The sequence below is a fragment of the Diospyros lotus genome, chromosome 7 (assembly GCF_014633365.1).
Source record: "Diospyros lotus cultivar Yz01 chromosome 7, ASM1463336v1, whole genome shotgun sequence".
Taxonomy (NCBI): domain Eukaryota; kingdom Viridiplantae; phylum Streptophyta; class Magnoliopsida; order Ericales; family Ebenaceae; genus Diospyros; species Diospyros lotus.
Window position 1 is genome coordinate 6,390,393 of NC_068344.1, and position 72,089 is coordinate 6,462,481.

Below are 72,089 nucleotides of genomic sequence, written 5' to 3' on the forward strand. Positions count from 1 at the left end.
GGTTTTTTTTTAAGCTCGGGGCAGCCGAGGGGTCGCCGGCGGTGAAGTGGCCTCCAGAGAAGACGCCCATAGTCGGGCGCGTGTAGCCACGCGCCCGCGAGTACGAAGAAGGCGCGTGGCCTTCACGCGCCCGACAGAAAAAGAAAATAAAGAGAAAAAAAAAAGAAAATAAAAATAATAGAAATAAAATTTTGTAAAAATTTTATTTAAATTTGGAATTTTGTTTATGCCATGTTTTATGAAAAAATTTCCGGAAATGCTAATTTTATTAATTATTTAAGTAGTTTTTCTATTTTGAAAATAAAGAAAAAATAGAGTTTTAATTTAGAAAATTCCAAGAAAATTTCAGAATGTTAGAAGTATTATTTAAGAAATATTAGTGAACGGAAATTGAATAATATGAAATTTTAGATAATTATTATGTAATAGTTACTTATTTAGGGAATTTGGTTATTATGGAAATAAGGGAAAAATAGGAATTTAAGTTGGAAAATTTCAAGAAAATTCCATAATTTTAGAAATATTATTTAAGGAATTCTAACAGAGAGAAGTGAGACTTTATGTAAGTCTAAATAATTTTTATGCAATTTTTGGAGAAATAAGGCTTAGAAATAAAGAAAAATTATAGAAATTATGGAAAAATGGTGAAATGATATTCTAAAAATAAATTGATGTTTTAGGAACCCTTGAGGGCAAGAAGATTGAGAAATAGCCGCTCGGCACGATTTTTGAGGCTGATACGTCTTTTGAGGCAACTTAGCTATAAGTGTACTGTTTCGAACTTAGTACGGTTATAAATGTGTGCCTTCGAGAATGCTTACATCATATTGACATGCTATGATATGTACCCAACATGTAAACTGCATCGATGACATGATTATGAAATGCATAAATACACATCGATGTCATTAATCACCCACATATGAGGCCGTAAGGAGTACGAACTGGCACCGCTGCCTTACCAAGGGTGCACCCATACACCCCGACTTCGATAGTGGTGGCCGCTAAAATGGTAGGTAGCCTGAGGATGCAGTTGACACCTACGAGGTAAGACATTGCATACACACATGACATAGCATTATGTACCCTTACTTAGATGGTTTATCATCTAACTTGGGTTCGCCCTGGAACATTCAACGTTCCAGTCGGGACTTGCAGTGATGATACTGAGGTTGGAGATTTGTAAGGATGCGAGATGAGGAAATGAGCCATGTTATTATGTAATATGAATGAGTTTAAGAAATTATGTACAATTGTTTTATTTCCATAAGCTTATGTAATAACTTTGTAATAAATATTATGTCCAATTATTCATGTATAAATTGCCATGAGCAGGTTCGATTCAGCTTCCGCTTTATATTTATTTTCTAGTGTAAACATCTTGTCTAGCACTAGATAAGGTCTTAGTGAAGTTTGGGATAATGTAACAAAAAAAAAAAATATAGACCAAATTTCCTAAGGCATAACACGCCATGAAGAGGTGGGCTGTTACATTCCCCATTTCTTTTTGGCCTCGATTTGAAACGTGGGTATTCTTTTTCGTCCATACACAAACTGCAAAAAAGGAGAATGAGCTAGCACTCTTATTCCGCTCTCCTTGCTAATGGACGCGTGTCGCATATCATGAGTTAGAGGCTGGACGCTTTGACAGCTCGAATCCTCGAACGACTCAAAAATCTAAAGGTTAGATTTATTTTATTTATATGTGAATGATTTAATTTGGACATTGTTCCAATCGCTGGGATTGGGGTAAGGTTCAAAATATTTTTGAACTACGTTGTTTGCCCCGTAGCAATCTTACTTTACTTTTAAATTTTTTTAGAATTATTTAAGTATTTATTTAAGTTTTGAGAATTTGCCAATTAATTATTTAATGTGGCAATTTAGATTTTTAATTGAGAAATAGCATTTAATGGAATTTAATTTTTTAAGAATTAAATGCAAGGGAATGAAGGTAATTCTAGAGTTTAATTATTCATTAAGAGTTTTAATAATAATTTCTTATTAATTAAGTGAGATTATGTATTTAAGGAAGAGTGAGAATCCATGCATGAGATAGATTTGGATTGAGAGTCTCCTAATCATAGTAGGAGAAGGATTTCAAGTTATAAAGGGAGTGTGATCTAGGGCTTCTTATGCCTATATATATATATATAGTTTGATGGCCATAAGTTTCTTCACGTCGTGTGAAGAATAGAGAATAGAAGAAGTTCCAGCAGTGTTTGGCATAAGAGAAGTTGCTTTGCAATCGTTGCAATCCAGTCAAGATGATTAAGGCAAGTATTCTCCTTGTAATCCCTTCCATTACTGAATCATAATAGTTTGTTTTCAGAATTTTTAAGACTCTCGTTTGATACTCAGTTTATCGACCAGTTTGTATATACTTATATGCATGTTTAGATTAGCGTATCAAAGGCTTCCTTGAGCAAGTATCTATCCTTATAAAACATTCTTACGGGATCATGATTCAGTATTAAATCTCAGTTTTTCAGTAACTCTTTGTTGAGTTTCAATTTTTACAGACAGTGCACGTATGTGTATATATATATATGCATATAACAATGAGTGCATGAAAAAGATATGCATGATTCTTTATAGCAATTCTTTTAAATATAATCTTCAAATCATGTTAGCATACGTTCTCAGATTAAAACAAGACTATTCGTTCTTTTTCCCAGATCTTTATCAATGTGTTTATATGCTTATGTACATACTCAGTTATATCAGTATCCAGTGAGTTTGATAAGTGATACATAATTATTACAGCATTTTCTTTCAGAAACGATCTTTGATTCATCCTTATGTTAGTTCTTTTCAATTGGGATTGTTCTCCCAGGATTCCTTTTGGAATGGTGTAGTAATGTTAAGTTTTGATGCAAGATATAGCCTCTGTTATCTAAGCTTTATTTCTTATGATGTTTCAGACATTCGAATGAGCTTTGAGTCATTCGAATGAGTTTTGTGGTATCTGAATGAGTTCTTAGTGTTATCGTAGCATTCAAATGAGTTTTTGTTGTTATTCGAATGAGACCTTAAAAGATCCGAATAGCCTTTGGTTTGTATCATCTAGCATTCGAATGAAACCTTCTGTCATTCAAATAACCAGTGTGTATTTCCATTCATCCATTGGAATGCAAGCCCTTCCATTCGAATGCAAGTCCTTTCATCCAAGTGAATTTCATCAAATTTCAAAAGTTTGTGAGTAGCATTCGAATGCTACAATAGTGTCATCCAAATGAATTTCTAATAGCATCTGAATGTCTTTCCTTTCATTCGAATGCATCTCCTAAGTTCAAAGTTCATATCCGAATACCTTGATAGCATCTGAATGCTCATGTTAATAGCATTATATGTCATCCGAATGACCCATGCTCCATTCGAATGCATCTCAAGTATTACGCCTTGTATCCAAACGCTTTGTTTGGCATCCAAATGACTTTCCTTGCACCTGAATGCCTTGTTATCATCTGAATGTCCTGTTCAACATCCGAACGTCTTGTTCATCATCCGAATGTTTCTCCTTACATTCGAATGATTCCTTCTATTAATTAAATTAGTTGATCAATGAACTTCAATTCTAGTTATTATTTAATTAAATAATAAATACCCTCAATATTGGAGTCTCTTGGCACTTATGATAAATGTAACATGCCCATACTTAGAAATTATCGAATCTTTGTAATTCAATATAAGTGATAAAGATCATATATCATGTTTAATAATTATTATGACATGTTCAGCATTATTATGCGAGATTATGTGCATATATATTTGTATGAGCAATGAGCATGACTTTATATAGAGCACTACATATCGTGTGCTAGTATTTATATGACCATTGCATTATGCGTGCCAGGAAGCTTGTCTGCGGGGATCCTATCAGTATCAGTTTCAGTTACAGCTTAGTTTATGAGTTGCTCGCCTAGTGACAACTAGGGGGCTAAGGGTTTTGCCCACAGTATGTGCTTATATTTTTTATATATGCAGGATTCAGATCAGTCAATTATGTATTACAGTTATGTGGGCCTATCTTCCAAAGTTGCATATCTGCATTTAGTTTACAATTATGTGTATTACATTTTGTGAATGCTAACAGATAGAGGTTATACTCAGTGCAAGTTCAATAAGTGATTTTTCTGTATCGATATTCTTCAATTCAGCTTCAGTTATTCTTTTCATCTTATTACTTACTGAGCTTTGTAGCTCACCTTATACTCTTCACCATTACAGGTCCTAGTGGGGGAGTACTAGATGTAGGGCCTAACAACAGTGGTCAATAGTGTGTGTACGTGGAGCCGCTCAAGATAAAAGATGTCTGAGATTAGTTGATGGCTTATCAATTTAGGTTTATTTTATATTTCAATTGAGGGATTGTCCCTTAGACAGAGTTTATGGTTTTCAGTTTATGTTGACTCAAATTTTTTATTTCAATTGATTGAGATATTCATTTATGGTATCAGATTTCAGTTTATCAATTAGTTTTATTTTATTTCCCCGTAGCACCTTATCTCGGGGAAATAAGGTAAAGGCAGAGAAGAGGGGAAATAAGGTAAAGGCAGAGAAGAGGCACCTTATCTCGGGGATTGTCCCTTAGACAGGGGGTGTTACAAAGGTCAAGGCAGAGAAGAGGTTCTCACTGTTTCCTTGTCTTCTTCCCAAAAGAAACCAAAATCTAGGAAGAGAAAGAGAAGTGTTCTCAAGGCAAGAAGGGTGGATGATAGATTGAATCTAAGGCCAAAGAGGTTCAGGGCAAGGGTACTTGTTACTTGTTACTGGTAAACAATTTATATTTCCTAGAAACACATGTATATGATATAGTCACCAACTAGTTGCTATAGTAAAAGAGAAACGTTCTCGAAATAATCACATAAATCCCAAACAATTGCAGCACCTTAGGCTAGGTCATATTGGTGAGACTCGGCTTTTAAAGTTTGCTCATCAAGGGTCTATAACCGATTTAGGTTTTAAACCTAGGCCAACTTGTGAGTCATGCATTCTTGGAAAAATAACTAAGTCTCATTTTGTTGGTCAAGGGGAAAAGGCTACTAAATTGTTAGGGTTGATACATTTAGATGTATGTGGACCCATAAATGTTATGGCCTAGGGCAGTTATATCTACTTTGTAACTTTTACTAAAGATTTATCATGGTATGGTTACGTATACTTAATGAAGTACAAGTCAGAAGTCTTTGAAAAGTTAAAAAAAATTCAAGGCTGAAGTAGAAAACCAATTAGGAAAGAGTATCAAAACTCTCTTATTAGATCCGGGAAGCGAATACTTCAGTACTGAACTTATTATCTTAAGGCTAGTGGTATAGTTTTATAGTTGACTCCTCCCTATACTCTATAATTGAATGGTGTGGCTGAATGTATAAATCGAACTTTGTTAGACATGGTTCGATCTTTTCTTAGTTACATAGATTTGCCAATTTAATTGTGGGGTTATGCCATTTTTATTTTTTTTTTTTTGTGTGATTTACTTGTTGAATCGAGTACCGACTAAATATGTTCCAACCACACCATATGAGATATGGGTTGGGAAGCCTCTAAGTCTTAAACATGTTAGGATTTGGGGTTCCTTGATTTATGTTAATAGGTTGATGATAGAGAAGTTGGAGCCTAGATCTGAGAAAGGTCATTTTGTGGGGTATCCTAAAGATAGTTTAGGGTATTATGTTTATTTTTCAATTGACCCATGAGTTGTGGTTGCTAAACATTTTATTTTCTTGGAAGAACAATTTATCCAAGAAGGTGGCATGCATAAGAAAATAGATCTAGAAGAAGAGGAATCTTTTGTTCCATAGATACCTACTTAGATTACTTAGCCTAGTGAATCAAGTTAGACAAGTCATTTATAGGTTCCCTGTAGGTTTGGTAGAGTATCCTATCCTCTAAATCGATGGTATGGTTTATCGATAGAGGAGATGTAAGAATTGTTCTTGTATGGGAGTAGTGACAAGTTAGTTGATCCTACCACCTATGAGGAGACGATATCTAAAATCGATGCCTCAAAGTGGCAAATAGCTATGGATTCAAATATAGAGCCTATGTACTCCAACCAGGTCTGGGTCTTAATAGATTCGCCCGAGGAAATTTTTCTTGTCCGGTGTAAATGGATCTTCAAGCGAAAGATCGGTGTTGATGATCAAGTTTCTACCTATAAAGTTTGGTTGGTGGCTAAGGGCTATCATCAGTGTTAAGGAATTGATTATGATGAGACTTTTTCACCTATTGCAATGCTTAAGTCCATTAGGATTATGTTAGCTATTACTGCTTACTATGACTGTGAGATCTAAAAAATGAATGACAAGATGGATTTTCTCAATAGGTTTCTTAAAGAAGAAATCTACATGGAATAGCTATGTGGTTTTGAGTCTATCGATCCACGTCTGGTGTGTTTGCTTAAAAGATCAATTTATGGTCTAAAGTAAGCATCAAGGAGTTGGAACATCCGTTTCGATCACAAGATCAAAGAGTTTGGTTACATGAGAAATTCGGATAAACCATGTCTATATAAGAAGGCTAATGGAAGCAATGTAGTGTTCCTAATCTTATATGTGAATGATATTCTTATCATGGGTAACAGTATAGGTATGATGATGTCTACAAAAGCTTGGTTGTCTAAAGTGTTCTCCATGAAGGATATGGGAGATGCTTTTTATATTTTGGGGTTTAGACTTTATAGATAAAATTATAAAATTGATAGGTCTTCCCCAGATCTTGTACATAGAGAAAATGTTATCTGGACTAGAATTCATCTTTTTAAAGAGATGTCCCTTAATACTCTTGAAAAGAGAGTTCATATAAGTAAGGTACTTTATTCTTTAGCGATTGGGAACCTTATATATAGGATGATATTTAAAAGGCTTGATATTACTTACTAAGTTAAAGTTGTTAGTCGATATCAGTCCGATCCCAGAGAGAGTCACTAGATAGCAATAAAGCATATTCTAATGTACTTGAGAAGGACTAAAGATATGCTCCTGATTTATAAATGTGGTGATATCTATGTGGATGGATACACTGATTCGAATTTTCAATCGCATGTTGAGATCCCAAATCAACGTCTAGTTTCATATATCTCTTGAATGGTGGTATTGTGAGTTGAAAGAGTTTCAAGCAAGAAATCACAGTGGATTCAACAACTGAAGCCTAGTATGTGGTGGCATGTGATCCTGCTAAGGAAGCTATTTGGATCCAAAAATTTCTTTCCGAGATTGGTGTGGTTTTATCTATTTCACCATTACCTTTGTACTATGACAATAATGGAGCCATTTCACAGGCAAAGGAACTTCGGTCTCATCAAACGTCTAAACATATTGAACGTCGATTTCACCTAATTCAAGAGATTATCATAGGTGTGCACGTGTAGTTGTAGAAGATAGATGAAGTGGATAATGTAGTTAACCCACTCAACAAGGCTATGACTCAATCACAGCTAGATCAACATCTTGAGAAGATGGGTATCCAATTTTTGCCGATGGTGAAGCACTAGTTGTGATTTTGTTATAAATTAGCCTTAGTGCAAATGGGAGATTGTTAGTGTTGTGTGCCATAATGTTAGATTTAGATGACGTCTAGCGGGTTTGTAATGAATCACTTTTGTTGTATCTTTGTATATATTAATATAAGGTAAGTGTATCTTTATTCATAAACTCTCCAGTTATCATATGAATGAGTCCCTAGATTTCCTATTTGAGAATCTTATTCTCAAGATAGTGAGACTATGTGACATAGTTCTCTAGTAACAAGACTTCTTAAATGATTCCTTATAACATCTGCATCGAGCGATAGGAAGGACTGGATCAACTTATCCTAATCGGCCTACGCGAACTTCTTAAGGGTCACCCATCCTTAAGCTTCCCCAACTCAAGCATGCTTAACCCGAGAGTTCTTTGTCTACATTCAACCCAAAAAGTATCCAGCTGGTGGTGTTTCATTCCTTACTCATCCTCAATATATACTACCTTTCTCTGGGCTCTTGGGGTATTATATTTCTAGTCCTTAGATTCTTTGGATGGGGACTTTGATTAGTCGAGTATGGACTAGCACAGGGGTTCCTATCTCGTTCAATATGATTTACTGATAGGAGGATGGTGTGTCACATGCCATATGACAGTAGGACATCGCTAGTAGACTTGTGGGTTGTTATTGGAGAACAACATGCCAAATGTGATGCCAATCACTGACCACATAGCATAGTTGATAATAGTCATGTAATCAAGTTGCAATGATGTTACTAATCCTTGGACTTGAACTGACACAGTTGTCTTCTATATCAGTGTGCAGGATTTTCTAATAAGCTGAACCGTCCAATTACAAGAATGGAATGTTCATCTATGTGGTTCTGTACTGCTAGTATATGGAGGCAGGTGTTGGGGATATAGAGATCTCTTCGTTATTGATGGGGTGAACATTTTATGTGATCTAGTGTTACTGTGATGGGACAGTCCCTAGCCAAAACAAATTGATTATCAGGAAAGGTGTTTCCTAAGATGTTATCTAGTCACATTGATGAGGTCAGACACATAGTTAATGATTTTGTGAGTTTATCACTCCATGACTCTCATTCAGTTGGGACGTTAGATGATGGAAGGATTATAACATAATAATTGTCAACTGTAATAGGTTTACTTGAAGTAAGACTTCACTGCCACCTATATTGTTCTAAGCCGATACTAGGCGCTTCTCAGGAACCTTCAGATCATCCCTAGGATATGGAGATATTCTGTTGATGGGTCAAGATGTTGGCTAGTGCCGAAATAGATTTTGGGGCTATCTGATTGCTAGCGGGTAGTGAACCTAGAAAGTCACACATCATATAGTATTGCATTTGGTAGCGACATCGTGTGCCCAATGTGTTTCAAGATATAACAAGTCAAATGTTAACTTGTTGGGCATGGAAGTCAACTTTCCCTTGCAAAAGTTGACTCCCAGTGGTTGGGAAGTTGACTCCCGCATTACCCCAGCCAATGGTAGTGCCTTCCACGTGGCATGAAATTGGGAGGGGTGGATGGTGAGGTAGTAATTGAAATTGGGATGTGAGTATATAAGGAAGAATTACAAAGAGGTTTCTTACTACACTACTTCTCTCTGTAATTTATGTTTTCTTCGTCTTCTTCTACTTCCATTAAAATTACAATTGCATGATAGTCACACAAGAAATTGAGTCATAGGTGCTAGTGATACGGGTAGCATTTGGTCTAGCACAGGAAGACGTGACCAAAATGGTACTGAATAACAAGTTAGGTGTCGACAGTCTAGGACTACCACAACGTGAGGTGGAATCTAGTCTCAGTACATAAAGTGTTTCTGCACCCCAACCTGACATTTGACTTTAGGTATGCATTTATTGTTATTCATGTGATGAATATACGTGTAGCTTAAATATCCAAGCTATGTATGGCATATGTTTATTGTATTTCGTTGCGTGTATCTAATACATGTAAAAAAAATTAATTTTACCTACACCGCCATATGTGTATCCCGTCAGTATTATTGTAAGTTAAATGTAACCTTGTATCTTACTTGTGTCATTGGACTCCTTGGACGTGTTAGGAGTCAAATTGGGCCCATAGTGGCGCCCATCCATCACTTGATGTCTAATTCTTCAAAATTCTCAATTTCATTATTTTCTCTTAATTTACTCTAAAAATTAATTTATTCATGAGAAATAACTGTAGAAAACTAGACTAGGTGTTACAAAATGGGGGTATACCCCTTCCTTAAACCTCATTAGGGACGAATTTTACCTATATAGCCTCCATTTAAAGGGATAGAAGGAGAGTCAGTATTGATGCACTTACTAATCCATTAAGTGACTCGATCTAGGAAGCCTAGCCTTCTTTTGATTCATACTAGTAAGGGCCATTCCATTCGAATGAACGCTTTTCACATGCTTATTTTTTTGCAATAAGTTTTGCTTTATATATTTGTTCCTCACTTGATGAATGATTTCTTGGACTAGAATGAAATTTTCCTCAATATTCCTTCCTTAACTAGCTAAATTGCTTAGGGGGATATAATCTTTGGTTGGAAAGGCTTGAGATTATTTGTGACCATTTTTTGATGAGTTTGTATCCCACTTTATAGAGACTTAGTAGGTTGAAGTTAGTGACCGATTTTGATTTGGATGACATAAGGATTAAATATGAGTAGGTATGGTTGAGTTTTTAAGGATGACCCCCTCAAGAAGATGTTCTAGAACATTGCTAATATGTCCTCACCTTGATTGTGTTCCATTGTACTTATACAAGATCATAAAGAGGCCATTAAGACTAAAGCTTCTCTAACTTCCTCAAAGGTTGGGATAGCGCATACTAACTCTTTCTTAACTATTTAATTATACAATGGCTTAAAATAAGTCCTCTAGCATTGAGAAATTAAATGGTTGGAGTAGGAGAATAGTCTACTCAAATTGTTTGTGCATTATTCGACAATTTTCAATTTTCTACAAATCCAAAAGCATTGATCAATTTAGATTTACAATATGTAATTTTTTGTCTTCTAGTGATGCAAGCCATATGGAAAGAACTTTATGTTTAGGTTTTCTTCTTTAAGCCATTGGATATGGACCTTTTGCTTTCACTTCATTTCTTTTTTTCTTTTCATTTTTTTTAATTAGTTTGAAGTTACTTTTTTTGTCTTCTTTTGATGACCATTACGATTATATCATGTTCGTGATTGTGTTTCATTATAACATATAGAAGATTAGAGAGAATCCATCTAGACTTAGGCTTTTATAAAAGGCCATTAAGGTTAAAGCTTGTCTAGCTTCATAGGTTGGGATAACATATGTTGACTCCTTGTCAACTATTGGTGTGATGGATTCAAACAAATCCTCTTGGTTTGAGATGTTTGATGTGCTGGAAAAGGAGAATACCTTACTCAAATAGTCTATGCCATTATTTGCTAATTTTGGACTCTATTATAGATCTATACGCCTTGATTAGTTTGGAGTTAGGATGTGTAAACCTTCTTCTTCTAATAATGGAACTCATATAGAAGAACTTTGTGCTTCTTATCTCATTCTCTAAGCCATTGGACATGAGCCTTTTGCTTCCACTTGATTTTTAGTTTTCTTCTTAACTTGATTGAATTTTTATAAACTTTATTTTCTTACTTTTAATGACCTTGATTCTAGGTCTCTAAACAATGACAAGTTCCATTTCTACATTTATTCTCTAATGGGTTGGATTTTCTTGTAGACTTTAAATGTGTATGAGATAGTGAAGACACTTAACTTTGCTTTTCGAGTGGTGTAAGAGCAACAAGGGTGATAGAGCCACATGGCTTTAAATTTGAAAGGTGTCTTCCAAGTTTGTTGTTTACGTTCTAACCTTAGAAGCAACAGGTTGTGGTCAGAATCAATGGTTGGTAGATGCTTAATGAAGGCTCTACAAAATAAGCTTTTCCATTCAATTATGCATAAGGCCTTATAACTAGATGAAAAGCCCTTTTACATAGCCCAAGGAATTCTAAGAGGCCTTTGAATCTTTTGTTAGAAGATTATAGGAAACACTTGCCATTTGTTCTTTCTTCTAGATCCAAGATATTGTTAAATTCCCCCATGAATAATGAACTACTTGGTTGGTGGTTGTGTAGTCTGTTCCATGCCGTAAGCTATACTAAAAATATTTGTTAGCAGGAGTGTAAGTATAGTTAAAGAGCTAAGAAGTTTCTTTACCTTGATAAAAGATGAAAACTACAATAACGTTGGGGCTTTGATACAATACATTTACTTCCAAGTTATGATTCTAACAAAATATGAGACTACTGACTTTTCCTTTTGAGTCCACAATAGATGTATGCTAGTACGAGAGCTAGAAAAGAAATTTGGTTATTTAATCCTTCTTTAGGTTAGTTTTTGATTAAAAGAACAAGTTAAATTGTTATTCTCTCTTGAGTTCTCTTATTTGGTTAATTATCAAGGCTTAAGTAATACCTCAACAATTAATTTCATGTTTTGTCCTTCATTGCTCTTATGGTGGCACTGGAATGCTTGCCTCCAAGGTTTCAGAGTTAGTATATGATGGTCTTGTGGATTCCAAACCTTCTCTTTCTTCTTAGCCTAAGCTTGACATTACTATGTTGGGAATTGGATTAGGATAGCTAAATATCCTCAATGGAAATGTTATTTTCCATTAAATGTGTTGTGGTAGTTCTTGTTGTAGATCCCATCTTAGGTTTCTTAAGCTATGTTTTGGTCGTAGCTTCTTTTAGGTAGAGTATTGTTGAATAACTTCTTCAATTAGAGCTCACAATTTCCTCTTCCTACCATCTGGCTCCGACTCCTTGACATTTTAGTTTTCACTGAATTAAGCTTTAGTTGTTCTTGACTTTGCGAGTGTTCTAGGGTATCCATGTGAGAGGATAATAAGTCTCACTACACAAAAGAGTCTTGTTGGTATAGTTTTGGTTGGATACAATGTGGTCATTTGGTTCTAGAATGCTTGTCCACTTAATGCTACTAGTTTGTGCTCTTTAATTATGGTGCATAGCATGTACATTATCTTCATTTCCCTTTTGATACTTTATTAAGCTAGGTTATGGAAAGTAGTAAGAAGGTTTGTTTGTCATGTGTTGGCTTGTCTAGGGATTTGTGCTTTTTCATAGACTTGTATTCCTTTTGGTTAGGAATTGTGAGTTATTTGTGGGAAAGTTTTTTTTTTTTGGGTCATGAGGTACTAGCCTTAGCTTAGGGCTACAATTACTTATTTGGCCAATAATGAGTATTGGTCTATCTTTACCCCTATTGGGGACATTTTGTTGTGTACTTTCTCTATAGTTGTAGTATTTTAGTGTCATGCCCATGCTTTATGGTTGTGGCGACTACTATACCATGATTTTGAAAGAGTTATGTGTCTAGAAGGCTAAGTATACCTACATCAAGTCTTGGAGCACTTCTAGTGGTCGGAGTATGCTTAAGATGATAGAATTTCTTATTTGAAATTTACTCTTTTTGATGTTTAGCTTATGGCTTATTGGGATGAGGGTCATGTTATAGCATACTAATTTGAGTTGTTGTCCTAAATGGCTTTAGCTTTCAAACGAGGTTCATATTTACTAGATGGTTACACTTGTAGCATGCATTTAGTTCAATTGTAGCCAATAAGGCAACATTTGTAGCAAAATTCATCCAATCCTTCATACAAGATTGCTAGGTGTTCAATTTGAACTTTTATAATTGTTAATGCTTAAGCTTGTAACGAGAGGCTTGAGTCCGCTGATGTTGATCTTGATATAAGGGTTCTCATACCATCCCTAGTTGTAGTGAATGATTCACCCCAATTATTTATTCAAGATAGCTATGTGTTCAATGTGAGCTTTGTAAATGTTGATGTTTAGGCTAGGAATGAGAGGCTATGTTAATGTTGATATGAAGGGCTCTCAAACCATCCCCTAGTTGTATTGAATGATTTGTCCACTTATATAAAAGTACCTAAAATGCTTGCAATCTTCGAAACATTTTCCTTTGTTTAGTTCCTAGGAAGAGGTGATTTTTGAATTCTCATTAGAAATAGAATTCAATTGATCTCTAGAACGATGAGAAAATTCTCTCAATTGGCTAGAATTCATTACCTAAGCGATGAACCTAAACCCAAAAAGAATAAGGAATTGAAATTAATGTTACAACACCTCTTAGTTGGGTCCCATTCTCGACCCTTTGGGTGTCTAGATTAAACAATGATATAAAAAAATTAATGACGGAATAAAATAGTGATAGAAAAGAATAATATTATTTTACATTTAGTAGCTAAGGTATTAGTCTAAGTTATGCTATGTTTGAAGTGTGAAAATGTAAAAGGGGTATTACTTGATATTAAATGACAAATGAGCAAGATCCCATTTGGAAAGAAAATTTGGAAAGAAAATAATAGATATTATAAATATAATTACTTGATATTATATTGTTAGATTATATTTTCATATAATTATAGATATTATAAATATATTAAAATTTGGAAAGAAAATTTACTCTTTGTTTATTACAAGAGTAAGTAATGTAAGCAAAGAGCAATTGCTTGCACATGCTTGTTACATGTGTAAGCAAATTGGTCTTTCACCTCATTTCCACATTGCATATATAGATAAGAGGTGTCAAATAGTTGAGTTGGGTTGGGCTAATAGGAACTTATTTGGCTTTTTTTTTTTTTTGGTGGGTGAGGTCAAATTAAGTCTTTTTTTTTAAAATGAGTCATGTCGACAGAAAAGAAACTCGACACAATCTTAAGGTCCTTAATAAAAACGTTGGGGCGGGCCACGAGCAAAGAGAATCTTGCCACATGTCTAGCAAGGATTGGTCTTGGTGGGTTAGGTTATTTGACCAAATAGATTGATTCATATAATTTAAAAAATATATATTATTTAAAAAATATTTTATAATTATTTAAAATAAAAATTTAAACTCATAATTTTGACCTCACAAGACAGTACTTTTAAGCATTTAAATTAAATTCATAATTTTAAAAGTATAACTTAAATTTATTGTAATTAATTATAATATAACTGATGAAACTAATGTGTAATATTGGAATGAATAATGGCTATATTAAATAAATATTGAATATAATATTAACTTTAAAACTTAAATTATTATAAAAAATATTTGATTTAATAAAAAAAATTTAGTTTTTATAAAATTTTCTTCGAAAAAGTCAAATGATTTTAATAAGTTTTGCCAAAAAATGCCTTTTTAAGGCGTGTTGTATCAAGTTATGTCGGGCTAAGATGCATGTTCTTAATCTTATATTTTGAGATTGAGTCGACACAATTTACTTGTCACAATAACAAATTGTAACAAATTAGGTTAGTAGAAAAGCGAATGCAACCTGATCCATTTGACACTATATACTATATAAAATATAAATATAATTTTAATTGTGCAAAAAAGATTAAGAAAATAAAATGGATATAAATTTAATCTCCACATGTCCGAATTAAATTAATTTAGGAAATTCCTTATGCCGAATCCAAACCTAGTTCAATCCCCAATCGGGGCTCCGAGGATCCAGTTAAATTGCCAACCTCCTGTTTCCGGATGATATATATGTATGAGTAATGCTATTCGGCCCATCATAATGCTATTCGAAGTGCCACCCAAGAGTAATAGTGATATTTTAATGCAAAATATCACGATATTTTAATTAAGATAGGATAGCAAATTTTCAAATTTTAAATTCCTTTCTCTCTCTCTCTCATTCTCTCTGCGTGGCCTTCCTTCCTCTCATTCTAGTCTTCTCTCTCTCTCTCCCATCCCCTTCAAGTAGGCTCATTCTTCTCTGTCAAACTTAAAAAAGTACTGTCAACCACCACCGGCCACTGTAGCTAGTGGTTTCTGGCGATCAGAGATAACCACTCGAAACCCCTATCCCCATCAACTAACATACCAAAAAATTAGCAAAATCCAACGGCCGAATCTCCGTAGATCTAAACTTAAAGTTTTGGGCAAACCCATAGCGTGTATATACGCACTGCCAGTCACCACCCGCCATTGTGGCTGATTGTTTCTGGCAATCAGAGGCAACCGCCTAACACCCCTATCTCTATCGACCAACAGACCCAAAAACTAACGAGATCCAACGGCAAAAATTTCATAGATCTAAACTTAAAGATTTGACCAAACTCAAATATGTTTAGAAGACTTACCTCCTTCTAAATTGAGGCCAATATATACACGCTATGGGAAAAAGAAAGAGAGAGGGCCGGGGCTGCTATAATGGGGGAAGCTCGGTCGTACGAGAGAGAGAGAGAGAGAGAGAGAGAAAGAAAGAAGTATGAACAAAAAGGAAGCAAGAGAGTGAGAAAGAGAAAAATAAGTTGAAGATTTATATATATTGAGGGTATATATATAATTATAATAGTGGCTAAATTTGTAATTTTCTCTTGGGTGGCACTTTCGATGGCATTGTGATGGCATATAGCAAATGTTTATGTATATATATCCGAGTACTCAAATGTTTGAGTAGGAAGCCATAGAGGCACAATAACGTAGCTGAGGATACATGTGCATAGCGATAGTGCAGCTAGTAATAGCAATACTACTGGGGGCACTGGTCGGAGACGAGGATGAAGATCTGAGCAATGTACGAGAGACGACCGGCTGCTGGCGGCGGCGCCGATGATCGGCATCCGCTACAAACGGTCGACCCCTAAACCAAACCAAAATTTTCTTCCCCCACGCCCCATATAGATGTACACACAGTTAGTTATTATCTTCTTTGATTCCAAAAGCATCAAAATGGCAGTAGTACACACGCATCCACCACTCTGTTTCACCATCTCTGCCTCTCTCTGTTCATAGATTCCACGCTCCGCTCCCATTTCCGATTCCAAATTCCGTATTATGAGACTACCGAACAATTTCCCAACCATCTGTTATCATCACCATCCTCCATCTTACTATTTTTTCTACTTCTATTATTCCCACAAACTCCTTTCTCCCCCTCCTTTCTCGCCTTTTCCGTCCACCAAACTGGCGGCGGCGAGGAGGACTTCCTTCACAGCCGCCGCCGCCAGTCGCCGGCACCGCAGAGTCGACTTTTGCCTTCACCACGAGCAGCAGCAGCAGCAGCAGAAGGTTGTTGTGATCATGGGGGCAACAGGGTCGGGAAAATCGAAGCTGTCCATCGACCTGGCGACTCGATTCTTCGCCACCGAAATCGTGAACTCCGACAAAATGCAAGTCTACTGCGGCCTCGACATCACCACCAACAAGATCCCAATGCGCGACCGCCGCGGCGTTCCGCACCACCTCCTTGGTGACGTGCGCCACCCCGACACCCTCGCCCCCGCTGACTTTCGCCGCCTCGCCGCCTCCGCCATCTCCGGCATCGCCTCCCGCCACAAGCTTCCCCTCGTTGTCGGCGGCTCCAACTCCTTCATCTACGCCCTCGCCGTCAAGCACTTCGACCCGGAGTCCGACGTCTTCCGCGACTCCGACCCGGACCCGGTCTCCACCCAGCTCCGCTACGACTGCTGCTTCATCTGGGTCGACGTCGCGATGCCGGTGTTGGACCAGTACCTGTGCAAGCGGGTCGACGAAATGCTGGACTCGGGCATGGTGGATGAGCTGGGCGACTATTTCGGGTCGGACCCGGGGCCGAGCAGGGGCGGGTTGGGGAAGGCGATAGGCGTGCCGGAATTTGAGGCGTATTTCAGGAAATTCGGTGGTGGTAGCAGTCGTGGAGGTGATGGTGTTGGTGGAGGTACGAAGGAGTGGAAGGGGGATGATCCCGTGAGGAGGGCGGTCTACGAGGAGGCAGTAAGGGCGATCAAGGACAACACGTGTCAGCTGTCGATGAGGCAGGTGGGGAAAATCGAACGGCTGAGGAGGGCCGGGTGGCACCTGCAGAGACTGGACGCCACGGCGGCGTTTGAGGCGGCTATGGCTGGTGGCGCGACCGCAGCTATTTGGGAGAGGCAAGTGATGGAGCCAAGCGTGAAGATTGTGAAGCGTTTCTTGGCGGAGTAGGTTTTCCAGCTATTTCCAGCTCTCTCCTCTCTCTCTCCCTCTCTCTAGTTTGTTACTTCTTTTTTCTTTTTTTGTTTAGTTTTTTTTTTTCTTTTATCTAAATTAACATGATTGGTTGCCCGAGCCAGGCGGTGCAAAGGGCGCTGGCAGTTTTGGCCTATGAAGTGGTTAGCAGGGGAGGATGATTAAGCCAATATGTGAGCAATGCTTTGTGAATTTCGGCTAACTTATAAAATACAACGTAGAAATACATGACAATTTTCAACTCTGTCTCTCTCTCTCTCTCTCTCTCTCTCTCTATTTGGTGGGTAGGGCATGGAATCTTTTGAATGTGGATACTGCTTAATTAGTGTCTCCTTCTGCCATAAGTTTTTTTTTTAGGTCAAACCCACATGTCCAAAACTTCCGATATATCCTTCACAATTAATTCTTAGTCCCCGTAAGGACAATTTTATCTTTATTTTTATTGCATTTGTTGTTAAATATATTGTTCACGGGATTGAAGAGAGGAGAAAATTGGCACAACTGTGAGTATGGATAGAAGGTTTGTGTGGATGATTTGTTTGGGCATTTTGGAGAAAGTCAATCGGTTTGACTAGTGAAAGTTGGTGGATTTCTAGGGTCCACCAGCACTTCCATTCCAAAGTTGGAGACAGATTAGGCAGGGGATGTGCTGTGCAGGGTCCGAGATGGATGCGCGGAAGGCTGGCGTGGTCGCCATCCTAAGTTCCCTATTTCATGTCTCGGTTTTGCGTAGGAGGATGATACCTTGCTGCCCTTTTTTGTACCATATATATTGTCAAAACCCTCCCTTGCCTTCATCCTTCCCTCCCTTTTGTCCATTTCAAATCAATTGCTTGCTATCCCCTTTGATATGATTGCATTAACTAATCACGCCTCTAAATATCATTGATTTTGTACAGTCCAATTATTGGCAATGCAAGCAGGGAAATTGCTCCTTAGTGAGAGCATGTACCTAGGCATGCTACAGCCTAGGCAACAGACTCTAAAGAGCAAGAGACACACACAGCCATACAAATAACCAGTTTCAACACACGGATAAACAGTAATTTGAAATATTAAACACAGTAGGCAGAGACTTATGAACATGAAACTCTTAATTCCAATAGATTGAGGAGTAACGCTACTTGTACACTTTTATTGGCATTTATATTAATACTTTATTAATTAATTATTGATATATGTTGGTCCCTTAAGGTATGGCCACTCAAGAAATGGATTAATAAAGTGTTTAAAATTTTTCTCTCTTTTAATAAATATTATTCATTAATTATTTTCTTTAAGAATATATAATTTATTTTATTTTAATTAAATTTTTATTATTTAATTTTAATCAAATTAAGATTTCATAACTATATATATGTCAATTTGAGATTAATAAATTGTAAGCTACAAGATATAGTAAGAATAAATAAATGAGCCATAAGACAATTTATAGTGGTTCGGTGTCTCCACACACATCTACTCCATTCTCCCAAGTAGGAGCGAATTTATATGTAACCTACCCAAGGCAGCCCAGAAGAAAAATTAATTTAATAGGTTTAAAATTTTAACTATTTGGTAATAGCCCACCCCAAATTCGCCCCAGCCCAGCCCATTTTCCCGATGAAACCCTTCTCTTCTTCCCTAATTCTTCTTCCTCTCTCGACCTCACTCTTGCTTTCTCTAACCCTTGCTACCTCTCGCTCTCTACCGTGCCTCTACTCTCTTTCTCGTTCGGCGTCCACTCGCGCTAGCCCTAAGCGGCTAAGCCCCCGCTCTCTGCCTCTCTCTTGCTCGTGCTTGCCCTTGGCCTCTCACTCTCTGCATCTTGCTTGCTCGCCCTCGCCCTTGCTCTTGCTCTTGCTCGCACTCACCCTCGGCCCCTCGCTCTCTGCATTTCTTTTGCTCATGCTCGTCCTCGGCCCCTCTTGCTTTCGCTCGCCCTCGCTCTCTGCCTCGCTCTTGCTCACGCTCACCCTCGGCCCCTCGTTCTCTACATCTCTCTTGCTCACGCTCGCCCTCGGCCCATCTTGCTCTCACTCACCCTCACTCTCTGCCTCTCTTGCTCTCGCTCGCCCTCGCCCTTTTCTCCTGCTCTTGCTCGACCCCTCTCGGCTCTCGTTCTCACCGGTCCTAGCTGCTGCATGCGATGTTGCCTCTCGGGTCTCACCTCTCGCCCTCTTGCTCGCCCTCTGCTCTACCTCTCGACCTCACCCTTGCTTGCTCCTCGCTGCCTCTACTTCATTCGATTGACAGCTAGGTAATTTTTTTTTATTTTTTGTCGTATTTTTTTTACTTGTTAATGCTTGATTAGTTGATTTTTTGTTGATTGATTGGTTGAAACTGCTATCTTTTTTGAGCAAGTTATAAGTGATATTTTTGCTAATTTTGTGTCTACTTGGAGTTGGTTGTTTGACAGCTACATTCAGTTAGGAATACAATTGTTATATGGTAGAGGTGTACACGGTGCGGTTTAGCCGGTCTGAACCATTTTCAGCAAGCCAAATTGCTAGTGCGATTTTCTTATCAAACTAGACTGCGGTCTAGTTTGGGTGCGGCTAAACCGCACACATTTGCGGTCTGGTTTGGTGCGATTTACCGCAATTTGAAAATAACTATTGATAATATATAATATATTATAAAAATATTGAAAAGAATAATTATATATTATTATAAAAATATAAGGTGATTTTTATAATAATAAGGGTTGTAGGGGCAGTTGGGGTGATTTTTATAATAATATATTTTTTATATATTTTTTTATATTTTCTTGGGCGGTTTGGTTTTAAACCAAACCGCCAACCATACAAACCGCAAAACTGTGCGGTTTGTATAACCACCAAACCATTTTGGACCTCAAAAAAAAAAAAAAAATCGACCAGTTCGGTTTGGTTTGGCTGGTTTCCGCGGTGCACCGATTTTTTTGAACACCCCTATTATATGGCCTTATATTTGCCTCAAATCTTGAGTTAAATATTTTAATTGTTTGATTATTGAATTGTGTTATTTTTTGTCTGTGTATCTCAGAATTTAGAATGGAACAACAACCTTCTGCGAAGAAAGGAAAAACATTGTTATCTTTTTTCAGAAAGAGAGATCATTGTACTAGTGAAAGTACTTCAACTCATAATGTGCAAAATCAATCTAGTGAATGTACACCAATTCCTTCAAGTTTATCTCCTGAAATTGAAACTTCTCCATCTTCAAATCTTGAATGTCAATGGTTTTCTTGTATTGAACAGGATCCGGGGAAAAGAAAACAAATTTGTGAATATCCTATTAATACACGGGATGAGATTAGACAAGCATATCTACTAGCTGGGCCATATCAACCATCACTTTTGAATTACAAGAAGACCATTTTTGGAAATCAACATCGGAGTTTTCAGAAAAATTGATTCAATCAATTTAGGTGGTTAGAATATTCACCTTAAGAAGACAAGGCATATTGTTTATGCTGTTTTCTATTTCTGAATTATGGTCATTCATCAAATATTTCGACATTGGCTATTGTGGGATTTGACAATTGGAATAGGGTTAACCAAGGAAATAAATATGATTTTCTTACTCATGTTAGTTCTGCACCTTCATTACCTCACTTGAATTGTGTGAGAATGACTAGAGATTTAATGAATCCGTCACAACATATTGAAAGGGTAATTCATTCACAAACAAAAGAGGAATCTCAAAAAAATCAATTGCGCTTAAGGGCTTCAATTATAGTTGTTCGGTTACTAGCACTTCAAGGTTGTGCCTTTAGAGGTCACGATGAATCTTTATCTTCATTGAACTATGGGAATTTTATTCAAATGCTTAAGGCTTTTGCACAATTGAGTATGGAAGTTGATAAAATTGTATTAGATAATGCTTCGAAAAATGCTCAGTACATTGCCCCAAATATTCAGAAGGATATTTTGCATATTATGGCTAACAGAGTATGACACATGATTCGTGAGGATGTTGGAGATGAACGCTTTTGTATTCTTGTGGATGAAGCAAAAGATGAATCTAACCAAAAGCAATTGGCCATTATTTTGAGGTTTGTGAATAGTTGTGGTATTTTGATAGAACGTTTTTTTGCAATCAAAAGCGTTAGTAACACCACGTCATTAAACCTAAAAAATGAGATATCTGATATTTTTGCTCGACACGACCTTCAACTTAGCAGAATGAGAGGTCAAGGATATGATAGTGCTAATAATATGCGTGGTACTTGGAATGGACTTCAAACTTTATTTCTTAGAGATTATCCATATGCATATTATGTTCATTACTTTGCACACAAGTTACAACTGGCATTGATTTCTACAGCTAAGGATGTCAGTGTTATTTGGGAATTCTTTTCTCATTTGGATAATGTTATCAATATTATTAATTCTTCTTCTCAGCGTATTAGTGAGTTGCAAAATGCTCAAAGAAACGAAGTTGAGCATATGTTGAGTATTGGAGAGCGTGAGTCTGGAAGTAGAGCCAATCAAATAGGTAATTTGCAACGTGTTGGAGCAACACGTTGGAGTTCTCATTATGATTCTGTAAAAAGCATGATAGACATGTACTTTGCAACTTGCAAGGTGCTTGAATATCTTAAAGTTCATTGTTTAAAAGCAAGTTCTCGAGCCGAAGTTCGTGGCTCATATAGACACTTTGTATGTTTTGAATTTGTATTCAATTTGCTTTTAATGCACAAAATTATGAGAATAATTGATGTTCTTTGTCAAGCCCTTAAAAAAAAATCACTAGACATTTTGGCTGCTATGAGATTTGTTTCTACTGCGAAACTTATCCTTCAAGAATTGAGAGAAGAAGGTTGGGAAGTGTTTCTTCAAGAAGTAAAAAATTTTTGTTCAAGACACAACATTCACATACCGAATCTAGGTTCTTCATATATGATTGATCGTTATAGTGATGAGACTACAGTTGAGTACCATTATCATTTTGATGTTTTCAATGAAGCAATAGATTTTGTATTGATGGAGTTAAGTACACGATTTAATGATAAATCAATAAAACTCCTTTCTCTCAGTGTGGCTTTGGATCCCAGAAATTCATTTGAATCATTAAATAGTGATGATATTTGTACGCTTGCAAATAAGTTCTATCTTGAAGATTTTAGTAGTCAAGATATTTGTGCTTTAAAATGAGTTGAAGTGTTATATTCATGATGTGATTGCTGACCAAAGGTTTCAAGTATCTACACTTGTTGAATTGTGCCAGGAGTTGACCAATAGTGGAAGGTCAAATACATACATTATGATAACTAGATTGATTCGTCTTGTATTGACATTACTTGTTTCTACTGCAACTATTAAGTGGGCATTTTCAACAATGAAACTTTTGAAGACAACACTTCGTAACAAAATGGAGGATGACTTCCTTGCTGATTGTATGGCACTTTACATTGAAAGAGAACTTGCTTTTACAATAGATGTAGATTCTATTGTAGATGAATTTTTTGTTTCAAAACTTCGTCGAGCTCAAGTTTAATGAAAATTTGTTGTATTGACTTTTTGGTTATATAAGAATTTTATTACATTAACTTTTTAAAATTTCAACCCCCCAACCTAAATTCCTGGATCCACCCCTACTCCTAAGATCTCAACCACCATTGGGGTTATACTAACCTCACCAATGTTTCCACACTAGCTCTCCTTAGAAACTAGATACATTTTTAGATTACAACGGGTTCTAGGAAAGCCACCAATACCAAAGTTTTCTCCCTAACTTATCTTGAAAGTTAGATTCACCTAAATTTTAATGGTTCTAGAAAACCTATACAATTTACAATGATAATTTAATTGTTATAAATAATTTGTTCACACTTGCACACAAATAAGAAATTAAGAACAAATTATACAAGGCAAATAAAATATAAATAAAGTAAATAAATTTGTAACCTCAAATGTAGATATTCGAATTTATCGTAAAAGACTTGAAGAACGTTTCTCCTTTTGTCTTGTGGTTCTTCGGTGGTTGTGCAATAACGTTTTGAGAATCTCGAATTGCTTGAAAATTAACTTGAGAGCTTTTGAGTGCTTTAGATAGGCAATATGAGCAATGGATACTCTTCAAAATGAATTTGGAGTTATTTATAAGCATTTTGAAAATTACTGTAGCAACACTATAGCAACGGTCAAATTCATTGTAGCAGCAGTAATGTGTACTATAGTAACGGTCAAAATTCTAACCATTGGGGGCACTGTTGCGTCTGTGGCAATAATGAAAAATTAATATTTTTGGTCCAAATTTCACAAAATTATTATTTTTTATACATTTTAGAAATACTTTGAAAAATAATTTTAATGAAAAATAACATTTTTGAAAATACATACACTATAAAAAATATTTTATAAATTAATCTAAAATATATTAAACAAATATTTTTGATAATACATATGCTATATAAAAAAATATTTTATAAATTAATAAAAAATTAATATATTTTATAAAAATACTCTTTATGTTAATCACCAAATTACTATAATTTGTATATTAATTTTTTTTTTGTTAATCATCAAAATTTAATTAATATGAACAAGTTGGCTCAACAATATATTCCTCGCTAAATTATTCAAGTGAAAGATATATTGGTAATTCATTCAGGTATTTGTATTTATTGATTGAATGAATTACTAATACACCCATCATTTGAATAATTTAATGAGAAATATATTGATAATTAATTAACGGAGTGTCAACAAAGATGTGCAAGTAACATTATGTAACGCTCCATAGTTGGTGGTGTTTGTGCATGTAAGAGGCATGCAAAACTACACACATATGCATGAAAGAGTGGTATGAATTCCTACCCAATATGTCAAAGGTGGTGAAAATCATGTTACATGGTTGGAGTAGTTTTGTTATATTGACAATTGTGGAGCCATGGTTCTGAAACAAGCGACACCATTTATAGAAGCTTCTCTTTCTGATTGATCTGCAGCCATGGGGTGTGGACACATGGGTTTCCCCTCAAAGGGCGCCATATATCGATCTCAAAGAATTAAGGTTTTCTGGGCCTCAGAAGTTCTAGTCTTTTGAGCTGGGTTTAATTTAATTTATGAGGAGGGGACCAAACTACTTGGGAAGGTCTCAATCACACTCTTAACTCAAAGCTATAAAAACCCTAGCCTACTCTGCCCTCATCTCCACTCTTGGGTTGCTATAATTCCTCTTTCTGCCTTATGGATCACCACCACCACCTTTAATGCCCATCAATTAATGTATCTTATTTATAATTATAAATATATCGTCCTTCCAATATTATATTACTTCAGTGATATATTTTGAATATATTTCCAAAATTCATGCGATACATCATGGAAAAATATTGAGAAAAAGCCCCCCGCGCGCCCTATAAAAGGGTTTAAATTTCTTTAAGAAGGCATTGCATAGATTTATGTAAGCTTAACTAATTAATGTGTACAATTTGTGGATCATTATATACTCATGTTTAAAAATTAATTAATACGTGTTTAAACAATAATAATAATAATAATTACGAATTCTCGTCAATATTAAGACAATTAAACTCGAAAATCCTAAGTAAGAGTAGGATTAATTCGTCAATCTGGTTAGACAAGAAGGTGTTTGTGGAATAATACAGCGCAGGTTCGGTGCCGTACTGGGTCCCAATCATATGTACAAGTAGAATCCCATGCAAAAACAAAAACAAGCCCCCATATACCCATATATTTATATATATATACATACCTAAACACACACACACACACACGCATTCGATAAGTTGAACTTCATCCAGCTCGATCATCAGATGAGTCTGGATAAAGACGACCTGTAAACTCAGAGATGGGCAAGTATGAATGGAATGGAATTAAAACTCAACCACTCCTCTCTCTCTCTATTTATATATATATATGTATATTGATTGGCATCACCTTTGAATTGCAATAAATTGGGATTCATAGGTCATGAGTTTGATTTCTTATCCTGTGCAAGGTAAAATTTTTACCTGCAATTTAACTTTTCTGTCGAAATTAAAGATATGGGCAACATGAAATCATGAAAGGACAATAATTTTAATATTAACTCTGCAAGAATATCATTTTTCAATTTTATATATGATCATATCGGCCAATTGAATTGTGCCAAATAGGCGGATAATTATCCTATTCACGCAGTTTAATTACCAGTTGACACTAAACATTCCTCATGGTTGTACGCCCGCGTATTGTTACATCTGATTAATTACTTCGTATTCATAGAGAAAAAGAATATAGAAAATACAAAAAATTACCATAGTTTGATGATCTCATCAAAATTTATATCTAGAATTTTATAGTAATAATAAAAATAATAATATTTGTGATTTTTAAACACCCCCCAAAAAATAAATAAATAAATAAAAGCATCAACCAATAGAAGGAAGGGTCCACTAAATTAATTAAGATATATATTTTAAATATACACACAACACAGTTTTTGGTGGAGTGACAAAATGTAAAGCATTGCAAGATATAGATTTTGTATGGAAAAAACTTTAAATTTTTAGTATTGAGTCGTAATACTCAATGTGACCATGCAACCCTAATAATTTAATTACATTATATTTTATATTATTAAAGTGTTATCCATTAAAACTTATATATCTTAGAGAGCCTAGTTATCTATTGGCAACTTCACAATGAAAATTCATACGCAAAATAATTTTCCCATGTATACTTGATTTTAGGGGCAAATACAATAGGTTACGTAGGGTGGGTAGAGGGCTGTGGTGACTGAGGTTGGCATGGACATCATTCTATCTATATATATTGATGTTTGGACGACTGAGGCTAGCATAGATCGAAATCCAGTCCAACCCCCCTCCCACCGGCTTGATTTTGTGTTCTTAAGGTCATTTAATTTAAAATTTGAAGAGATATTTAATTATAAGAATTAAAATTCAATCACTTTACCATTGAGATAGCAGTATGTATAGTAATAAGTTGAAACAATGGTAAGGTCGGAGAAGTCTCTTTTGGGGCTCGAGTGATCTCTTACCATTGCGATTCAAGTTTTAAAAATAAAGAGGTTAACAATGTTTATCACTAAAATTTAATGTAGATACCATCGGCATCCTTATATGACTCTTAAGTGTGGTCCGAGAGAGAGACCCTTAGCTCAATTATATGCTAAAATCTTAAATTTTAAATCCTAATTTAATGAGTAAGACGAGATCTAATAAAATTGGTTTCACTTTCGTGTGTTTCTTTTCAAAAAAATGAAAAACACTCAACCACTTCATCTTCATGTTAAAAGTAGATAAAACTAAGTGAATCTTTGGCGAATGTAATATATAATTTTTTTTAAGAATATAATTTAATTACTGGTGTGTGTAAATCTGTATGCGTCAATGGCTGTAAATAAGGAATACGACTTGGTCTCATGCACTTGAATTAATTTACACAAGAGGGTATTTCCAATTGCAAAATATTCTGGCCTCTGATCCATGGAACTGAGCGTTATATAATAAAGAATTGATTAAGGACTAACGGTGCTGGTTGAAGCCAGTTGCAAGAGACATGGATCAATTTAGTATATATGGTTTGATGAGCATTTATATATGATGATGATTAGATGAATAAATTTGGTGCGATGAATGATCAAAAGTCGGGGTCTGCTGAGTTGGGTCTCCTGACAAAAGTTGCTCTGATGCAATGAATCATCTCTCCACCATGACCATGCCCTGCCCTGGTGGAGACTTCATGAAGCTGCTGCCCAAAATCCTTTTTGTTTAATCCTTTTATTCAGACCATGGAAGAGAGTGGTGTGTCTCGTATCATATATATGTATCTGCCTAGCTAATTAATCCAATGGGGGAAGGAATCATGTCCTTAATTACAACAAAAATTAGAGATCACCAAATTTGTTTGAGAAAGATATTATTAAAAATACCCGATCACTTACTCATCTTTATATCAAGAATGATAGTCGCTAGGGGTACATCTTGTACTCTTATGTTTCTCAATTGTCATTACAAGATTTAGGGCATTGTAAAGCCCTAAGTCTCTTTTGTGATTAGCAACATTTTGACTATTGTAACATGACTTAAAATGTTACAAGATCTTTGTTATTTTTAGGTAAAGATATTGTTATTTATCTCTAAATTAGCAGTTATAACTTTTAGTTTTCACTCGTTCTCATCAAATGATATCGTTTGTAGAAAATTCATACAAAAATTCTTAGATGTATAATTTACTTTTGATCGTTGCTACTCTTTCGATGAGAAAAATTTACAGGAATATAAATTAAGAATAAATTTTGCATTATAAATGATGACTATTTTCTTTCTTTTTAAACGCAATTTTTTTGGATAAAACTTGTGTCACCATACTCATGAGTTTTGACTATGTCACAAATATTCGTTATCCTTCTATCAATTATATATGAAAATCTCTCTTAAAAAATAAATTACAGAAATATCAATTTTATTAAATGTTTTATGTTATATATGTATATATATATATATATGTCTTTTATATAGAAGTACACAAGTGAACACTCGTGGCACGTGGGTCCCCTACCAGAGGCGTGCCCTAGCCATCAGCCATGGCTGAACCTGGCCATGCTGGTTTTGGTGAAGCTGTCAACTGCAACCTATGATTGTTCTAAAATGTTGACCCGATTATATATGCATAAACATATTATATTAAATAAATAAAGCAAGTGCAAATGTTGATTTGTCTGAATCTGTCCATATACACATATGCAATGATGATGGAAGGATGGGAGATCCAAGACGAGTGAAAAGAGTGAAAGACAAACTCTTTGGAAACAGAGAACATATATATATATATATATATAAGTATTTGAGTAGCTTCTAAGCATTGTTTTTGCATAGAAAAACTACAATTTGCCACTCTACTTACCCTCCATTAATTAGAACAAGGCAGCAAAACATCATGGCATGGCAATAATATATAAATTAAGACTGTCTCCGATGTACAAAATTTCCCATTGGCAAGGGTTGCCTCTAACAGCTTATAATAATAAAAAAAAACTCATGAAGATAGTTGCAATTAATAGAAAAATCATTATTATATAAGTTACAAAAAAAAAAAAATGTGACAATGGTCAGTAGGCGTGCGGTTTCTTTTGCGCATGATCCTATAGAAACCATGCCTGCAGCTTCCAAAACCCTAATCTTATTATTATTATAAGATTAATGCGTGTATATATATATATATATATATTCTGTTGATGGGTTTGATCAGTGCAGCTAGCGGTGCTTATTCCCAGACTTCAGTAGCGCAATTCATAGACTGCTGTGAGCATTTACAAGCACAATGAAATGGTGCTGCTGCCATGGCACGCCCAGTTTCTTCAAATGCATTGACTCATTTGGGCCTTGTCTTTTTTTTTTTCTTTTTTTTTTTCCATTCATCGAAACTTGTTCTTCCTTACTGGATTATTAAAACTTTATTGGAATGAATAACTGTGTAGATCTAATAGTTTCTAAAGTCTTGTTTTCTCAATTAATTGATCATTTCATATGTAATGTGTGATTTGTCGAAGATCTTTTGGGTTTATTTCCCTCGTAGCATAAAATAAAATAAAAAAATTATCACAAGGATTACCAATCTTAGTAACAGTAACAATAATAATGTTAATCTTCCACGATTAAAAAATTAAATATTTAAGTTGTGGAAAAATATATTTTTTAATTAAAAGATTACTTATAATTTGTACTGTCATTGTGGGTTTCAAGGAATGGTCCCGAGTGAAACATTCAGGGTTAGGCAGTCAAGGGCTATGGAGTTCCATGACTTATAGCTATTTGTCCTTCAACTTAGGCCTATGCCAAGCAAATTTGCAGCTTTAATGGAGTTCGAGGTAGCGTTTTAAAAGATCCACGGCAATTTCCACTACCCTTAGAAAGTTTGAAGAAAACAATAGAAAAACAATCAAATGATCATTTGTATATATTTAACGGCTCGTAGCTCTGTATAACCCAAAATCCCAGCTTGAGTTGGCTAGCCATGGATTAAACTGGACTAGAAAATATCAAAAAAGTAAATTTTGCTTGGGCTCTTGGGCTTGGGCTTTAACATGACCTCACGTTAAAAACTTAGGACCATGCATGGGGTCCCAATCATTGTTGTCAGGTATATTTATTATCAAGTTTATTATTAGAATAAAATCATAATTATTATGTTATTTGTGTCGACTAACATAATTCAATATGGAGCCCCAATTATTGTTGTCAGGTCTATTTATTATCATGTTTATTATTGGAGCATCCTATAAAATCAGAATTGTTATCTTGTCCATGTCGATTAGTAACAATTGCCTGACGGACTAGAAAGGGGTGGTGCGTGGCCCCACCAATCCCTTGGATTTATATTGCTCGATGCAAGTAATATATCAACTCTACCCATGAATTTGGATAGTTAATTCTATAATTTAATTAACACATCAAAAATATCATAATAATTAATTTTAGATATTAAATGGAGAAAAAAAAGAAAAGGGAAATAATAAGACAATATATGTATATATATATTTATAGATACATATATTTATATTTATATAAAGAAAGAAAAATGAGACAATTATAAAAGAAAAAAAAAGGGAGATGGGGCATTGGCCATGTTAAACAGCTTATCTCAATTGATTGAGCTAACTAATGAATGGGTATTAGGATTTTTTTCTTTTTTCTTTTTGTAAGAGCATCAATAATTTAATAGAAAAGTAGTCCTACCCTAATAGGGATAATCTTTTTTAATATAATTTTACTCTTCTTGCCTTACCTTAGACTAAATTCCACTGATAAGTAAGCAATATTAGTATAAAACTCATTATAGAGAAAGCCCAGTTGTAGAAATTTTTGTGGAATATACTTTAATTTGTGATTTATTTTCCCCCTAAAGTGTAATGCAAATTGCAAAGTGCAAAGGGTATGGGTTTTAAAGCATTAATTTTATAGTTTAATTACGTGGCAATTCCAAGCATTTCGCAGTGTGTACTCGTTTGATGAAGCTAGGAAACTGATAAATTATACTGATGGAGCAGCAATGTTTGAAGTCCGAGTAATGGAGTTGGAACTGATAATTGAACTTCAAATTCAAGCCAAACCCATCATACATGATACATAATTACATTTGAAAGGAGAAAGTAAAATTTCCACTATCCATCGCATTGGACTTTTGAATCCTCATGACAGGGACGAATCAAAGACTTTCGGTAGAAATGTATTCCAATGCGTGGCCCAATCTTTCGGCATGAAAATGGAGTGATGTTGATTGAGTGGCAAGATTAGATTTTTTTGACCATAATAATTAAAGTACAAGCAGCAGGTGAGATAATCGGTAGTTTATTGAGAAGATTTACAAACAGATCGATCAGATGGGTTTATTACTTCATTTTAATGCTTGCTGATTAGAGAGCTAGGCTTGACCTCACCGAGTGGCGGGACTAATGTGCTCCTTCGGAGATGCTTCTTCATAGAAGAGATATGCTGAAAATTGTGAGACTCTCTGTGTATTGCCATCACTTGGCAGTGAAAGTCAATACCGACGTCCTGGTTCATGATTTGATCAGCCATGTATATTCAAAAGGTGGCCGCCATCGAAGGGTCTTCTCTCAAGCATTTCAAAATATAAGTTGACGTTGAAATGGAGGACAATCTGGTGCTTTTCAATCACCCATTTTTGTGGTTGAACGATGATGGTGGTAAGTCGGTGATCTTGTTTGAACATATGTAGCCAAGAGCGGTGGTAAGTCGGTGATCTTGTTTGAACACATGTAGCCAAGAGCTTGGCGGTGCTTTGATGGGTTTCGGTCATTGACGAACTAACTGTTGCAGCGAGGGCGGCAGATTTTTAGACTGAAATGAATTACCTTTCATGAACACAACAAATCTCCTTTTTCAAGATAGAAAATGACTTGTGTATTGTAACCAGTATGGTTGGATTCACTCAACCCAACACATGATGCCACACGAGGAGGATTTTATTAAAAGGAAGGGGTTTTACATGTGGCATATATAATCGGATGTACTCCCGTTGAGGGGTACCTAGTCCTTCGCATACGCAATCATCCCTGAAGGGCATGTCGGTTGCAGTGTAAAAAGCAACTGACTAGCACAATATCTCCTAAAGAGTAGTCGTGATGCCATTATCATCCAACTAGGCAATCCCTAGCCAGGATGATGTAAGCTGTGCCTGTGCAAATATTGGGTTAGGATAAGGACAAATTGCATGCAACCAAGACATAATTGAGCCAACCTAAAGTATGAAAGGCAATTCATCTTGGGATTATCACCCTTGCGTGATCCCTTGTCGCTAATGCCTTTGATTTTGACAGAAGAGGTAAATCGTAGGTGGAGACTTTGCCTCACTGTGCAGAGTAAGAAATTGAACTCACAACCTACTCGTGCGAATCTCAATTTATTGTGACCCAACTATTTGATCTGTGCCTTGAGGGAAAAGACAATCCATCTTAGCTAAATGCTTAAGAAGAGAACATTAAGAAAGTAGACTGTCGACGTTCGGAATTGGTTGACAGTGATTCATAGGCCCGCAATGAGAGAATGAACACTAATGCAAAGAGGAGAAATAAATAATAAGTCGCACACAAGAAAGTTTTTACGTGGTTCGACCATAATGATGCCTAGTTCACGACTGTTCTCTAGTTATTCCGGCAGAGTGACAGTATATCATTATCGTCCATCCCCCTTACAATGGTTTTTTGAACCCTATTTATAGTGTGGGATGTTTACAATTTTCATAAAATCCAAAATAAGAGGATAATATTATGGAGACAAGATGTCCTTATCAATTCCATAAAATCGGGAATGGATTCCGCATTGTTAGGTATCTGATTGCCTCAGATAAGACAAGTGGACATCACCTCCAATTATTTCGTAGCCTTTTTGTTATGCAAGCTGAATGGTTTGGCCAGCAAGTTGACAACATCGTTGGGAGCTTGCTTGGTTGCGCGATCTGAGCTCCAGTTTCGGCGATGTGCGACCTTGATCTAACAAACTCAACCTCGGACCTGTTGGGCTTCAGGAGGTTGGGCCGGCCTGTTGGGTCGAGTCCAACCCATAAGAAAGGTGGTTCGAAAAATACCCATAACACTAGCCCCCTAGCTCGCAGTGCGATCTTCGGACTGGGAGCTGATGTATGCCCATTGATTTTGGACTATTTCAGTTGTCAATCCGCCTTTTAGATTTCTACCCAATCATTTTAAATCACGTCGTTTGATGCTACACACCTTGTTCGAGGCGCATTTAATGTGCGCGTTCCTCGTAGCTGCTTAATCATTATGCTCATAGGCCCCATAATTTTATGTGTCGCTGTAAGATCTAGGGCAGCTCGTCGGTCTCTCAGATCAACGGCATAACAGCCCAACATATATAAGCGTGAGAGAATTCTTTTCCTTCTCACTATGTCATTTTGAAACAATTTTTACTTCTACACTCTCCTTCCTCCTCAAAGACTCTTGACGAAGCTCTTCCGACTACGATCGTCTGGGTGTCCACTGTCATCCAAGACTTACTCCAGGCTCTCATATTGGCAAGAGGTCCACCAATAGGTATGTTTCTCGCGACCTTCATCTCTTTCTTTCGTTGGGTCGTCTGTCGTCGGTTAACTATCCTTATCCCTTTGCCTTCGTGATTATGTCGGCGTCTTTCTTTTGAGTCACCCCTCATCTTCTGGTGCACCAATTTGAATTTGTTTGTTAGGTATTCTCTGAGCCTTCAGGCTTGATGAATTTATGATTAATTTTTCATGGAGTACCGAGCTTGTAGTCTTAGCCCACCGCCCTAAGCGACACCCTGTTGCAAAGCACATGACCTTTTAAATAGAGAATATCTTTAGGGTTTTTTGGTTCTTCGAGGTATGGTCCGCAAACTGCGGACTAACTATTCTTTCTTTCATTATAGATGTCCATTTTTGTTCAAGGGAACTTAGGTCAAAAGCGCTGCAACCACATCCTAGGAGAAGACGATACCTCAAATTTTGAAGATTGCATCGTGGTAGAAATGCATAACACCGAGGGGACGAACTCTTGAGCTGGGGAGGTCGAGAAAGGGATGGCTTCAGAGACTGCCCTGACTGTCAGTGGGCAGGTTGCTAAAGAAGGCCAGGGGCAAGAGGTCTTCAAGAGGTTCCCCTCCAAAACAAAGTTTCCAGAGCTGGAGACCTATACTCGAGAGTTCAACTTTTCGAAGGACTGGGTTTAGTCCTCAGTACATCGAGTTTGGGTTTAGGTTTCCTGTCACTCCATATCTTCTTAACCTGTTGAACGAGCTCAAGCTTGCAACATTTCAATTAACCCATAACTCCTATGCACAACTCACATCCTTAGCTATCTTGTTCCTTAGGAACGACCTTTCTTCTCCATCACCCAAACTTGTAAAATTTCTCTATTCTTTTAAAATGGCCAAGGGTGGGTTGTACGACTTGACAGCTCGTCCTTCAACCTACAAAGCCATTCTTCCCTAGGGAAGGCCCAAGGTGAAGTCCAATGTGGGCAATTACAAGTCCTATTGGTTCTTCATTTCTTGCCCTTCTCTTCAGTTAATCAAAATTATAGCTTCGCTCTAGCTCCGAGTAAGGGCACTCCTGCTTGCATGGATTTTTTTTTTCACGTCTTTACTCTGTTGCATAGACTTTGGAAGCAGAAGGCCAATCTTATTGGCCAGAGAGGTCAAGATTCTCGATCTTTTTGTTGCTGCGGGGTCAGGTTTAGAAGACCACGAGTTGACAGACGAGCTGCTTAGGGAGCACCAGCTCGCCCCTCCTCTTGACGCTAAGGTCATAAGGGGAGAGTTTATTGGAGTTCAAGGAGCAAAGCCCATCCTGTCTACCATTGAGTTAGCCGAGGCCAGCAACAACAAGGAGGGAGAAGGTCTTGCTGTAGAGATAATGAAGCTGAACCTTCTCAAGCCTAACCAACCCGCTGCCGCATCAGGTGTTGTTTTTTCTGCGGCCCCGAGCTCCAGCTGGCAGGAAGAGAGGTCGAAACAACAACAACAATGGCCATGACCCTAACAACAACAATAACAACAGCCACAATAGCAACAAGCCCTCATTCCCCTTTGAACAACAGGGGGCTGGCAGAGGTCGCACAACCTACTAGTGCGAATCTCAATTTATTGTAGCCCAACTACTTGATCTGTGTCTTGGGGGTAAAGAGAATCCATCTTACCTAAATGCTCAAGAAGAGAACATTAAGAGAGTAGACATTTTCTCTTTCCTTGATTTTAAATAAGCAATAGAAGAGAATCCATCTATAAGGAGAATCCATCTGTAAGGATTATCTAAGAGACATTTCCCCTGTTAGATTAATCTTAATCAAACTAGAATTTGAGGATTTATCCCAACAATTTCTTCTTCAACTCAAGTTCTCAAGCATAGCCACAATTCAATCCATAACAAAAATCATTGGATAAAAAATGATGCAAGGCTAAGCAAGTTGGGACATACATTCCCAAACACGTTGACTATCAATCTCCAGTTAGTTCATCTATTCATTAAGCTCTCCAGTGAGTATCTTTAGTAATAAGGACTCTTCAATGGTTACTGGCATCCTCTCTTTAACTGTAACCTTCTTTCATAATAGCGATAACAACAGTATCATCATCCTTGTGGAAAATGTAGCAAAACCCTTTTTTGTTTCAAGGTAGTAGGTGAAAACAATCTTTAGTAGGTCTCATGGCACTACTTAACTATAGCTACATAGTGTTTCTCTCTTCTCTAGGTCTTCTCTAGTAATCAGTAATGGTTGATAACTTTTTCTCCAATTGTAACAATCTCGAACTTTAGCAATGCATGCAGATTCGTTGACAACAACTTCAATAGTCAACCCTTCCTTAATGTCATGAAGGACCACAATAGTACATGGTTTGGCAACACATGAAATGAAGTCAAATTTTCTTTTTCTTTTTTTTTAATACAATGCAATCTTAAGGAGGCCTATTCTTAACAAATTAGAAGTAGTCATATCAACTTTTGGTCACCTAAATATTAAATTTCCTACTCAATGAGGAGTATGAGAGATGAAGAGAGACCAAAAGGTGTCTCTTGAAAGCTTAATTTTTTTCTCAAATTGTAAGAGAAGAATGTTAGTAACCCCCTAAAGTCTACAAATTTTGATGAATAACCCCCAAGCTTCCCTAAATTGCATCAAGGAGCTCATCATCATTTTACTTGTTGTGAATGAACCATAGAAAACTCTCAAGTTTGGTACCTTATTGTTGAGGAACTTCCATGATAGGTTAACTAGGTTGATATAAAAATACTCAATAAATTTTTCCCTAAATTAAAGCCATCCAATATTCCAAGGATATAGATCCCTATATCACCATGCATTAGCTCAACATTGATTCACAAGCGAAACTAATCGCACCAAAGAGAAGGTACCTGGCTTAAAAGAAACAAGCTATAGTCAACAAGGTGGATAAATTGTTGGTAGGCTTTATCTAAGAGTGCATTCCTTATCCAAGATTCACAATGTATATAATAATGGTGAAATGACCAAATAGGAGTTGCTACATGTTCAAAGACATTGCCAATCTTAGTCGTGCCTACCCTAAAGATGTTTTTCCATTGCCAAGATTAACAAGCCAGTGGTCATCATGGTTAGCAATTAGCTTATGAGCATTATGGGCGACTACTTGATGTACAATTGAGAAAAAAAAAAAAAAAACTACTCAAGAAGGATGATTGGCATGCAACTATCATCAACAACAAGTGATTTCATTGCTACGTACACTATATTAATGTCATTCGAATTGAAAACCATTAAGACTACCTACCAATGTTTGGTCAATGCATTTTGAAAAACTACTTAGGGAGGAACACAAATGCCAATGTGAGTGACTTTCTAGCCTAAAGTGAGAAAGTTGTTGATCACCAACAAATAGGGAAAGCTTCAAGTATGAACAATATCCAATTGATTTAATTTTTTAATCTTATTTCAATTATGAACAATATCCAATCACTATATTTATGTTCCTTTCTCTCTAGGGCTCAAACCTTGGAGATGAAGATTTGCGTTACCGTTATGACTTTATATCGGTCACTTGACTCAACCTATTTCTTTCATTATTGTTGGAAAAGTAAACCAAAATAATTTTTCTACAGAATCATTCATGTACTGAACTTATTTGAGTTAAATGTCTCTTAAAATTCTGGTGATTGGATGGATGTATTCAAAGAACCATATTAATTCTTTTGTAATTTTCTATGTCATATAGATGTATAAATTGGACTATAATCTGATGTATTTTGTAAGGGGCATTGAAATAGAAAATATTTCAAATTAAATATTCTATCTTTTTGCCTTCAAATTGGTATCAAAGCTCACCTTAAATAATAGGATCAACGATCTGAATACAGCAACAATAGTGACAACATATTTTGGAAGGAAAAAATGGCAAATTCAAATAATCTAGTTTCTCTTATCCCTCGTTTTAATGGGGAAGATTATGATTTTTTTTTTTTTTTTGGTTAATGGGGAAGATTATGATTATTGGAGCCACAATATGAAAGTTTTGCTGAAAGCATTAAAGTTGTGGAGCACTATTGACAAAAGCTACATAGAACTAGAGAATGAAGATGGATTGACTCAAGCACAAAAAAATGGTTTAAATGACAAGAGAGGAAAGAAAACAAAGCTCTCTTCCATATCTACAAAGCAATTGAAATACCGGTGTTTAAATGAATCTCCAAGGTAGAAACTTCAAAGCAAGCATGAGAGATTTTACAAACTACAAATCAAGGAGAAGAGAAAGTAAAAAAGGTACAATTGCAGTCTTTGTGGTTAGAATTTAAGAAACTTGAAATGAAAGAAGAAGAAAATGTGTCAAATTACTTCACAAGAGTGACCTCTATAGTAAATCAAATGTCATTCAATGGTGAGATTTTACCAAATCAAAAGGTCGTGGAGAAAATTCTTCGAAGTTTGTCACAAAAAATTGACTTTATAGAAACCGCTATTGAAGAATTTAAGGACTTGTCATCACTTTCATTAGATGTGTTGCATGCATCATTAAAATCTCATGAATTGTGGGCAAAACACATGACTCTTCCTTCCCCTGACCAAGCTCTTAAATCTCAAATTTCGAGAGGCCTTGGTTCGAATAATTTCAATGGACGAGGAAGGGGAAGAGGAAGATCTAGAGGTTAAGGAAGAGGCTACAATTATCGTGGAAAAGGAAGAGGAAGAGGATTTCAAAGTGGTAGAAAGTCTAAAGAAGAAGAAAATCATGACCATACAAACAATTTTCAATGGGGACAAGGCCAAGGATATCAACAAAGATGTAAAAAAGAATACATTTAATGTTATAATTGTCATAAACCTGTACACAAAAGCAGTGATTGTTTGTATAAACAAAAGAATACATTGAGTGCTATAATTGTCACAAATCAGGCCATAAGAGCAATTAGTGTTGGCATAAGAAGAAGGATGAAAAAGTTGGAACAAGTTTTATCCATCAAGATGTCACAATCGAGAACAATAATTGTGAAACTTTATTGCTTACATGTCATGATAATCACAAGAATGATGTTTAGTATTCGGACAGTGGTGCTAGTAAGCATATGACAAGAAATAAATCATTGTTTTCCAAATTATTGGAATCAGACTTGGGGCATATTACAATTGGTGATGCAAGAACTTATGCAATTAATGGCATTGGAGATATTACAATTGAAACCAAAGGTGGAAAATTTGAAAAGATGTATGATGTATATTATGTTCTTGGTTTGAAAAGTAACTTACTCAGTGTTGGTTTTCTTTGAGAAAAGGATTTAATGTTAATTTCCATGATAATATGTGCACTTTGATGAGAGGAAATCAGATTGTGGAAAAAATTTCTTTGGCATCAAATAATCTGTTCCATATTCATCTTAAAGTTAATAGCATTACCACTTGGTTTGCTAACATGAAGGAAGGAATCTCCAAGTTGTGGCATGATAGGTATGGTCATTTAAATTACAGAGGCTTGAAGTTGTCATCAACAAAGCACAGATGGATGGTCTTCCTCAAATTAATCAAGTTCATGATTTGTGTGAGGCATGCCAACTTGGAAAACAACATAGAGATTAGTTCCTCACAAGTCATCTTGGAGAGCCAATCAACCACTTCAACTTGTACATTTAGATTTGTGTGGACCAATGTCAACTTCTTTTCTTGGAGTGATCTCAATATAAGACATGAATTGACTGTTCGATATACATCGCAACAAAATGGTGATTGTGAGAGGAAAAATTGAACAATCATGGAAATAGCAAGATGCATGATGAAAAGGAAAAAACTACCCAGATAATTTTAGGCAGAGGCAGTTGCTTGTGCAAAATATTTGATTAACAGGTCACCTTCAAAAGGTTTGCAAAACATGACTCCAAAAAGGATTTTTAGCAGCCTTGCTTATGCTCATATTCTTAATGTAATGAGAACTAAATTGGATGATAAAGCTAAAAAATGTATTTTCATTTGTTACAATGAAAGGTCTAAAGCTTATAAATTGTTTAATCCGATGACAAAGAAAGTTGCGATCAGTAAAGACATGAAGTTTGAAGAAAATGTAACTCTTGAAGGATTAAACAAGAGCAAATAGAGAAGATGTTAAAGAGGTTTAACACGTTGGATTCAAAAAAGGGATAGTCAGGTTGGAGTTCATCTTTCTAAGGAGATGTCCCCTAATACTCCTAAAGAGAGGAATCATATTAGTAAGGTATCTTATGCTTCAACGGTTGGGAGCCTTATGTATGTGATGATATGTACGAGGCCGGATATTTCATATGTTGTGAGTGTTGTAAGCCGATATCAATCCTATCCCGGTGATAGTCACTGGATTGCAGTGAAACATATTCTAAAGTACTTGTGAAGGACTAAAGATATGCTACTGATTTATGGAGGGGGTGATTTCCATGTGAATGGATTCACTTATTCGGATTTTCAATAGGATGATGATGATCACAAATCGACATTTGATTTTGTATATCTCTTAAATGGTGGCACTGTGAGGTGGAAAAGTTTTAAGCAGGTAATCACAACAGATTTGACCATTGAAGCTGAGTATGTTGCGACATGTGATGCTGCTAAAGAAGCTGTTTGGATCTGAAAGTTTCTTTCAGAGGTTGATGTGGTTCCATCTATTATGTCACTAGTACCTTTGTATTGTGGCAACAATGGAGCTATCATGCAGACGAAGGGAGTTAGGTCTTATCAGAAGTCCAAATACATTGAGCGTTAGTTTCATTTGATTTGAGAGATTATAGCATGTGGGGACGTGTAGCTGCAGAGAATAGATTCAACGAATAATATAACTAACCCACTTACCAAGGCTATAACTCAATCACAACTGGATTGGCATCTTAAGAAGATGGGTATCCAATTCCTACCAATTGTGTAGCACTAGATGTACATGTGATATAAATTAGCATTAGTGCAAGTGGGAGATTGTTAGTATTGTGTACCCTGATGCTAGATTTGGATGACATCTAGCAAGCTTGTTTGTAATGCATTAATTGTATTTTTGTATAAATTAATAAAAGGCAAGGTTTTCTTCATTCATATTTTCTCTAATCAATTATATGAATAAGTCCTTAGATCTTTTGTGTGAGAATCTTATCCTCAAGGTATTGAGACTGTGTGAAAGGATTCTATGATAACAGAATATCTTAAACTATTCCTAGTCATTAGATTCCTTAGATGAGGACTCCAATTAATTGAGTATGGACTAACACTGGGGTTAATACCTTGTTTGGTATATGGATACCGATGGGAGGGTGGTGTGTCATGTGCCATATGACATAAGATGTCACTAGTTGTAATATTGTTTCATAGCATTATATATGTTAGGATTGAATCGCGAAAACCAAGAATGATAACTAGAAATTAAATGAGAAAAAGGTAAAAACTTAACATAGTTTGACTCAATAACGTATGTCCACTATGCCACCACAAGGGGATAATTCAGTAGCTAAAAACAAACTAACATCACAACGTTTGATAACTGGTCACATCATAACTAGAACTCTAGTTATCAAGTTGTGGAATATACAAGACACCCAACCACAATAATTTGGATATATTTTTCCACTATATTGAGAGTGGTCCATCAAAGTCTAAATTAGCTTGCTTATTCATAGGCACCAAATCAAAATCATAATGGGATTAGGTTTCTTAGACCTCTCCTAATCCCCTAATTAAAATCAACATATGTAAGGATTATCTAAGAGACATTTCCTCTATTAGATTAATCTTATCCAATAAGATAATAATCTTAATCAAACTAGAATTTGAGGATTTATCCCAACAATTCCTTCTTTGACTCAAGTTCTCAAACATACTCATAATTCAATCCAAAACACAAATCATTAGACAAAAAACCATGCAAGGCTAAACAGTTGTGGACATACATTCCCAAACATGTTGACTATCAATCTCTAGTCGGTTCATCTATTCATTAAGCTCTTTGGCGAGTATCTTTAGTAATAACGACTCTTCAATGGTTACTTGCACCCTCTTTGTGATAATTATGACTCAAAATCCTTATTTATCTATAATTGGGTTTCCTAATTTATTTGATTGTGATTATGATGTTGTCAAATTCAATTTTATGTGAGATTTATCTTATCTGGAGGAATATCCCCATGCGTCATCTTTTGATCAGGATGTAATTTTTTTTGTTCATCCATAGATGATTTTAGGTCTATAAATAGATGCTCAGGTCACATGAAATAAAACACAGAGTGTGTGTGCTGATATCACTTTTGTATTATCAATATTTAGTTAGTGATATTTTGTTCTTCTTGCCCATGGCTTTTCTCGATTAGGGTTTTCCACATTAAATTTTGTGTTCATGTTGTTAGTGTAGGTGCTCTAAATCCAATCAGATTGGGCATCACTATAACAATTGTAATCATGTTTATTATTTGAATAAAGAGTTGTTCAAATTCACAAGAAGTCATTCTATTAGTTTCTTATTATTATTGTAATAACCGAATGAAACTAGATAGAAGTCCATATGATGTATATTGTGATTAATCTATAAAGATGTGAGAAGATGCATCACAGTTTCTAGACATCATTAAACATCCCAAGTCGTAGCAATGTCAAGAATGGACATTGACAATTGTGGTAAGATTTGTATGTGCTATGTTTTTGCTATGTGATAGCAATGGGGGTCTCACACCCATAGGCATGGGGATGCCTGGACAAGTACATAAGTGATCAGTGTTGGAAAACGTGTCACTGGACATGACTAGCCATGAGAATCCATTTTAGTTATATGTTGATGGTATTCTCATACGAGATAGGTGTAACTAATCCTTGGACCTGAGGTTGTCACGGTCATCTCATAAGAAGACCAGTATGCTTTGACATCGTTTCGATAGGCCTAGATAAATGTTGCATGTGAGTGATCGTTGGGCATATCGTGAGGCTTATGGAGATGGGTGTATAACCAAGATGGGACTCGTCTATCCCTTGATAGAGGATGATGTATCTAAGGCGCTTTCGGTAGATATTCACTTTAAATCCATGGCCATGATAAAAGAGATTAATAAGGAGTTATTGATTCACTTTCCATTAAGTGAAGATATCTAGATGACCGAAGAAAAACTCATGTGATCATAATCAAGCAACACATTGCCAGACTTGAGATCACATAAGATACATTGACGAGAGGATCATATTGCATGGTAACCATGCTTGTGAAAGGTTATTTGCGGATTATGAATCCTTCTGAATAATTAGGTAAGCATAACGCCTTACTAGAGGCCAATCTTGTCTTATGTGTTCGTACCGACACATTGCCAACATATTCAAAAGCCTAATGAGTCATACGCAATAGGCATGGTCCTTGGCTTAAATCAAGACAGCGGATGTATGGTTAAGTGGGACACTTCGGCAAGAAGTTATGCCATTGTAGGTGTGACACCCGTAATTTACTTACATGCTTAATAATAATAATAATATTCATATGAACTTCGAGGTTTAGCGCAGAAAAACTTGAGAAACAAGACTTTTATAAACTTAAGTAAAGTTTCAATACATAATAAAATTCAAAGCAGGTTTAGTGTATGTATAAAGTTTGACACGGAAAACATGGTTTCAACAGAAGACAGAAAGACTTCTCGAATATGCTTTGTAGCAATAACATCCATATAGAGAAATTCAGAGCTTAAAACCAAATCCAAACCTTCTTTAAATCAAATAAAATTTCAAGACACGCTTTATGGCATACATATAGAAAAATATCAGAGTTCAACCCTGAAAGCTTTGATTCAAAAAGGAAACTAAAATTTAAATTCTTGAATATTCTGTTTCAACGAGCCACCACGCTCCACGTCCTGATCTCCTCATTCATGATCACCTGGGTGGGGGGGGGGGGGGGGAGGGAACATAAGGGGTGAGGTTACGAAAATCTCAGTAAGTAGAAGAGAACTATCAAACATATTTAAGCATAAGGGGACATGATAGGTTCTACCAACTTGCAGGGGTAAGAACCTCCATGTGTAGAACTACTAAACCCCAGTCCCATAACTTGCTTGAGAACATGAAACTTGCTTGAAACATAACATGAGGGACCACATAAACACGATTCATGAGCATACCTAAACATCGTAGATAGTTTATAGTGTACTTACCTTAACTTGGTTGGAAAGGATCTAACTTTTTTGGTGAGGCTGTTTTGCTCCTGTTTCTACACCAAATTTGGTCCTTCTTTCTTCAGAATTTTCCCCTCAATCTCTATCACAAAATCCTCTCTTTTGATTCTCTCAACCTTGCCCAAATTCTTATAAAACTTGTGAACTACCTTAAGGCCTATTTATAGACATTTTTGGCCAATCATGTTTTGCCACATGTCTCATCATCATGAGGCCTCATTATTACCTTTCATGTGTGACCAATAAATGCTTTCCACATGTCCTTAAGATAAGGTTTGGAGACTTTTGCAAACTTGGAGGCTAGGTAAGCTTTTCCTGGCCAATCACATGATGCCACCTCGGGGGGGGGGGGGGGAGGGGTCATTATGAGCCATCATGTGATCTTATCTTATCTTCCTAATGACCAATGGAAGCTTTCCATGTGTCCTTGATATTTTGAGCCTCACATGCTTATTTAGATTTTCAACACTTCCATCATTACATCTCACATGGTTTAATTCATTTTTCTACATTTCCCATCATTACTCCACATGGTTAATTGATTTTCTACATTTCCCATCATTACTCCCACATGGTTAATTGATTTTCTACATTTTCCATCATTACACCTTTAACTAGTTAGCTATATTTGGTTACCCTAACCACTTAGTTTGAGATATTTTGATGAGATATTTTAAGGTTTCAAGAACTACACCTTGGCCCAAACTTTTTGGATAATTTGCACTTAGGCCCTTGCAACTTAGTCCCCAGGCCATTTTTTAATTATATTTTAGCCCCCGAAGAAAGGATAAATTACGCTAATACCCCAAGATTTTAGGTAAACTACACTTTTACCCGAAATATCAATATTTATGATTTTTCCACTGGCTCAGAAACTGAACATTTGTCTAAAGGATTCTATAATCCCTTGAAAGGGCATATTTCCTCAAATATTAGAAGCTAAAAATCCCGAGTATTACATCATATTTCAGTCTAAAAATCTCGGGTGTTATAGTAGGTTCTCATCGTAAAAGAACAAAGAGACGTAATGACGTCGATATGACGAGGGGTTGTCATAATGGAAAGAGTTTCCTAAACTGGCAATTGATTAAATTAGGAAGGAGTTTCTAATTTAATAATTTTCTATTTGTTAGAGTGGCAAATAGGAAATAAAATATATTTGGGCTTAAATTAGATTTGGACCAAATATTAAATATTATATTTGGGCTAAATTGGATTTGGGCTGAATATTATATTTAAACCCATAATAAGATTTAGGTCATTTAATTATATTTCTAGTTGGACTAGAATAAACTCATTTAATTAAGTTCCTAATTGGACTAAATTAAATAAGCCGGCCGATATCCATTAGGGTTTAAGAAACCCTAGAGCTCGTTATAAATACCCTTTTATGGGTTGCCCAAACTAGAGAGTTTTTAGTGTAGTTTTTCAAGTGTTGAAAAATGTATTGCCGTTCACTCATCCCCATTTCTTTTTGGCATTAATTTGAAACGTGGGTGTTCTTTTTCGTCCATACACAAGCCGTATAAAGGAAAAGGAGCTAGCACTCCTATTCCACTCTCCTTGCCAACGAACGTGTGCCGCGTATCATGAGTTAGAGGCCGGACACTTGGACGGCTTGAATCTACAAACGGCTCAAAAATCTAAAGGTTAGATTTATTTTATTTGTATGTGAATGATTTAATTTCGACGTTGATCCAATCGCTGGGATGGGGGCAAGGTTCAAAATTTTGAACTACACTGCTTGCCCTGTAGCGATCTTGCTTTACTCACACGTGTGTGGTTGATTGTGGTTTGTATTCGATCCAATTTCGTAACAAACTGGTATCAGAGCCATTGGATCAAACCATCACCATTTGCAGATCTCAGCCATTGATATGAGTTTTAGCATCTCCTTCTTCTTCTTCTTCTTCTTCTTCTTCTTCTTCTTTAGTTGGGTCTTTGGTTACCCAGCAGCAGCCTCAGCCCCTGTTGTCACCATTGGTTGCTGTTACTACTGTCATCGCTTTGATAAATTGTCATCTAACTGCCTTTGTTGTTGCCACCGACGACCTTTGCCCCCATTGTTAGCCAATTCTTCCCTATCATTGGCCCTCTCTGTCTCTTGGTCGATTGCCGACCAATCGGCCTTCATCCCCTTCACAACAACTTCCTCGCCATCACCATTTACATCACCACCAATCGTTAGCCGTCGTTGACCTTCCTCCCGTCGGCCGATTATCTAGTCCTCTTCCTTGCCATTATGACTGCCATTATCAGATGCTCTGCTTCATCCATCATCGATGGTCCATTTCTCCTTTGGTTTCCCACACCCTAGACATCACCAATCATTTTCCCCCTCGTCACTCACCAACGACCTCCTCTTCCAGTCGTAGATCTAGATTTTTCTTCTTAATCAACTGCGCCCCAACATTCGTTGCCAACCGATGCCTTACCGGTCGCCTCACCCTCTGCCATTGTCATCATTGTTTTCCCTCGCCTCATCCCCGTTAATCATTGGCCTTTTTGCTGCCTTCATCCACAATTGTTTCTACCATTAAAGAGCTCCAAGGTTCAAGACCCAAATCTCAATTTGGATTTGGTCCGACCCAACTGACCCATCCAACCCACTTTAGATCTGTTATCCAATTCCAGATTTGATTTTTGCTAGATTTGGCCCAAATTTGGTATTTTTGATCCATTTTTCAGTTGGGTTTATTATTTAAATTATTTGATATTTTTTTGAGATATTTAATGGCTTCGTTGAAGTACAATATTCCTTTGTTGGATCGGAATATCATATTTTCACTATGGCAGGTTAAAATGAGTGCAATTTTAGCAAAAATGGATTTAGATGATGCACTTTTGGGGTTTAAAAAAATGCCACAATCATGGAGTATTAAAGAAAAACAATGTAAGGATCATAAAGCCTTGTCTCAAATATATTTGCTTTTATCGAATCAAATTTTGTAGGATGTTTTGAAAGAAAAAAGTCGTTACCGCTTTACAGTTGAAACTGGAATAGCTATGTATGACGAGGAGCTTAACTAATAAGTTGCATTTGAAGCAAAGATTATATTCTCATTGAACGACTGAAGGTACATCTATTGAGAGTCATTTAAGAATTTTTAAAGAAATTATTTCTGATTTGGGATCCATGGAGGTTAAGTATGATGATGAGGATTTGGCTCTAATTTTGTTATATTCTCTACTAGCCTCGCATTCAACTTTTAGAGACACCATACTCTATAATTGGGATACTCTCACTCTAGATGAAGTTTATGATGGTTTATTCTCAAAAGAAAAAATTAATAAATAGTTATTGGGGACTTCTGAAAATCAGGGAGAGGGTCTGTTGATTAGAGGGAGAACACATGATAGAAATTTTGGTGGTAGAGGAAAAAGTATATCCATGTCCACGAACAAAGAAAAAGTTTGTAATTATTATAAGAAGAAAGGACACATAAAGAAAGAGTGTTATAGGCTGTAGAACAAACTTAAGAAACAAAAAACTAACCAAAAAGGAAAACAACCAGAAACTTTAGGAGAAACCAATGTTGTTGAAAATAATAGTATTGATGGAGAACTTATGGTGGTTACTAATGAGCTAACTAAACCTAGTGAGGATTGGATCATCGACACAACATGCACGTTTCATACGTCTCCAATAGGGATTTGTTTTCGACATATAAAACTCTAAATTCTGGTGATGTGTCGATGGGCAATAATTTTTCTCGTAAAATTGCTAGCATTAGAATTGTTAAAATTAAGATGTTCAATGGTATTGTTCGAACTTTAACTGATATCAGATATGTTCTTGATATTAAAAGAAATCTTATTTCATTGAGTACTCTTGATTCGAATGGGTACAAGTTCATTGGTAAAGGTGGAGTTATTAGAGTCAGTAGAGGTGCTCTTGTTGTGATGAAAGGTACGAAACAGTACGGTCGATTATATGTTTTATAGGGTTCTACTGTTACAGGTGATGCTTCTTTTTCTACTTCTTCTTTATCTGATACTGATCTCACTCAGTTATGGCATATGCGTCTTGGACATATGAGTGAAATGGGTATGGTTGAATTGAGAAAAAGATGACATCTTAAAGGAAAGAGTACTGAAAAATTGGAGTTTTGTGAGCACTACATTTTCGATAAGCAAAAACGGGTTAAATTTACTAAAGGCATTCATAATATGAAAGGTATATTGGATTATGTCCATTCTGATCTCTTGGGTTCGACTAGAGTACCCTCTGCAGGTGATGCCAGATATATGTTGACATCGATGATTTTTCTAGGAAAGTTTGGGTATTTTTCTTGAAACAGAAGACTGAAGTTTTTAATACTTTCAAGCAGTGGAAGACTATGATTAAGAAACAAACCGACAGACATATCAAGCATCTCCACATAGATAATAGTTTAGAATTTTGTTCACGTGAATTTAACGATTTATGCAGGAAATAATGAATTCTAAGGCGTGTAACAGTGCTAGGTACACCATAGCAAAATGGTGTAGTCGAGCAGATGAACAAAGCCTTGATGGAAAAGGTATGGTGTATGCTATCTAATTTTGATTTATCGAAGTCCTTTTGGGCTGAGGTTACTTATATGACATGTTTTCTAGTTAATTAGTCTTTGTCGTTTACTATTGATAAGAAAACTCCAGAAGAATTATGGTCAGGTACTCCTGCAAATTATTTTTATTTGAAAATTTTTTGGATGTCTTGCATTTGTTCATGTTGATAATGGGAGTTTAGAACCAAGGTCTAAACAGTGTCTCTTCCTTGGTTATAAGCCTGGTGTTAAGGGTTATAACTTATGGGATTCAGAAGCGTCTAAAGTTGTGATTAGCATATATGTTATTTTTGATGAAATTGTTATGCTTCGTGATTCTCTGCAAAAGAAACTATTCCTACAGGTCACCAAAGTTTTGATATTCAAGTGGAGCTTGAAATTGATAAGAGTCGGACATTTGAGCCATCATCATCATCTCAGATTAAGTCAAGCCCCAAGTCAAGTCGAGAAGCAAGTGTCAGTTTATCAAATTATTGTATTGCTAAGGATAGACCCAGAAGAAATATCAAACCTCCTCAAAGATATGTTAAAGTTGATCTCACTGCATATACTTTGAATGTGGCTGAAGATATTGACTGCAGTGAAGAGCCTTCTACTTATTCTGAAGTGTTAGTTGTGCTGAGTCTTGGAGATGGATTACTGCAATGCATGAAGAGATAGAATCCTTACAACAAAATGGTACTTGAAAATTGACGAAACTACCTGAGGATAAGAAAATAATTAAGTGCAAATGGATATTCAAGAGGAAAGAAGGTACACCAAGAGTTGAAAAAGCAAGATATAAAGCTAGACTTGTAGCCAAAGGATACAATCAGGTTCTAGGTATTTTCCCCAGTTGTGAAACACAGTTCCATCCGGGCACTATTTGGTATTACAGCTATTCAAGATCTTGAATCGGAACAGTTGGATGTTACGACAACATTCTTACATGGGGAACTTGATAGGGATATCTATATGCAGTAACAAGAGGGTTTTGAAGTTTCAAGCAAAAAAGACTATGTGTGCTTGTTGAAGAAGTCTCTATATGGCCTAAAACAGTCTCCTCGGTAGTGGTATAAAAGGTTTGATTTCTTTATTATTAAGCACAGTTTTAATAGATGTAGTTATGACAATTGTGTCTATTTTAAAAGGAACAAGAATGAGTCCTTTATATATCTGCTTCTATATGTCGATGATATGCTAGTAGCATCGAAAGATAAGGATGAGATAAGGAGATTGAAAGATCAGCTTAACAAAGAATTTGAGATGAAAGATTTGGGTGCAGTGAAGAAGATACTTGGAATGCAAATTTTAAGAGACAGGAAGGCACGTAAATTGTATCTATGTCAAAAGGGATACGTTGAGAAAGTGTTGACTAAATTCAATATGTAGAAGGCTAAACTTGTGAGTATGCCGTTAGCTGTACATTTAATTTTTCATCAAGATTATCTCCTCAGTTAGATGATAAAATTGACAAGATGTCAAAAATTTCATACTCTAGTGCAGTGGGTTGTCTTATGTATGCTATGGTTTGTACACGCCCTGATTTAACTCATGCAGTGAGTGTGGTTAGTAGATAAGATAACAAGAGAAGAACATTGAAAGGTAGTCCAACGGATTCTCTGATATTTGCATGGTACCACTAATGCCTATTTACAGTTCAGAAATACTAGAGATGGAGTTATTGGTTTTGTTGATATTGATTTTGTAGGTGATCGCAACAAGAGAAGATCGCTTACTAGGTATGTGTTTGTTGGAAATGTATGCCCTAAAGACATGTTTTGTTTAATTTATGGTAATGATGTTTCTTTTATTCAGTTTATGGAACATATATTATTTGCATTTAATTGTTGGAAAGGTGTCCATGCTATTAAGTAAGTGATTCATGTGATGGGTCGTTCTTCACAGTTAGGCATGAATCATGGGTACTTCATAAGCTAGAAAATATTACTCTTGATCTTTTGATAGAACTGGGCATTCTATCATGATAAGATCATTGTGCAATAGATCCTAATGGAGGATGGCTTGCCTTAGCCAGTAAACAGTCCGTTTACTCTAATTGTACAAGCGCATTTGGAATGCGTAGAGTGGACCTGTGATAAAAGCTAATGACAAAGTACTAATTATCATGGAGCTAGTCTATCACTGCTACTACGTGGACGAGTACTCTAATACTTGAGTATTAGTTGGTGGTCTAGTGAACCTAGAGCTATATTCTTAGATTCATTGTAGGTGAGGTCTATCAAAGATCAATATCCTTTTGAGTTGGGAGTATGGTTTCTAATTAGCTAAGACAGACTAATACAAGATAATTTCTGTGATTCACCCCCTTGTGATTGTCCAAGAATAATCGAATAATCCAGGGCCCTGGGAACGTGACTTAAGAGTGTGTGCTTCAGGGTAGCTCCCAGTGATAAGCAAGTACATTCGAGTAGTCACGGATTATTGGACTAGTGATCTAAGGATGGTAGAAGTCATTTAGAAAGGTGTTAGTACATTATTCCTTTCTAAATGATGGGTGTTACGCAGAGGGGTATTTTCGTCATTACACTAGTAGGTCAAAGACATGGCATATGCAGAATTATTCGTGGGGTCAGTGTTACCATATGGTGATAGTGGGAACACTTAGAATGACAAAATATAGCTACTAGGTAGCAGGGATATTTTGGTCATTTTAGTAGCCGTGAATAATTTGTCTTTTGGTCCCCGGGGTAGCTCGATGTAACTCATGTATTTTTTAATACATTTGGCTTGTTGGATGAATTATATTGAGAGAGAATTATTTTATTCAGAATGGTCCATAATTAATTGGGCTAGAATAAAATAATAGTTCATTAGGGTTTTTAATTAATTAATTGGGCTAACCCAATTAGAAAATTAATTAAATGATCTTGGCCCATTAGGGTTTGGCCCACTAGGGTTTTAACCCTAGGGTTCTCCCTATATATTCTCTCATTATTTGTTTTTTCATCCAAGTCGTTTTTCATTCTTCTTCACCGAAGAGAGGCCACGAGTTCGAGTCATACTCCGGAAGATCGAAAGAGAGCCTCGAAGTTCTGATGCGAAGGAGCCGAAGGATCGCAGGACAGCCGTCGTCTCCACCACGCGCCGTAGCTCCCGCTCATCCTGCTCCTGTCGCTCCATTCCGACCGATAATCCGTCGTAAAAGTAAGTCTCCTAGATTCTAATCAATACGAGGAACGGTTTTGATTTTAAATTGCTTCCGTTGCATGCTTTTGTATCATCGTTCATGATCCTTCAGTGTTCACCATTGGTGGTTGTGCTATCAACTATAAGGCTACCTTATAGTCTACCATTGCCCTGTCTACTACAGAAACAAAATATATGGCAATTATTGAAGCTATTAAAGAAGTTATTTGGCTAAAAGGGTTGATGGGTGAAATCAGTGAAGATCTTCATGGAAGTACAGTCTATTGTGACAATCAAAGTGCTATTTTTCTCACTAATGATCTATGTTTCATGAGAGAATGAAGCACATTGATGTGTAATATGATTTTATTCGTGATATTATTGCTCGTGGTGAAGTTACTGTAAGAAAAATCAACACTCATGACAATCCTGCAAATATGTTGACCAAGTCCATGCCTATTGCAAAGTTCGAGCATTGCGTGGATTTGGTTGGTATTTTTCAGGGAGATTGATTCTCTTTGATTTCGTTGGAAGAAAGAATTCTAGATAATTTTGTTTCTGGATTTAGAGTCAAGGTGGAAATTTGTGATAATTATGACTCAAAATCCATGTTTATCTATGATTGGGTTACCTAATTTGATCGTGACTATAACTTCGAATTTCACTGTGATTATGATGTTATCAAATTCAATTTTTTTGTGAGATTTATCTCATCTGGAGAAATATTGTGAGACCCCCACCCGGATCCCCCAGCCAAGCCGAAGAACCCGAGCGGGTGGCCCCAAAGAAAAAAAAGAAACCAAAGGAAGCGACAGACCGGCCATGCATGCACACCTGGATTCACATATACCTGATAATAAATTTGACAGCGGAAGAAAAAACCACAACCTAGGTATGCATCTCAAAACAAAATTGATCCACAAGGCTATAGGGTTTACATATATACAAGCTAACCAAAAACTCAAAAGATACAACAACCCTGTCATACAACTTTGCCCCATGATAAGGTTAACATGGATTGCCCTATACACCCTTTAATCAGGTAGGTCCGGCACCACTAGACTCACCCCTATCTCTGCCTTTGCCCTTACCTGGAATGAAGAGAAGTAAGAGTGAGTCACAAGACTCAGTAATTATATATGAAGAAAAGGTTGACTGGAATAAGAAAGGTAAAGAATAACCCAAACCCAAGTGAAAAACTCATGCAAAGCATGTCAACCAACCATGTAGCGAACAACACGTACCAATAGCAAAACAAAGATATGCACATACCGGATCTTGGGGTCCAAATAAAATGCACTAGAACATTCATATCACAAATCTATTACTGCCCTGAAGGCAAATTTGCTATTGCCCTAAAGGCAAGTTGTACTTGTAATTTTAGTCGAAGCTTGATTGGGTGGGAGTAACCAACACCCAACACCCATAACTATAGCTCAAGTCAAAACTTGCTCGACATGCTAGAACATTCATAAACCCAACACGCAACACATCGACATGCACCCACACAATGCCAAAAACCATGTAATGCACAAATATAATGCAGTGGCATAATGAGCATAAACGATGATACATAGCCCCCATAAAACCATGCATCAAACTCTGCTTGTCGATATAGGAAATCACATACAATGCAGTACTCGTGTCTAACTATAAAGCAGAGGCATAATGAGCATAAACGATGATACATAGCCCTCATAAAACCTTGCATCAAGCTTTGCTCGCCCCTAAGGGAAGTCACATGTAATGTAATATGCCTCGGCCATACACACGAGTCTCATGTAACCCCCAAATGCATAATCCCAACCCTTGCATTCATTTGGGATGAAAAAATATGGAAAATCACATAAACCACATGCATTGTTCCCTCTGCCACAACATCAACATCTCTGTAAACATATGAAATAACATAGTACGAGAAACTACAAAAACCAAATCCAACATCCACAACTAGAACCTACCCTCATGATAACCTTTCTTCATTCCACAAGAAATTGGAGAGGGAACTAACTCTCTATGGCTACTAGAATAAGACCCAACTGAGCCCTTCCAACTAGAAAATACCAACATGCAAAATGCCCAAAACTTAGCTCCTTCTAAACTAATCAAATTGACAGAAGATTAACATGAACAGAGGAAGCAGAAGCTTGCATACAAAAGAAAGAAGGGAAGAAATTGTACTGGGAGGAGAAAAGGAGAAAGAACTTGCCTGTACTAAGAATAAAACCAAGGCTTAGCTATACCTTATTCTTTTTCATCTTCTTCTTCTTCTTCTTCTCTATGCTTCTACCTCTCAGTCAAACTCTCTATAAAGAATCCTCTCTTCTCTCAACACTCAATATATATATATATATATAAGGAGCAAATGAAAGTGAGGGAAAATGCATGGCAAGATGGGAGGAAAGTTCCTCGACATGTCTCTTGAAAAATTGAGGTCTGGGTCGAGAAAATGGCATGGGAATTGGTGACAGTGGAAGACATCCAAATACGATGAGAAGACTTTCGAATGTAATGGCTTGGTGATTGTGAGAGCCATCCGGATATGTCAAGGGGCATCCAGATGCAAGACACAACATTTAAGCCGACTTGTGAGAGTGGTATTCGGATGTGAAGAGGGCCCATTCAAATGCTAGAAACATTAAGCAAAAAGGAATATTGGAATATCAAGAGGGCCATTCGAATGTAAGACACTTAAAATGCTTCATGGTATCTAGATGTTAAGCCCCTCATCTGAATATGAGAGGCATTAAATTAAAAACGGAGTTAATTGGGAGATTCTATACAGTTTTGACATCTCTTTGTATTCTGGGCATAACTCTCTCATCCAAGCTCCGATTGAGATGATTTAAGATGATATAGAACAAAAATATAAAGATAAAAAACTTTCATGTTATGAGTTTTGACAGATTCGGGCTGTATCAAGGTCAAAATTGGGCTTCAAGGAGAAATTGAATTCTTGAAACATAGGGCATCCAAATGCCTTTGCTCATATCCAAATGCCACAAGCCACATCCAAATGTCTCCCCCCCCCCCATCCAAATGTCACTCACAAAAACTCAAAGAGAACATCCGAACATGCCTCTAGCCATCTAAATACAAGACTCAAAGCTAAAGGCACATTCGAATATCTAATATGCCACCCGAATGTCAGACACAAGAGCCATAAGGCACATTTGAATACCTCATATCCCATCCAAATAAGGCCCAAAACTCACACATCCAAATGCCTAGGACCTCATTTGAATACCTAAGCCTATATTCAGATATCTAAGCTATAATTCTCACATACATTCAGACACAACACCAAAATCTAGCTTAATCACTTAGCTTACATGCTTAATCATTATCCAACACAACCATACTCTAACCATTATTATTATTATTATTAGATTAAAAAAATTATGAAGGCCATTTTGGGCAATTAAGAGTTATGCTTAACAATTATAAAAAATGCATGTATTATTGGTATAGTTTGTTAGTCATCAAAGTGAGAAAACTAGAATGTTTCATATGCATAAATAACAATTTATCCATAGTATTTAAATACCTATTAAGATATTACAAGGGTAAATTATATTTTCTAATCATTAGACCTTCAAGGTTTACCCAAAAGTAAATCAATAGTCATGATTAGTGAGCATAATCGAGGTGTGTGATAGCATGCATATTTATACTATATTTTGGCATTTCACCTCAGTCTTATTAGGCCATTTGAAGAATTTTTTGCTGATCTTTCATTGTTTCTATTTTATTATAGTTCAAATCGTCCTTACACTATTTTCTATCTTACTTCTATGGATCCAGGCTTGCTTAACTTTAGGGAATATTGGATGGGCTAGAGAAGTGGCTCATCTAAAGGAGCTTGGGCTCACTTTCAAGGAGCAGATTTGGGCTGCTCGATTTTGCTGTTTTGGGCTCACTTATTTCTTTGCTTTTCTGTTGGGCTAGGCCCAACCCTAGCCTTCTTAGCTCTTCCTTTCTTAGCCATGTATTTAAGGCCTCTTAGCACTTATTTCTAAAGGGATTGGAGGGAGGAGAGAAGGAGAAGAGATTCTGGCCGTTTTTATTGTTGTTAGCATTTTTTGTTTTTCTTCATTTTTTGTCTCCATTTTGTCTTCCTTGTTGTAATGAAAGGCTAGAGCTATTGTAACTGGTTGTGTATCTTGAACCCATGTGGAATCTGAGTCCCGGATGAGCTGCAAAAACCTGGTTTGTTGTTTGTTTCTTATTCATTTCCATTTGGTTTAGTTTGAGCAGATTTGTGAATGCAGGGAGTTCATGGCAGGTTTGTGTGAATTTGCATGGATTCATTTTCTGTTAAATGCTTAAGAGAGCAGAATGTTGTAGCCGATTGGTATAACATCTCGGAAGTGAATATAATGTGCTTGAATGGTTGTTCTTGCATAGCTCCGGATAGGTTGAATAGAGAGTGAATGGTTGCATTTTGTTTATAAGAGATTTCTGTATTCATTTTGTTATTCCAATCATTCTAATCCTTGGACGGTTGTTGGGGATGCTTTAAGTTTGATATACGGAGATTAAAACATCTAACAAGCCAAGATTTATAGGTTGGACAAGGAAGATTTCACATAGGGGACAAATACACAGCCGGTTGCATTTCATTTACTGATTTTCTTCTATCATTTTGTTTATGTTTTGTTACTTAGTTTTTTGTCAAACCCCCCCCCCCCCCTAAACAAACTGTTGTTTATATTGCTTCTCCTTGTTGGTAGAAGAAGGTGAGGCTCCTTATGAGAGACGACCTAGGGTGCACTTTGCTGCAAACTAGATACATAGATATCTAATTCTGGAGTGGTTCGACAGCCGCTGGCAAGAATTTTGGCGCCGTTGCCGGGGAGCCAAGTTTTTCTTCTAAAAACATAGAGGACTGACCCTATTTTCTGTTTGTTTTATTTTCTTGTTTGAGTGTTTTGTCTATTTTGTGTTCTTGGTGATAAGGTTATCAATTGTTGCTCACAAACTTGAAGAGCTATTCTGTTCTATTCTTGAGATAAACTGATAGCAAGCAGCAACATAAAAGCCTTATTTGCCTTTCTGATCTTCTTTTTGTTTGTGTGTATTTTCCTTTTATGTTTTCTCATTTCTGGAATCATTTTTGAACAAAGAAGTGGCTGTTGGAGAGGGCTGCACGGCCTGCAACTGGAAAAGCAACCCTGCAACCCCGCTACAACTGAAAAAAAAAAGCAAAAAAAAAAAAAAACACCTGCAGTAGAAAAGCAAGCTACCTTGTGTTCTTCTCTGGTCCTCATGTGCTCTGATAGGTGCTGAAAAGCAAGCTCACAGCAAGTAGACAACCCTGTAGCAGATCAGGAGCATAACCATTTTTAGAAAGCTGAAGTCCACTTGTCTGCCTCTGACAGTAGATCACCTGACCAAGAGGATATTCCGTTTTTCTTTTTCACCTTTTCCTTTTATTTTCTCTCTTTTAACATTCCATTTAACGTTGTCTTTCCCTTCCCCACTAATCTCCCTTTTCGTTTGGCAGATAGGCACCAGCAGCTGCAACCAAAAGAAGATCAGCCACAGTAGCCTTCCATTTAACAACGGTTTTGACCACCTCCATGACAGATAGCAATATTTAAGGATTGAGCTCGAGATACCGGTTCTATCCTCTTGATTTCTCATCCCTACTTGATATTATTTCATGTTCATATGCCCCCCTTGATGTTTTATTGCATATAGAGTGGTTTCTGAGGCAAAATAGGAGCCGATTTTGAGGGAAAAATCAGTTTTCCCGGTTATTGTTCACAGCCTTCCACTTGCTCCGATTGAGCTAATTTTTGGTGTCCAAAGAAATGGGGGTGTGAGGATCAAGAGTCACTATTTTTTAGTGAGGAGACCATTTTTTGGCCAAATTCCAACGTTTAGACCACTGTTTGGGCCATTTTGTGTTTCTTAGTGGCTAATTTTGTGTGGTTTTTAGTGTTTTTAGGTCCCTCAATGTTTTAGTGTTGAAATTTTGTGAAAAATTGCATAAAAAAATCATCTAAGGGCCTCTTGTTTGACACATTTTTGTGTTTTTGAGTTTTTGAGTTCTTGGTATGCATAGGCCATTTTGTGTGCTGTTTTTGTGCTGATCTCTAGTGCATGACTAGGTCCTCTAAGGAAAAATTACTTGATTTGGATCTTGAATTAGAGAACACTCTCAGAAGGCAAGCTAGAGAGCTTAAGTCTCGGGATAGGATTGACCCTAACAGTGTGTCTAATACTTCATCCGAACCTCTTCCAGAATTCATCAATATGGCAGATAATGGTAATGGAAATAATGGTAATGGCAATAATGGAAATCATGGAAATCATGTAAATCATGGTCATTTGGATGGTAGAACCATTAGAGAGCTGGTTGCACCTGATGTGCATTATCAGCCCCTATGTATTCAATACCCACAGTTGGATGCTAACTTTGAACTCAAATCTGGACTGATCCATTTGTTGCCCAAGTTTCATGGTCTTGCAGGAGAGGATCCACACAAGCATCTTAAAGAGTTTCATGTTGTTTGCTCAACCATGCGGCCACAAGGAGTAGATAAAGAGCAAATCAAGCTGAGAGCCTTCCCATTCTCACTTGATGGATCCGCCAAGGATTGGCTCTACTACCCGCCACCAGCTGCCATTACCAGCTGGGATGGATTGAAACGAATCTTCTTGGAAAAATTCTTCCCAGCCTCCAGAACAACATCCATAAGGAAGGAAATTTGTGGTATAAGGCAGATGAGTGGTGAGACTCTACATGAGTACTGGGAGAGATTCAAGAAGTTGTGTTCCAGCTGTCCTCACCATCAGATAAGTGACCAACTCCTAATTCAATATCTCTATGAAGGTCTAATCCCCATGGACAGGTACTTGGTAGATGCTGCAAGTGGAGGAGCCTTGGCAGAGAAGACCCCAGCAGCTACACAAGAGCTGATATCAAAGATGACACAAAATGCCCAGCAGTTTGGCACCAGAATTAACACTCCTACAAAAGCCATCAATGAAGTCAGTGTGGCTGCCACTATGGACCAGCTGAGGATAGAAAACAAGCTTGAGGAATTAGCTTCCATGGTCAGGCAGTTGGCATTAGAGAGAAAGCAACCCCAGCAGCAGCTTTGTGGCATTTGCTCCTTGCCATCCCATATAACAGACCAATGCCCACAGTTGCAAGAAAATAATGAGACCTGTGCAGGCATTTTTCCTGGTAGACCATTCCAAAACCAGCAGCACAGCCAACCACAACCTCCAAACAGATATGATCCATTTTCCCCCCACCTACAATCCAGGTTGGAGAGACCATCCGAACCTCAGATATGGCGGCCCTTCCAATCAACATGTGCAGCAGCAGCAGCCATACCAGAATCAACCATTTTAGCAGAGGTTCCATCCTTCAATTTCCAGCAACCATGCTCCACCACCAAGGCCGAATCAAGCCATGCAGCAAGCACCTCCATTACCCAAGTCTGAACCTAGCTTGGATGATCTTGTTAAACAACTAGCAGCCAATACACTCCAATTCCAGCAAAAGACAGAAACCACAATTCAGAATTTGGAGACCCAAATAGGCCAGCTAGCTACAAACATCAATGAGCTAAGGAGTCAAGGTTCAGGGCAGCTTCCTTCACAACCAGTTGCTAATCCGAGGGGTAATGTTAGTGCCATCATGCTTCAAAGTGGGAAAGAAGTAATCATCCCAACCCCTCCACCATCATCAAACATGAAGCAGCATGTAGAGGGTAGCAAAGAGCAGCAACCCTCCTCAATCCAAGAAGCTAAGCAGCCAAACTCCAGCTATCAAGAACAAGGAGAGTCTTCCAACAACCAGCCCCTGCCATTCCCACATCGAGCAACACAAAACAAGAAAAGAACAGAGGTCGAATTAGATAAAGAGATTTTGGAGACATTCAAGAAAGTGGAAGTCAACATACCCCTCCTTGAAGCCATTAAGCAGATCCCCAAGTATGCAAAATTTCTCAAAGATTTGTGTACTCACAAGAGGAAGCTTAAGGGGAATGAGAAGGTCAACCTTGGGAGGAATGTTTCAGCTCTCATACAACCTGCCATGCCAAGGAAGTGCAAAGATCCAGGGACGTTTTCCATTCCTTGTACTATAGGAGACATGCAATTTAGCAATGCTTTACTAGATTTAGGTGCAAACATTAATGTCATGCCTAACTCTATATATGCTTCATTACAGTGTGGTCCTTTGAAGTCAACAGGAGTGGTTGTCCAGCTGGCCAATAGAAGTACTGCACACCCCACTGGAGTCCTAGAAGATGTGCTGGTCAAGGTTAAGGATTTAATCTTTCTAGCTGATTTTTATGTTTTGAATATGGAAGATGGCAACACACTTGAGCATGCACCCTTGATACTAGGGAGACCATTCTTAAAAACTGCTAGAACTATTATCAATGTGCATGAGGGTACACTTTCCATGGAATTTGCTGGTAACACAATTAACTTCAAGATACTTGATGCCATGAAATTCCCTGCTGAGGATCATTCCACTTTTCAAGTAAATAGAGTTGACCTGTTAGTGAATGAAGCATGTTCTGAGTCTTCTGATTTAATTGATAAACTCCCCACTGTGCATGAGTTCCCAGATACGATTATTTGCACTAATTGTAGTGATGGAGAGAGTCAATGTGCTGCATGCTTAGAGATTGCTGAATTTTTGCATAGGCATGAGTTTGATTTTGATGCTAACATTCCCCAAGTGGAAGATAGTGCTGCTGACCTTGTTGAGCATGTTGATAGTGCTTTGGAGTTAGAGTTGCAGTCAAATAGGCCAGCCCCCTCTTTGCAGCAGCCACCCACCATTCAGTGCAAGCCTTTGCCTCAGCACCTCAAGTATGCATTCTTGGAGAAAGATGAGAAGCTACCAGTCATCATTGCAAATAACTTGCAGCTTGACCAAGAGAGAAAGTTGCTGGATGTGCTGAAAAATAATAAGAAAGCAATCGGGTGGACTTTAGCGGACATAACTAGAATCAGCCCATCTGTTTGCATGCACCGTATCTTATTGGAGGAAGGAGCAAAACCAGCAAGGCAGCCTCAAAGAAGACTTAACCCAACCATCCTTGATGTGGTAAAACAGGAGGTAAGTAAATTACTTGCAGCCGGTATTATTTACCCTATTTCTGACAGCAAGTGGGTGAGTCCCGTGCAGGTTGTTCTAAAAAAGACGGGCATCACGGTGGTCCCAAATGAGCAAAATGAGCTTATCCCCATGAGAGTGCAGAACAGCTGGAGAGTCTGCATTGATTATAGAAAACTGAACCAAGCAACCAGAAAGGATCATTTTCCCCTCCCATTCATTGATCAGATGTTGGAGAGGTTGGCTGGTAAGTCACACTATTGTTTCCTTGACGGTTTTTCTGGATACTTTCAGATTTGCATAGCCCCAGAGGATCAAGAGAAGACCACCTTCACCTGCCCCTTTGGCACATTCGCTTATAGAAGAATGCCTTTCGGTCTATGTAATGCTCCAGGTACCTTTCAGCGATGCATGGTAAGTATATTTTCAGATTTTCTAGAGCATTGCATGGAAATGTTCATGGATGATTTTTCAGTTTATGGCACTTCTTTTGATGATTGCTTGGTTAGCTTGGGTAGATTCCTAGAGAGATGCATTGAAAAGAACCTTGTTTTAAATTTTGAAAAATGTCATTTCATGGTAGAACAAGGAATTGTTTTAGGGCATGTTCTATCTAAGAAGGGTATAGAAGTGGATCGGTCTAAGGTTGATGTTATTGCTTCATTGCCTTACCCCATCTCTGTGAGGGAGGTGCTCTCTTTCCTTGGCCATGCAGGATTTTACAGGAGGTTCATCAAGGATTTTAGCAAGATTGCACTTCCACTTTCCCACCTTCTCCAGAAAGACGTGACCTTCCACTTTGATGAGCAGTGCAAGCGGGCATTTGAGGAACTGAAGAGTCGATTGATTTTTCCACCCATCATACAGCCACCCGACTGGGAGTTACCCTTCGAGTTGATGTGCGACGCCTCCAACTTTGCAGTGGGTGCCGTCCTTTCACAACGTATGGAGAAGAAGTCACATGTCATTGCCTATGCCTCGCGCACCTTGGATGCTACTCAAGCAAACTACACCACGACTGAGAAGGAGCTTTTAGCTATTGTGTTTGCTTTAGATAAATTTTGCTCCTATCTGTTGGGTTCTAATGTTGTCGTGTTTTCTGACCATGCAGCCTTGAAATACCTATTGAAGAAGCCCGATGCTAAGCCCAGGTTGATACGATGGATGCTCCTACTTCAGGAGTTCAATGTTGAGATAAAAGATAAGAGTGGGGCCGAGAACCTAGTAGCTGATCATTTGAGCAGGGTCCCTTCTTCTTCAGATTCCACAGTCATGGACTCCCAACCTATCAGGGATGATTTCCCAGATGAGTTATTATACCACATTCACGGTGTTGAGCCCTGGTATGCTGATTTGGTAAATTATTTAGTTGCTTCTGAATTACTTGCATATTTTAAGAAGGAACAGCTAAATAAATTTAAGAGTCAGGCTCGGTATTATGTGTGGGATGATCCCTATCTGTGGCGCATGTGTAGTGACCAGGTCATCAGGAGATGTGTGCCTAACCATGAGTTTGCATATGTCTTAAATTTTTGTCACACACTTGCATGTGGTGGTCACTTTGGTCCCCAACGTACAGCTAGGAAAGTCCTAGATTCTGGATTATATTGGCCTTCACTCTTTAAGGATTCATATGAGTTCTGTAAGAATTGCACACATTGCCAACACACAGGCACTATATCACGTAGGAATGAAATGCCTCAACAACCCTTATTGTTTTGTGAAATCTTTGATGTTTGGGGCATTGACTTCATGGGTCCATTTCCCGTGTCATTTGGTTATGTGTACATTCTGTTAGCTGTGGATTATGTTTCTAAGTGGGTGGAAGCTAAAGCCACCAGGACTGATGATGCTTCTGTGGTTGCAGATTTTGTTCGTTCTCACATCTTTTGCAGGTTTAGCATGCCCAGGGCCATCATCAGCGACCAAGGATCCCACTTTTGCAATAGAAAGATGGACACCCTACTTCGTAAGTATGGGGTAATACACAAAGTGGCGACTCCTTATCATCCACAGACTAATGGGCAAGCTGAAGTCTCAAATAGGGAGATCAAGCAGATTTTGGAGAAGACTGTCCAGCCCAATAGGAAAGACTGGAGCCAGAGATTAGAAGATGCGCTATGGGCCTACCGCACTGCCTACAAAACCCCCATCGGCATGTCCCCCTACAGGTTGGTTTTTGGAAAAGCGTGTCACTTGTCGGTGGAAGTGGAGCATAAGGCATATTGGGCGGTGAAGCAATGCAATATGGACATCAGTCAAGCGGGATCCCAAAGAAAGCTCCAACTTCAAGAGCTTGAGGAGATTAGGATGGACGCATATGAGAACTCACGCATCTACAAGGAGAAGACCAAGGCTGTGCATGACAAGCTTATTGTGAGGAAGACATTCGAAGTTGGCCAGAAAGTTCTGCTATACAATTCCCGTCTCAAGTTGATGCCCGGTAAGTTACGTTCCCGTTGGACTGGTCCTTTCATAGTTATTCATGTTTTTCCCTTTGGTGCAGTTGCAATCAAGGACGAGTCCAATGCCAAGCAATTCACAGTGAACGGGCAGCGGCTTAAGCCATTCTACGAGAACTTTCAGGACCATATTGTGCTGGAGCTGCATCTCCTCAACGCCATCTCCATTTGATACATCAGGCTGTTTCTCTCTCCCTAATATTTTACATTTACTTGTCCTATTCTTGATTGGAATTACATGTTTACATTGAGGGCAATGTAAAGTCTAAGTATGGGGGGGGGGGGGGGCAGCATTCTTATTTTAGCAGCATTTTCTTTATCTTTTCATATTTCTTTTTCCTTGGGTCTAGTTGAGTATGTTTTGCGTGAAAATGCAAGTTAAGCAATTAAGTCTAAAAGGACCCAGCATGATTAGAACTTCAATCTTATCTTCCTTGATTTCAAGTGACTTAGTAATGAGTTTGATTTGATAGATTGATTGGGTAGTCTAGAGCCGTGAGGATTTTGAGCCTATTGTCTTTCTTGTGTGTGCATTCACCTATCATGATCTCCACTCTAGAACTTGTTTTGATTCTTGGTTGAGGCTATATTTGTTCATGCATGACTCAAACATGATTAAGGCATTCTTTCTTGTCCCCATTTGACCATTTTGTTATTCAAAAAAAAAAATAAAAATAAAAAATTCAATCAATCCCTTTCGCTGCCACTTAGAGCCATCATTCTTACCCTTCATTTTCATACACCCTTTTTGGACCTTCCAACCTTAGGAAGAGGAATATTAAGTGCATTCTAGAGAGAGAGATTGAATTCATCAAGCAAGTCATAAGGCCAAAGGCCATTTGCATCCATGAAAAAGAAAAAGAAAAGCAAGAAAAGGATATAATGGTGAGAATGAGCGTAAAACGCACTCACCTCTTTCGAAAAAAAAAATGAAAAATGAAATGAAAAAAAAAATTAATGAGAAAAAGAAGAAAGCAAAGTTGAGACAGAGCGTAAAACGCACTCAACCGAATAAAGATGCAATGTTTTTCATAATGCTTGGAAATTCTATCTCTTGATCTTAGAGTTGCATGAAATGTTTGCTCGACCTAAGGCATGTTTTCCTTCATTGTTGTTTTTCCATTTCTTTCTTCCCCACATTACAACCTTGAATAAGACCTTTTGATTTGTGGCATGCATGTGACATGGATAGTGGAGATTGAGAAGATAAACAAGCTTATGGTAGTGGAATTGTGATTGGGTGAATTTGAGCGAAACAGTCACCACCACCTCTTGAGAGATTTTTGAGCATACACTTGTCCTGTGAGAGGCTTCTACTTTTGATTTGTCTTATTGAATGAATTGCCATGTCACTTGTTTTCTTGGAAGTAGAGGAAAGATGATCTTTGAATGATGAATTCTCGAAGATTTACCTTGCATTTGATTTGTGTTTTTCCACATTTTTATTCTTGAGTCATAGAGTCTAGTGTTTTGCCTAGGAGTGCAAAAGTCTAGGTATGGGGGAGTTGATAGCATGCATATTTATACTATATTTTGGCATTTCACCTCAGTCTTATTAGGCCATTTGAAGTAATTTTTGCTGATCTTTCATTGTTTCTATTTTATTATACTTCAAATCGTCCTTACACTATTTTCTATCTTACTTCTATGGATCCAGGCTTGCTTAGCTTTAGGGAATATTGGATGGGCTAGAGAAGTGGCTCATCTAAAGGAGCTTGGGCTCACTTTCAAGGAGCAGATTTGGGCTGCTCGATTTTGCTGTTTTGGGCTCACTTATTTCTTTGCTTTTCTGTTGGGCTAGGCCCAACCCTAGCCTTCTTAGCTCTTCCTTTCTTAGCCATGTATTTAAGGCCTCTTAGCACTTATTTCCAAAGGGATTGGAGGGAGGAGAGAAGGAGAAGAGATTCTGGCCATTTTTATTGTTGTTAGCATTTTCTGTTTTTCATCATTTTTTGTCTCCATTTTGTCTTCCTTGCTGTAATGAAAGGCTAGAGCTATTGTAACTGGTTGTGTATCTTGAACCCATGTGGAATCTGAGTCCCGGATGAGCTGCAAAAACCTGGTTTTTTGTTTGTTTCTTATTCATTTCCATTTGGTTTAGTTTGAGCAGATTTGTGAATGCATGGAGTTCATGGCAGGTTTGTGTGAATTTGCATGGATTCATTTTCTGTTAAATGCTTAAGAGAGCAGAATGTTATAGCCGGTTGGTATAACATCTCAGAAGTGAATATAATGCGCTTGAATGGTTGTTCTTGCATAACCCCGGATAGGTTGAATAGAGAGTGAATAGTTGCATTTTGTTTATAAGAGATTTCTGTATTTATTTTGTTATTCCAATCATTCTAATCCTTGGACGGTTGTTGGGGATGCTTTAAGTTTGATATCCGGAGATTAAAACATCTAACAAGCCAAGATTTATAGGTTGGACAAGGAAGATTTCACATAGGAGACAAATACACAGCCGGTTGCATTTCATTTACTGATTTTCTTCTATCATTTTGTTTCTATTTTGTTACTTAGTTTTTTGTCAAACCCCCCCCCCTAAACAAACTGTTGTTTATATTGGTTCTCCTTGTTGGTAGAAGAATGTGAGGCTCCTTGTGAGAGACGACCTAGGGTGCACTTTGCTGCAAACTAGATACATAGATTTCTAATTCTGGAGTGGTTCGACAGCCGCTGGCCAGTGTGCTAGTATTATAACGAAATGTATTTGTATATCCAAAGATATCAAATGCATTTTGTAGAACCCTTCCTTATAGCCAAGGAAAAGATGTTACGTTGATGAAATCAAAATGCTGCATCGCCCCCACTCCTCACAAAAACTGAGGGGAAAGTGCCATACCATCGACTAAATTATCAACTAAAACAAATAATAAAACTGAAGAATTAGAAATAAACTCTCATAACTGAGAAATAACATAAGTCTCCCTGAGTATATAAGCTCCACATAACAACTTAGCCAATACTAGCAACTGAATAACATATCCCTCAACATAAAGAAAGAAAGTCAACTACAAACTAAAAACAAAACCCTAGAATCTCACAGTGTGAGCAGGCTTTGCGTACACAGAAGAAAAACTAATGTCCCCCACTACTACTGCTAGGACCAACCTCAGGTGCTTTATCTCTAGTACCTGGAATGGTGAGGAATACAAGGTAAGTCGCAAGACTCAGCAAGTAATAAGCAATGAAGAAACAAAAATAGGAAATCGAGGAAAGTCTCGAACTCGACTCGACCAACTCATCTCAAAATGAGGAATAACTGACTCGCTCAATATAGAGGTTGGCTAGTCGTGGACCGAATGATAAAAATACTCAATTGAGGGACATATTGAAATAAGCTCAATTCCTTAATTAACATGCATGTTTAATTAAACATATAACTCATGCAGGATTGCAAATATTGGCACTAAAGCCCACATAGCTCAATGCAACATATCTCATGGCACAAGGCCGAGAAACAAATCTCATACCTATCTATGGTTGGAAACTGCAATAATAAATAATAAGCACATATAAATACACTAGGGTCGAAACCTCGGCTCCATAAGCTGGGAGCAAAAATAAAATAACTCGCTAGGGCCGTACGTGCCCCTAACTACCGGTAGTTGATAATCTCAAAAACAAGCTCAAGGGATCCCATTGCGGACTAAGCCGCCTATCAATGCATGATGCATCAAGTACGTACTAGCACACAATATGAAGTGCTCCAAGTAATCTCATGCTCAATGCTCACTCAATCATGAATGCACATAAACTCATATAATCTCATGAAATGCATGTGTCTTAATTCTCAATGTATTAGAGACTTGATACCTTGGAATGATTATAAAAATATTGAGTCTCTAACTCTTAACTCAATTTAATTACTACTCTTCAACCAAGGCAATTAGCTTAGCACTCATTGAACTTGGAAAGCATTATTAAACTCCAATTGCAAGTCTTAAGGATTTTAGAACATTAAAACTTTGAATGTTTGATAAATTATTGAGGCAACTAATATTAAATCTCTTAAGAATTAATATGGAGTAATGGATACAATAATATTTATTTTAATTAAAACTCAATGATAAATAATACATCTCAAGCCTTATGACATTAAGGATAAGCTAGATGTATAAAACATGCTTAAGAATGATTTATGTGGTATAAGTGTTCATTAAAACTCATTAAACTTCATTAATAAGAATTTTAGATCTAATTTTTAAAACTTATTAAGAAGGAATAATTAAACTAAAAAATAAATAAATAAATTAGTTGAAATCAAATTCAGCATTACAGTGCATTCGCTACAGTAAAATCGCTACAATAAAATTCTTGCTTATAATCTGATACTTACGAGAGCCTTTGCAATGCTTATGCAATTTAATTAAGAAATCAACTCTTAAACTAGTTGATTCAAAGAAGAATCATTGGAAACATGATACATCTTAACTAGAAAGGGATCAAATTGAATTAAGAACTCAAATTCATCCTAAGGCTAAACCATTCCGTAAGAAAGCATGGTGATTAGTGATCAATTTTGTAAAAATTTTGTTATAATTTCACCCTTATTTTGATCTTAAAATGGTTTAAATTGAATATTATCATGCATTTTGTGATTTTGTGCATGTTTAAGAATATTAATATAAAAATATATATAAAATATAAAATAAATAAATATAATATATATAATAATATAATAATATAAAAATATGGAAAGCCCAGGCCCAAGCCTAACACAAGGAAGGCCCAAGCCCAAAAATATGAAAAGCCCAAGTCTCACAAATTGATGACATCATCGCTTACATCATGGGTTGGAATGACATCATCGCTTACATCATGTATTAGATATTTTATTTATCTTTGTATTTTTAAATTAGTTGTTTTGTTTTTCTTTAGATATTTTGTATTATTAAATTATATAATTAAATGGTCTCCATTGCATCCTAAAGCCTATAAATAGAGCACTTGGGGTTCATTTGTAAGAATGCAATTTTTCTATAATGAAAGTATAGTTGTGTTCTTGAGATTTCTTTATCAAATTTTTCACTTTAGTTTCAATATAGTTTCGTTCTTAGAATTTCTCTCTTAAATCTTCAACCTTTGTTTCCATATAGTTGTATTATGTTATTTATATTGTCTTTTTATTATATACCGCCTATATGGTCGGTTGAATATTGTCTTTTCATTATATACCGCCTATATGGTCGGTTAAAAAATAGTCTTTCAATTACTGTCTTTTCATTATACACCGCCTATATGGTCGGTTAAAAAATAGTCTTTCAATTACTGTCTTTTCATTATACACCGCCTATATGGTCGGTTAAAAAATAGTCTTTTAAATACTGTCTTTTAATTCCCATCATTTAAATTCTTGCCAATTTATTTTCAAATGAAGATGAGTAGCTAAATCCAATCTTGGGTTAAGGCAAGGACAGTGTCCAACGTCAATGATTTCCAAAGAAAACTGCACTTAAAATGTGTAATATTAATCTGATTTAATTTGAGCAGTATGCGTATAGTGTATCTTTGAGTTTGGATTGAAGCATAAGCCTAACTTAGAATTTTCATGCCACGTATGGAGATTACTAGACCTGTAAATGTTTTCATACCCAAGCCCAAATGATTAATCTGTACCTATAAATTCTGTCTGTGGGATATAATTCAATTTATGATAATTGCTTAACTTAGAATTTTCATGTCATGTATGAAGATTGCTTAAACAAGAATTATCATTATCCTGAACTAAAATTACTGACAGATCTGTAAAACTCAAATCAGATGAATATTACTGATCTTTTCTATGAAATTAGAAATTAATTTGTTTTGGCACTGAAATTGTCTTGACCCAAGCTACTTAAATTTAATATTAGTTTAGTTTTATATTTTGCCATTAGATCATCTTAATCACCTCCTAAAATCAAATATTCTATGATTTTTATTTTCAACTATAAATAATCTCCCTGTGAACCGACTCGGACTCACCGAAATATAAATTTAAAATTGTACTACACGTACACTCGCACACTGGCGAGTATAATTGCCCTACACCTGCTTCAATAAAAGGATTGACATCTGATGAATTTGGTTGTAGTTTTGATAAATAAATGTGCAGGGTAGCGTAGCAGTTAGTTTTTGGCGCCGTTGCTAGGGAGATTAAATTTGGTTGAATTTTGTTGTTTAAAAAAAATATTAAAAAAATAATTAAAAAATTATTTTCAAAAAATATATATATAAAATATATATTTGAAAAAAAACTAAAAAAATAATAAAATAATAAAAAAATATAAAGTAAAAAATAATAAAAAAATATAAATTAAAAATAATTAAAAAAATTAAATTTAAAAAAAAAAATTAGATAACTTTTAGTTACTAAACAGTGCAAGAGATTACGGTCAGGTATGATTATTGAAACATTAATTAATTCATTAGCATCATTATCTGTCGTTGAATTGTCATTCCATATTCTCTATGTCTAAGTATTTTAGCATGTCTGTGACTTCTAATGCATTTGGCCATCCCGATCCCAGTGAGGGGAGGTTTTCTTTTGACCAGAGTCAGAGGGAGAATTCTTATATGTCGGGCTACAACCCAGATCTTTACACTGATTACCCCAATTCCTATGATCATTGGAATTATCCTTGGAACAATGACTCTGTGTTCCAATCTCATGAGTCTTTTCCTCCACCACCTCACCAATTTGAGTTAGAACAAGGGGTTAGATCTAATGCTTATCATCCTCGGGATGAAAAATTTTTAGAGGACACCCTTCAGGAGTTTATGCAAGGTTAAATGAGTTTTAACGCACAAGTGGTTGAACTTCAAGAACAAACCACTAAGGCCATAGGTGACATTTTAGAACAATTGACCGAGTTTACACAGACCTTGAGCGTGAGTGAACCTGGCGAGTTTCCAAACCAACCCAGTCAAAATTTCATAGGTCAATGTCTTGGGGAGGAATCGTCATTCAATTCACCCATAGGTCAAGAGCTGTTCCAATTTACACCCCTCCCTGTGAATGATGAACCAATTGAGAAATCTAATGACCCTAGGATGGTACGATGACCGACTGTCGAACCACTCCAGAATTAGAGATCTATATGTCTCTTCTCTAGTTTGCAGCAAAGTGCACCCTAGGTCATCTCTCACCAGGAGCCTCACTTTCCTCTATGAACAAGAAGAACCAATATAACCAACAGTTTGTTTGGGGGGGGTGTTTTGACAGAAAACTAATTAACAAAACAGAAAAACAAGGGTGGATGAAAAATCAGTACAAGAAATGCAACCGGCTGTGTATTTGTCCCCTCTATGAAATCTTCCTCGTCCACTCTATAAATCTTAGCTTGTTAGGTGTTTTAATATCTGGATATCAAACTTAAAGCATCCCCAACAACCGTCCAAGGATTAGAATGATTGGAATAACAAAATGAATATAGAAACCTCTTATAAACAAAATGCAACCATCCACTCTCTATTCAACCTATCCGGACCTATGCAAGAACAACCGTTCAAGCACATAATATTCATTTCCAAGATGTTATACCAACCGGCTATAACATTCTGTTCTCTTAAGCATTTAACAGAAAATGAAACCATACAAATTCACACAAACCTGCCATGTACTCCATGCATTCACAAATCTGCTCAAACTAAACCAGATGGAAATGAACAAGATTAAAACAAACAAACCAGGTTTTTGTAGCTCATCCGGGACTCAGATTCCGCATGGATTCAAGATACACAACCGGTTACAAATGCTCTAGCCTATCATTACAGCAAGGAAAACAAAATGGAACAAAAGATGAAGGAAACAGAAAAATGCTAACAATCCAAAAACGGCCAGAATCCTCTCTCTTTTCTCTCCTCCCTATGAAATAAGTGCTAAGAGGCCTTAAATACGTGGCTAAGAAATGAAGAGCTAGGAAGGCTAGGGTTGGGCCTAGCCCAATAGAAAATAAGTGAGCCCAAAAACAGCAAAATTGAGCAGCCCAAGTCTTTTAGTTGAGCCACTTCTCTAGCCCATCCAATATTCCCTAAAGCCTGGATCCATAGAAGTAAGATAGAAAATAGTGTAAGGATGGTTTGAAGCATAATAAAATAGAAACAATGAAATATCAGCAAAAATTACTTCAAATGGCCTAATAAGACTGAGGTGAAATGCCAAAATATAGTATAAATATGCATGCTATCATACGAGCAATCATAGAAGAAAAATTGGACCAAAATGATGTGAGAAAATAAGAAGCCTGGGAGAAAGAAAAGGATAAAACCCAAGAGCCCAAATGTGAAGATACCATGGGCCTAACCAAACTTGAGCCTAAATTTATGTCTTTTAGGCTAGTCTATATTATTGAGGATCAAATTAAACCAGACATGTGTGAAGTGTTTGTGCGAATTGATGTGTCGTACTCCAAGTGCTCTATTTATAGGCAACACCTCCGGATGACATATTTTCAAAATATGTATGTGCATTTATGAGAAAAATCAATTTACATAATTTTGAAAATAACTTTAAAAGTGGTGTAATGAATGGGAGTTATTATACGAATAGGTGGGCAACCATTTATTTGATTCTTAACTGGAAGAAAAGAAAAAAAACTCTTAAAAAATATTTAAAAATATATAATAAAATAAAATTTGTTGTTGTAATAAATAGATATAAATATATATATATATATACACAAAAGAAAAAAAAGATAGAGAAAAGAGGGAGACAGACATATCGCTGACGGCAACCACTTTTTGGGGCAGTGCAATCACACTGCCCTATAAAGAAAAAGGACACAATACCCTATAAAGAAAAAGAAACATCAAGCGTTGAAAAATAAACGCCGAAAGTTGAAAAAGGAGACGCCGAAAGTTGTAAAAGGAGATGCTGAACGTTGAAAAAAGAAGACGCCAGACGTGACCCTGCACTTGTGGCACGCCTCGAGCCAAGTGTGGTTGTTGGAATGGTGACTTCCACAGCCCTATAAGAGACCTATATCTGCATGAGGCAAGCCACACTTCTTTGAGCTCAGTCTTCTCTCCTTTGTGTTGTTCTCCGATCAGGTACTCTCGTTCCTTTTGTAAGATTCATAATTTTGTTTTATTTCTCTTTTACTATAGTTCTGTTTTAAAAAATGGATCTTCAGCTCTTGAAAATTTGCAAGTACTATCCATCTCTCCCACAAAATGATTTAAAAAAGATTTATGCCACTAGGTGTGAAAGACTTCGGATGTTGATGTATAAAAATATCCCTGAGGATATTAGCTGGTTAATTGAAGCAAAAGTTCGATTTCTTGGCGAAACCTCACCTAGTTTTAAGCATTTTCCAGGATTGGGAAAGAGTAGTTTTTCGAAAAAAAGAAAAGCGAAAAGATTAAATGGTTGTCACAAATGTGCTCGATGGACTTGTAACACACGATGCAAATCTGTGGGGTTTACTTCCATAAATCGAGATGATAAAATTTGTTTCATAAAGGATGGGCCGAGTAAGAAGTCTTTGGATGATATCCGATTGACTCTTGAGACCCATCCGTGTGGAATAGTGCAGCGAGAAATTCTTGCTTTATGAACCCAATTTAGAAGTAACCACCAACGCTATAGTCTTGGGAATCTGACTATAATTGACCCTGTTTGCCAATCTATAAGAAATTTGGATGAGAAGCCTATCCCCGCTTCATAGAAGGTGTTTAAGCCGTTTCTGAACGTAAAACCAGAGGAAGATGTGAGCCACAATCACAACTACTTGTATATACGCATGATTTTTGTTTATGTTTATTTATTAT

The 72,089-nt window shown here is 36.7% G+C and overlaps 1 protein-coding gene and 1 non-coding gene across 2 annotated transcripts; one reads left to right on the forward strand and one right to left on the reverse strand.

The window, feature by feature from the left end:
- Positions 1-15,970: 15,970 nt before the first annotated feature.
- LOC127805896 (adenylate isopentenyltransferase-like) lies at positions 15,971-18,336 on the forward strand. Its single transcript, XM_052342732.1, has 2 exons — positions 15,971-17,469; positions 17,602-18,336. Exons 1-2 carry the CDS (start codon positions 16,346-16,348, stop codon positions 17,660-17,662), a joined length of 1,185 nt encoding a protein of 394 aa, XP_052198692.1. The 5' UTR covers positions 15,971-16,345; the 3' UTR covers positions 17,663-18,336.
- A 39,145-nt stretch (positions 18,337-57,481) lies between these two features.
- On the reverse strand, positions 57,482-57,589 carry LOC127807051 (small nucleolar RNA R71). The gene has a single exon (XR_008024590.1). It is a non-coding gene; the product is annotated as a small nucleolar RNA R71 (small nucleolar RNA).
- Between the last annotated feature and the right edge of the window lie 14,500 nt (positions 57,590-72,089).

Bases quoted from the DNA above. Each gene is read 5' to 3' on its own strand.
- LOC127805896 (XM_052342732.1), top strand. From the start codon at position 16,346: ATGAGACTACCGAACAATTTCCCAACCATCTGTTATCATCACCATCCT. The intron at 17,470-17,601 runs GTAGGTTTTCCA...TGCCCGAGCCAG, and splicing joins GTGAAGCGTTTCTTGGCGGA to GCGGTGCAAAGGGCGCTGGC.